Genomic DNA, 72089 nt, shown 5'->3' with positions numbered 1-72089 from the left:
GGTTTTGGTCTGATAAATGCATGCATCCCTGGCGGTCAGTGATCGTTTGCACGTATTAGCTCTAGAATTACCACAGTTGTCCGAGTCAACGGTTTGGAGCGATCAAAGGAACCATAACTGATTTAATGAGCTATTCGCAGTTTCTCTGTTCCGTCCGTGTGCACTTACACGTGCATGGCTTAATCTTTGAGACAAGCATATGCTACTTGCAGGATCAACCAGGTAGCCCCCCAACATGACTGGACCGCGTTGAGGTTCGGGAGAGGAGAGGCCTGCGGGAAGAGAGGGTGCGGCGGAAAAGCCCCGCGGCGGCAGGGCGCCCGGATGGAACGGGTATAGGCAGGGCATCCGGAGAGGATGCGGGATGGCATGGGGCTTCCCTGGGGGGGCGGGGAACGGAGCCCTCGCAGCACCGGGGACATGTGCGGGAGGAGCGGCTCGCTGTGTGGTGCGTGGTCCCGAAGCGGCAGGCATCTGGAAAACACCCCTTGCACGGGGAGGGCGAGGTGACTGGCCTCCGGAGGATGCCATGGCTGCCCCCGTCTCACCAACTGCACCCAAGACGACACACAAGGTCTCTCGGGGAGATGGCGTGCGGGGGTGGGCCTCTGTGGCCCCACCGTCTGGCTTAGACCTGCCTCCGCCGTGGGGGGTCCTCGACCCACCGGCGGACAGGCACGAGGATTGGGAGAGGGGGGCTGGCCATCGGGGTCCACCGCGGCTCCGGCACTAACCCGACGACGCGGAGGTCGCGTGGGTGGTCGTCGGCCTGGCCGTGTCGGCGTCGCCCTGCAGCGTAGTCCCTCTTCCCACTCGCGCCCGTAACCTCAAAGGGATGTCCGAGCGGCTTTTCTTCCCAGGGCTGCTTCTCGCCCAGGGGGCGGGAGCGCGAGGGGAACCCCAGGTCGGCCTTTCACCGTACTCCCTATCTCTTGGCCCTCGTTCCTTCTCCAGTTCTCCATCTAACCCCTTGGCTCTGGGGTTACCGCTCTCCCTCTCTCGCTCTCTCTCTCCTTCTCCCTGCCGAGCCACCTGGGAGGACGAGGGTCGAGGGGGAAAGGCGACTGTCGGGCTGGGGCACACCGCACGGTGAGAACCCCCTTTGCCTGCCTCCACACCTCTGTCATCCTCCCCACTGACATAGGGGCTCGGGAAATGACTGGAAATCGCCAAGCTCGGCAGTGGCGCAGAGACGCCACCCACTGCCGCTGCTGTCGCCACCGCCGCGGAGGCCGCCCTGTCGGACACAAGGGGCGGCGCGGGCCTCCGCTGGCCGGGTATGCATCTGGAAGAAAAGGGCCACCCTCGGAGAAGATCGTTGTGCTTCCCCGCACAGGGAGCGATTCGGACGACAGGCCCCACGCCTGGGTGGGTGGGCGCCCCGCCGTTTGCTTGTGCGTGTCGTCGGACGACTGCCTTCACTCGGGTCAGGTCAAACTCCCCACGGCTCGGCCACCTCTGCGGACGGGAGGCGAGGCCGGCATGCGCGCCCAAAGATAGGTGTCGAAAGCCCAGGGGTAGAGGAGGAAGGGGACCGCTCACCTTAAGCCGGCGCGAGCTCCAAAGCCCGGGCCGAGTGAACGGCGCCACCTCCCCACCCGGGAGCGCTGCGACAGATCGATCGGAGGAAGAGCAGGGGTGCGTGGAGGGACTTGCCCAAGTACGGAGGCTGCAAACCCCTGTCATCAGGAGATACGTGCCCAAGAGTCCTGGAAGCGAGACTCGGGTACAGGCGCCCTTGCAGAGGGGGTACTGGATGTGGAACAGCACTGGGGTCGAAGCCACAAAAGCATCCGCCCTCATGGAGCCTCTCCTCAGCCTAAAAATCCATATTTTAGCCTTGACAGCGCCCCCATGTGGAGAACCAGGGCCCACGGGGGGGTCTGGCCAGGCTCACTTCAACCAAGGAACACCTCTCTGACTTGGGATAGGCGACCAGCAAAAGTCCCCCCACGCAGCTGCGGAAGCTTGGGTTCAGCCAAGGTGCAGACCTCCAGCCGAACAGGGACTCATAGCCAAAAAGCGTACCCGGGCCTACGGAGGTGAAAACCAGCTTAAATGAGTCAAAATGTGTCGGGGCTGAGAGGTACCTCTCTCTCATATATTCTGACGGTGGTGTGCAAAACTGGGTCTTTGCATGGAGTGTTACCCTATACCCACTTTAGGGACGCATGCCAAAAAGTACCCGATCGACTGGAACTGTCAGGCGGATTCGGCTCCCTGGAATTTCCTCATTCTGGTTCTTTTTCATTTTTTGTCTCTTTTGCGACATCTAGTGGGCAGGCAGCATTACTGCAACCGGGGACACCTCAAAACGCTTGGAACTGGGGAGCGGGCTCAATTTATCAACGTTTTGCGGGTCCTGGAAGTCAAAATTGTGACTTCTGAAAATGACTAAGTATGAAGGCCTCATCTGGTGAATCGCTCTGGAACTGAAATCGGATGCGCTTATTCACATTTTCCCCTCTCTGGAAGTTTGACACAAGTTGAAAAATTTTCTAAGTCCACAAATTTTTTTTTTTTCAACTTTTTTTCAATTTCCCCCCGTGGGATATATATTTTACCCACACATTTGGAACCCTCCTGGGATGCCCTCTAACATATTATTCCCTCATTTAGGGGAAATTTTCACAAAAAAGGGAAATTTTCAAAAAAGTCTGAAATTTTGCAAAAACGACTAAGTATGAAGGACTCATCACGAGAATCGCTCTGGAACTGAAATCGGATGCGGTTACTGACATGCTCCCCTCTCTGGAAGTCTGACACATGTGTGAAAATTTTCTAAGTCCACAAAAAAAAATTTTTTCAACTTTTTTTCAATTTTCCCCCTGTGGGATATATATTTTACCCACACATTTGGAGCCCTCCTGGGATGCCCTCTAACATAGTATAACCTCATTTAGTGGAGATTTTCACAAAAAAGTGAAATTTTCAAAAAGTCAGAAATTTTCCAAAAAACAACTAAGTATGAAGGATTCATCAGCTGAAAGGCTCTGGAACTGACATCGGTAGCGCTCACTGACATGCTACCCTCTCTGGAAGTCTGACACATGTGTGAAAATTTTCTAAGTCCACAAAAAAAAAAATTTTTAACTTTTTTTCAATTTCCCCCCCGTGGGATAAATATTTTACCCACACATTTGGAACCCTCCTGGGATGCCCTCTAACATATTTTTCTCTCATTTAGGGGAAATTTTCACAAAAAAGTGAAGTTTTCAAAAAAGTCAGAAGTTTTCCAAAAAACGACTAAGTATGAAGGACTCATCGGATGAATCGCTCTGGAACTGAAATTGGATGCGCTTACTGACATGCTCCCCTCTCTGGAAGGCTGACACATGTGTGAAAATTTTCTAAGTCCACAAAAAATTTTTTTTTCAACTTCTTTTCAATTCCCCCCCCCGTGGGATATATATTTTACCCACACATTTGGAGCCCTCCTGGGATGCCCTCTAACATAGTATAACCTCATTTAGCGGAGATTTTCACAAAAAAGTGAAATTTTCAAAAAAGTCAGAAATTTTGCAAAAACGACTAAGTATGAAGGACTCATCGCGCGAATTGCTCTGGAGCAGAAATCGTATGCGCTCACTGACATGCTCCCCTCTCTGGAAGTCTGACACATGTGTGAAAAATTTTCTAAGTCCACAAAAAAACTTTTTTTTCAACTTTTTTCAATTTTCCCCCTGTGGGATATATACTTTACCCACACATTTGGAGCCCTCCTGGGATGCCCTCTAACATAGTATAACCTGATTTAGCAGAGATTTTCACAAAAAAAGTTACATTTTCAAAATGTCCGAAATTTTCCAAAAAATGACTAAGTATGAAGGACTCATCGGATCTATCGCTCTGGAGCTGAAATTGGATGCGCTTACTGACATGCTCCCCTCTCTGGAAGTCTGACACATGTGTGAAAATTTTCTAAGTCCACCAAAAAAAAATTTTTCAACTTTTTTTCAATTTTCCCCCTGTGGGATATATATTTTAACCACACATTTGGAGCCCTCCTGGGATGCCCTCAAACATAGTATAACCTCATTTAGCGGAGATTTTCACAAAAAAGTGAAATTTTCAAAAACTCAAAAATTTGACAAAAAAACGACTAAGTATGAAGGACTCATCGGATGAATCGCTCTGGAACTGAAATAGGATGCGCTTACTGACATGCTCCCCTCTCTGGAAGTCTGACACATGTGTGAAAATTTTCTAAGTCCACAAAAAAAAATTGTTTCAACTTTTTTTCAATTTTCCCCCCGTGGGATATATATTTTACCCACACATTTGGAGCCCTCCTGGGATGCCCTCTAACATAGTATAACCTCATTTAGCGGAGATTTTCACAAAAAAGTGAAATTTTCAAAAAAGTCAGAAATTTTGCAAAAACGACTAAGTATGAAGGACTCATCGCGCGAATTGCTCTGGAACAGAAATCGTATGCGCTCACTGACATGCTCCCCTCTCTGGAAGTCTGACACATGTGTGAAAAATTTTCTGAGTCCACAAAAAACTTTTTTTTGAACTTTTTTCAATTTTCCCCCTGTGGGATATATACTTTACCCACACATTTGGAGCCCTCCTGGGATGCCCTCTAACATAGTATAACCTGATTTAGCAGAGATTTTCACAAAAAAGTTAAATTTTCAAAATGTCCGAAATTTTCCAAAAAATGACTAAGTATGAAGGACTCATCGGATGTATCGCTCTGGAGCTGAAATTGGATGCGCTTACTGACATGCTCCCCTCTCTGGGAGTCTGACACATGTGTGAAAATTTTCTAAGTCCACTAAAAAAAAATTTTTCAACTTTTTTTCAATTTTCCCCCTGTGGGATATATATTTTACCCACACATTTCGAGCCCTCCTGGGATGCCCTCTAACATAGTATAACCTCATTTAGCGGAGATTTTCACAAAAAAGTGAAATTTTCAAAAAGTCAGAAATTTTGCAAAAACGACTAAGTATGACGGACTCATCGTATGAATCGCTCTGGAACTGAAATCGGATGCGCTTACTGACATGCTCCCCTCTCTGGAAGTCTGACACATGTGTGAAAAATTTTCTAAGTCCACAAAAAAACTTTTTTTTTTACTTTTTTCAATTTTCCACCTGTGGGATTTATACTTTACCCACACATTTGGAGCCCTCCTGGGATGCCCTCTAACATAGTATAACCTGATTTAGCAGAGATTTTCACAAAAAAAGTTAAATTTTCAAAATGTCCGAAATTTTCCAAAAAATGACTAAGTATGAAGGACTCATCGGATGAATCGCTCTGGAACTGAAATCGGATGCGCTTACTGACATGCTCCCCTCTCTGGAAGTCTGACACATGTGTGAAAAATTTTCTAAGTCCACAAAAAAACTTTTTTTTCAACTTTTTTCAATTTTCCCCCTGTGGGATATATATTTTACCCACACATTTAGAGCCCTCCTGGGATGCCCTCTAACATAGTATAACCTGATTTAGCAGAGATTTTCACAAAAAAGTTAAATTTTCAAAATGTCCGAAATATTCCAAAAATGACTAAGTATGAAGGACTCATCGGATGAATCGCTCTGGAACTGAAATCGGATGCGCTTACTGACAAGCTCCCCTCTCTGGAAGTCTGACACATGTGTGAAAATTTTCTAAGTCCACCAAAAAAAAATTTTTCAACTTTTTTTCAATTTCCCCCCTGTGGGATATATATTTTACCCACACATTTGGAGCCCTCCTGGGATGCCCTCAAACATAGTATAACCTCATTTAGCGGAGATTTTCACAAAAAAGTGAAATTTTCAAAAACTCAAAAATTTGACAAAAAAACGACTAAGTATGAAGGACTCATCGGATGAATCGCTCTGGAACTGAAATAGGATGCACTTACTGACATGCTCCCCTCTCTGGAAGTCTGACACATGTGTGAAAATTTTCTAAGTCCACAAAAAAATTTTTTTCAACTCTTTTTCAATTTTCCCCCCGTGGGATACATATTTTACCCACACATTTGGAGCCCTCCAGGGATGCACTCTAATATAGTATAACCTCATTTACTGGAGATTTTCACAAAAAAGTGAAATTTTCAAAAAAGTCAGAAATTTTGCAAAAACGACTAAGCATGAAGGACTCATCGCGCAAATCGCTCTAGAACTGAAATCGGATGCGCTCACTGACATGCTCCACTCTCTGGAAGTATGACACATGTGTGAAAAATTTTCTAAGTCCACATAAACAATTTTTTCAACTTTTTTTCAATTTTCCCCCTGTGGGATATATATTTTACCCACACATTTGGAGCCCTCCTGGGATGCCCTCTAACAAAGTATAAGCTAATTTAGAGGAGATTTTCACAAAAAAGTGAAATTTTCAAAAAAGTCAGAAATTTTGTAAAAACGACTAAGTATGAAGGACTCATCGTATTAATCGCTCTGGAACTGAAATCAGTTGCGCTTACTGACATGCTCCCCTCTCTGGAAGTCTGACACATGTGTGAAAATTTTCTAAGTCCACAAAAAATATTTTTTTCAACTTTTTTAAATTTTCCCCCTGTGGGATATATATTTTACCCACACATATGGAGCCCTCCTGGGATGCCCTCTAACATATTATTCCCTCATTTAGTGGATGTTTTCACAAAAAAGTGAAATTTTCAAAAAAGTCAGAAATTTTGCAAAAACGACTAAGTATGAAGGACTCATCGCGAGAATCGCTCTGGAACTGAAATCGGATGCGCTTACTGACATGCTCCCCTCTCTGGAAGTCTGACACAAGTTGAAAAATTTTCTAAGTCCAAAAAAAAAATTTTTTTCAACTTTTTTTCAATTTTCCCCCCATGGGATATATATTTTACCCACACATTTGGAGCTCTCCTGGGATGCCCTCTAACACAGTATAACCTCATTTAGCGCAGATTTTCACAAAAAAGTGACATTTTCAAAAAAGTCAGAAATTTTGCAAAAACGACTAAGTATGAAGTAGAGATGAGCGTTGTTCGACTAGAACTGTTCGCCAATCTCAAATTTGAGCTGTTTTGGGCGGTGTTCGAGCTGATCGACGAACCCGAACAATTTGCAAAAAATTCGGCTGTTCGAGGTTATGTTCGATAACTTTTCGTGCACCAAAAGCGTGTCCTGCATGTCTGGCGCTATTTAGAGCACCAATCATGCAGGGATTGTCTGCCACTCACTGTAATGCCACAGCCATGGTGGTTGTGGCATTACAGCTATTGCCCAAATCGATGGGAACAGTGCTCACAGTGAAACATGAAAAGCCGGCAATTCAGCAGCGGCATACACCAGAAACCGACAAATTAGAACAGAAAGAATAGAGAATCACACATAGATTAGATAGATAGAAACATGTCAGTCACATATATATGAAGTACAGTGACAGTGTTGCTTACTGTACTTGTCATTTAGTGTAAAGGATATATTAAAAAAAATAATAGTGTTTTCATGCACCGTCTCCTTAAAAAAGCCGGCTGGCAATTCAGCAGCGGTACCCGACAATTTAGAATAGAAGGAATAGAGAATCACACATAGATTAGATAGATAGAAACAAGTCAGTCACATATATATGATGTACAGTGACAGTGTTGCTTACTGTACTTGTCATTTAGTGTAAAGGATTAACTAAAAAAAATAATAGTGTTTTCATGCACCGTCTCTTTAAAAAAGCTGGCCGGCATTTCAGCAGCGGTACCCGACAATTTAGAATAGAAGGAATAGAGAATCACACATAGAATAGATAGATAGAAACATGTCAGTCACATATATATGAAGTACAGTGACAGTGTTGATTACTGTACTTGTCATTTAGTGTTAAAATAAAGGATTTATTAAAAAAAAATTGGCGCAGGGTTCCCCATAATTTTAGTCTCTAGCGGAGGTTAAGCAGATGGCTGGGGCAGATGTTTGAAGCCTGGGAAGGGGGTAATACCCATGGAGCTTCCCAGGCTACTAATATCAGCCCCCAGCTGAATACCTAGCCTTGACTAGCTATTAAAATGGTGGACCCCCTCAAAAAAATGACGTGGGGTCCCCCCTATTTTAATAGCTAGCAAAGGCTAGGCAGACAGCTGGGGGCTGATATTAATAGCCCAGGAAGGGTGCCATGAATATTGGCCCCCTCCCAGGCTAGAAACACAAGCCGTCAGGCGCCCCAGAAATGGCGCATCCATAGGATGCGCCAATTCTGGCACTTAGCCTCGCTCTTCCCACTGCCCTGTAGCGGTGGCAGTGGGGTAATAGAGTTGGAGTTGATGTCAGCTTATAATGCCAGCTGACATCAAGCCCAGGTTAGTAATGGAGAGGCGTCGATAAGACACCCCCATTACTAACCCCATAGTAAAAGTAAAAAAAAACCCCACAAACACCCAGAATAAAGTCCTTTAATTGAAATAAAGACACAATTCTTTATTGTTCTAAATTAAACCATACTTACCATCACGCCCATTCCTGCTAAAGCCAACGATCTCCTACAATTAAAGTAAAATAATAAAGCAACATCATCCTTACCTTTCCATCGCTCCCAGGACAGCTTCAGCTCTGCAACATCGAGATGACAGGCTGGACCGCAGCAGAACGCTGCCATCCAGCTTGCCATGCCGCAGACACTGAGAAGTGCAGGCATGCTTACGCTCCTCAGTGTCTCGCTGCGACGGCATCCAGATGAGCCGAGGTCATGTCCAATGAACTCGGCTCACCTCATGTACGTCACTGACAGCGTGGGAAAATTCTCCTGCACTCAGCGCTTCAGTGTGAGAATTCTCCCACGCTGTCAGTGACGTGCATGAGGTGAGCTCATGTTCAATGAACTCAGCTCACTTCATGCACGTCACTGACAGCGTGGGAAAATTCTCCTGCACTCAGCGCTTCAGCGTGAGATTTTTCCCACGCTGTCAGTGACGTGCATGAGGTGAGTTCATGTCCAATGATCTCAGCTCACCTCATGCACGTCACTGACAGCGTGAGAGAATTCTCACGCTGAAGCGCTGAGTGCAGGAGAATTTTCCCACGCTGTCAGTGACGTGCATGAGGTGAGCCGAGTTCATTGGACATGAACTCGACTCATCTGGATGCCGTCACAGCGAGACACTGAGGAGCGCAAGCATGCCTGCGCGTCTCAGTGTCTGCGGGATGACAGGCTGGATGGCAGCTTTCTGCTGTGGTCTAGCCTGTCATCTCGATGTAGCAGAGCTGAAGCAGTCGTGGGACCCATGGAAAGGTAAGGATGATGTTGCTTTATTATTTTTCTTTTATTGCAGGAGATCGTTGGCTTCAGCTGGAATAGGCGTGATGGTGAGTTTGGTTTAATTTAGAACAATAAAGAATTGTGTGTTTATTTCAATTAAAGGACTTTTTTCTGGGTGTTGTGTTTTTTTAAATAATTTACTAGAAATTCATGGTGGTCATGTCTAATATTGGCGTGACCCCATGAATTTCGGGCTTAGGGCCAGCTGATAATGCCAATCTGGCCCTAACCCCTTTATTACCCAGTGAGCCACCGCACCAGGGCCCTGGATGAGTTGGGTACAGCGCCAGAAGATGGCGCTTCTATGAACGCGCCATTTTCCGGGGTGGCTGCGGACTGCAATTTGCAGCGGGGGGTGGGCCCAGAAAGCTTGGGCCTCCCTGCGCTGCGGATTCCAGCCCCCAGCTGCTTAGTTGTACCTGGCTGGACACAAAAATAGGGCGAAGCCCCACGTATTTTTTTTTTTTAATTATTTCATGAAATTCATGAAATAATTAAGAAAAAAAGGGCTTCCCTATATTTTTGTGTCCGGCCAGGTACAAATAGGCAGCTGGTGGTTGGGGGCAGCCCGTTCCTGCCTGCTGTACCTGGATGGACACAAATATAGTGCGAAGCCCCACGTCAATTTTTTTTTAATTATTTCATGAAATAATTTAAAAAAAAAGGGCTTCCCTATATTGTTGTGTCCGGCCAGGTACATATAGGCAGCTGGTGGTTGGGGGCAGCCCGTTCCTGCCTGCTGTACCTGGCTGGACACAAATATAGTGCGAAGCCCCACGTCAATTTTTTTTTTTAATTATTTCATGAAATAATTTTAAAAAAAGGGCTTCCCTATATTGTTGTGTCCGGCCAGGTACAAATAGGCAGCTGGTGGTTGGGGGCAGCTCGTTCCTGCCTGCTGTACCTGGCTGGACACAAATATAGTGCGAAGCCCCATGTCAATTTTTTTTTAATTATTTCATGAATTTCCTGAAATAATTTAAAAAAATTGACTTGGTGCTGCGCACTATATTTGTGTCCAGCCAGGTACAGCAGGCAGGAATGGGCAGCCCCCAACCACCAGCTGCCTATTTGTACGTGGCCGGACACAACAATAGAGGGAAGGCCTTTTTTTCTTAATTATTTCATGAATTTCATGAAATAATTTAAAAAAAAAAATACGTGGGGCTTCGTCCTATTTTTGTGTCCAGCCAGGTACAACTAGGCAGCTGTGGGTTGGAATCTGCAGCGCAGGGAGGCCCAAGCTTTCTGGGCCCCCCCCCCAGCTGCAAATTGCAGTCCACAGCCACCCCGGAAAATGGCGCGTTCATAGAAGCGCCATGTTCTGGCGCTGTACCCAACTCATCCAGGGCCCTGGTGCGGTGGCTCACTGGGTAATAAAGGGGTTAGGGCCAGCTTGGTATTATCAGCTGGCCCTAAGCCCGAAATTCATGGGGTCACGCCAATATTAGACATGACCGCCATGAATTTCTATTAAAGTGTTTAAAAAAAAAACAACACCCAGAATAATGTCCTTTAATTGAAATAAACACACAATTTTTTATTGTTCTAAATTAAACCATACTTACCATCACACCCATTCCAGCTGAAGCCAACGATCTCCTGCAATAAAAGTAAAATAATAAAGCAACATCATCCTTACCTTTCCATGGTTCCCACGACAGCTTCAGCTCTGCTACATCGAGATGACAGGCTGGAGCGAAGCAGAAAGCTGCCATCCAGCCTGTCATCCCGCAGACACTGAGAAGCGCAGGCATGCTTGCGCTCCTCAGTGTCTCACTGTGACGGCATCCAGATGAGCCGAGGTCATGTCCAATGAACTCGGCTCACCTCATGCACGTCACTGACAGCGTGGGAAACTTCTCCTGCACTCAGCGCTTCAGCGTGAGAATTCTCCCACGCTGTCAGTGCCGTGCATGAGGTGAGCTGAGATCATTGGACATGAACTCACCTCATGCACGTCACTGACAGCGTGGGAAAATTCTCCTGCACTCAGCGCTTCAGTGTGAGAATTCTCCCAAGCTGTCAGTGACGTGCATGAGGTAAGCTCATGTCAAATGAACTCAGCTCACCTCATGCATGGCACTGACAGCGTGGGAGAATTCTCACGCTGAAGAGCTGAGTGCAGGAGAATTTTCCCATGCTGTCAGTGACGTGCATGAAGTGAGCTGAGTTCTTTGGACATGAGCTCACCTCATGCACGTCACTGACAGCATGGGAGAATTCTCACACTGAAGCACGGAGTGCAGGAGAATTTTCCCACGCTGTCAGTGACGTACATGAGGTGAGCTGAGTTCATTGGACATGACCTCGGCTCATCTAGATGCCGTCACAGCGAGACACTGAGGAGCGCAAGCATGCCTGCGCTTCTCAGTGTCTGCGGCATGGCAAGCTGGATGGCAGCGTTCTGCTGCAGTCCAGCCTGTCATCTCGATGTAGCAGAGCTGAAGCTGTCGTGGGAACCATGGAAAGGTAAGGATGATGTTGCTTTATTATTTTTCTTTTATTGCAGGAGATCGTTGGCTTCAGCTGGAATGGGTGTGACGGTAAGTATGGTTAAATTTAGAACAATAAAGAATTGTGTCTTTATTTCAATTAAAGGACTTTATCATGGGTGTTTGTGATTTTTTTTAACTTTGACTATGGGGTTAGTAATGTGGGTGTCTTATAGACGCCTCTCCATTACTAACCTGGGCTTGATGTCAGCTGGCATTATAAGCTGACATCAACCCCAGCCCTATTACCCCACTGCCACCGCTACAGGGCAGTGGGAAGAGCGAGGCTAAGTGCCAGAATTGGCGCATCCTATGGATGCGCCATTTCTGGGGCGGCTGACGGCTGGTGTTTCTAGCCTGCGAGGGGGCCAATATTCATGGCACCCTTCCTGGGCTATTAATATCAGCCCCCAGCTGTCTGCCTAGCCTTTGCTATCTATTAAAATAGGGGGGACCCCACGTCATTTTTTGGGGGTCCCCCATTTTAATAGCTAGTAAAGGCTAGGTATTCAGCTGGGGGCTGATATTAGTAGCCTGGGAAGCTCCATGGGTATTACCCCCTTCCCAGGCTTCAAACATCTGCCCCAGCCGTCTGCTTAACCTCCGCTAGAGACTAAAATTACGGGGAACCCCACGCCAATTTTTTTTAATAAATCCTTTATTTTAACACTAAATGACAAGTACAGTAACCAACACTGTCACTGTACTTCATATATATGTGACTGACATGTTTCTATCTATCTAATCTATGTGTGAAGCTCTATTCTTTCTGTTCTAAATTGTCGGGTACCGCTGCTGAATTGCCGGCCGGCTTTTTTAAAGAGACGGTGCATGAAAACACCAATATTTTTTTAAATAAATCCTTTACACTAAATGACAAGTACAGTAACCAACACTGTCACTGTACTTCATATATATGTGACTGACATGTTTCTATCTATCTAATCTATGTGTGAAGCTCTATTCTTTTTGTTGTAAATTGTCGGGTACCGCTGCTGAATTGCCGGCCGGCTTTTTTAAAGAGACGGTGCATGAAAACACCAATATTTTTTTAAATAAATCCTTTACACTAAATGACAAGTACAGTAACCAACACTGTCACTGTACTTCATATATATGTGACTGACATGTTTCTATCTATCTAATCTATGTGTGAAGCTCTATTCTTTCTGTTGTAAATTGTCGGGTACCGCTGCTGAATTGCCGGCCGGCTTTTTTAAAGAGACGGTGCATGAAAACACCAATATTTTTTTAAATAAATCCTTTACACTAAATGACAAGAACAGTACCCAACACTGTCACTGTACTTCTTATATATGTGACTGACATGTTTCTATCTATCTAATCTATGTGTGATGCTCTATTCCTTCTTGTCTAAATTGTCGGGTTCTGGTGTATACCACTGCTGAATTGCCGGCCGGCGTTTTTAAAGAGAGCGTCTTCTGAGCAGTTTGTCAGCTTTTGGACACCTTTTAAAGTGTTTTCTATGTGTTTCTATGTGTTTTTGTTTGGCTGCCATTGGTTTTAACGGTGTTCGAAGATGTTCTAAGGTGTTCGACGAACAGTTCCTCGAACATCCCGGTGTTCGACGAACCGAACCCCAACACTAGGGGGGGTGGCTCAATACTAGTATGAAGGACTCATCACGAGAATCGCTCTGGAACTGAAATCGGATGCGCTTACTTACATGCTACCCTCTCTGGAAGTCTGACACATGTGTGAAAATTTTCTAAGTCCACAAAAAAAAAATTTCTCAACTTTTTTTAAATTTTCCCCCAATGGGATATATATTTTACCCACACATTTGGAGCCCTCCTGGGATGCCCTCTAGCATAGTATAACCTCATTTAGCGGAGTTTTTCACAAAAAAGAGAAATTTTCAAAAAGTCTGATATTTTCCAAAAAACGACTAAGTATGAAGAACTCATCTAATGAATCGCTCTGGTAATGAAATCGGATGCGCTTACTGACATGCTCCCCTCTCTGAAAGTCTGACACATGTGTGAAAAATTTTCGAAGTCCACAAAAAGTTTTTTTTCAATTTCCCCCCTGTGGGATATATATTTTACCCACACATTTGGAGCCCTCCTGGGATGCCCTCTAACATAGTATAACCTCATTTAGCGGAGATTTTCACAAACAAGTGAAATTTTCAAAAAGTTAGAAATTTTCCAAAAAACGATTAAGTATGAAGGACTCATCGGATGAATTTCTGTGGAACTGAAATTGGATGCGCATACTGACATGCTCCGCTCTCTGGAAGTCTGACACAAGTTGAAAAATGTTCTAAGTCCACAAAAAAATTTTTTTCAACTTTTTTTCAATTTCCCCCCATGGGATATATATTTTACCCACATATTTGGAGCCCTCCTGGGATGCCCTCTAACATAGTATAACCTCATTTAGCGGAGATTTTCACAAACAAGTGAAATTTTCAAAAAGTTAGAAATTTTCCAAAAAACGATTAAGTATGAAGGACTCATCGGATGAATCGCTCTGGAACTGAAATCGGATGCGCTTACTGACATGCTCCCCTCTCTGGAAGTCTGACACATGTGTGAAAATTTTGTAAGTCCGCAAAAAAAAAAATTTCAACTTTTTTTCAATTAACCCCCTGTGGGATATATATTTTACCCACACATTTGGAGCCGTACTGGGATGCCCTCTAACATAGTATAACCTCATTTAGCGGAGATTTTCACAAAAAAAATGAAATTTTCAAAAACTCAAAAGTTTGCCAAAAAACGACTAAGTATGAAGGACTCATCGGATGAATCGCTCTGGAACTGAAATCAGATGCGCTCACTGACTTGCTACCCTCTCTGGAAGTCTGACACATGTGTGAAAATTTTCTAAGTCCAGAAAAAAAAATTTTTTTCAACTTTTTTTTCAATTTACCCCCCCGTGGGATATATATTTTACCCACACATTTGGAACCCTCCTGGGATGCCCTCTAACATATTATTCCCTCATTTAGGGGAAATTTTCACAAAAAAGTGAAATTTTCAAAAAAGTCAGAAATTTTGCAAAAACGACTAAGTATGAAGGACTCATCACGAGAAACGCTCTGGAACTGAAATCGGATGCGCTTACTTACATGCTCCCCTCTCTGGAAGTCTGACACAAGTTGAAAAATGTTCTAAGTCCACAAAAAAAATTTTTTTCAACTTTTTTTCAATTTTCCCCCCATGGGATATAAATTTTACCCACACATTTTGAGCCCTACTGGGATGCCCTCAAACATATTATTCCCTCATTTAGGGGAAATTTTCACAAAAAAGTGAAATTTTCAAAAAAGTCAGAAATTTTGCAAAAACGACTAAGTATGAAGGACTCATCAGGTGAATCGCTCTGGAACTGAAAACGGATGCGCTCACTGACATGCTCCCCTCTCTGGAAGTCTGACACATGTGTGAAAAGTTTTTAAGACCACAAAAAAAAAATCTTTCAACTTTTTTTCATTTTTCCCCCTGTGGGATATATATTTTACCCACACATTTTGAGCCCTCTTGGGATGCCCTCAAACATAGTATAACCTCATTTAACGGAGATTTTCACAAAAAATTGAAATTTTCAAAAAGTCAGAAATTTTGCAGTAACGACTAAGTATGAAAGACTCATCGGATGAATCGCTCTGGAACTGAAATCGGATGCGCTTACTGACATGCTCCCCTCTCTGGAAGTCTGACACAAGTTGAAAAATTTTCTAAGTCCACAAAAAAAATTTTTTTCAACTTTTTTTCAATTTTCCCCGCATGGGATATATATTTTACCCACACATTTGGAGCCCTCCTGGGATGCCCTCTAACATAGTATAACCTCATTTAGGGGAAATTTTCACAAAAAAAGTGAAATTTTCCAAAAAGTCAGAAATTTTGCAAAAACGACTAACTATGAAGGACTAATCGCGCAAATCGCTCTGGAAATGAAATTGAATGCGCTCACTGACATGCTCCCCTCTCTGGAAGTCTGACACATGTGTGGAAAATTTTCTAAGTACACAAAAAAAATTTTTTTAAACTTTTTTTCAATTTCCCCCCCATGGGATATATATTTTACCCACATATTTGGAGCCCTCCTGGGATGCCCTCTAACATAGTATAACCTCATTTAGCGGAGATTTTCACAAAAAAGTGAAATTTTCAAAAAGTCTGAAATTTTCCAAAAAACGATTAAGTATGAAGGACTCATTGGATGAATCGCTCTGGAACTGAAATCGGATGCGCTTACTGACATGCTCCCCTCTCTGGAAGTCTGACACATGTGTGAAAATTTTCTAAGTCCGCAAAAAAAATTTTTTTCAACTTTTTTTCAATTAACCCCCTGTGGGATATATATTTTACCCACACATTTGGAGCCGTACTGGGATGCCCTCTAACATAGTATAACCTCATTTAGCGGAGATTTTCACAAAAAAAATGAAATTTTCAAAAACTCAAAAGTTTGCCAAAAAACGACTAAGTATGAAGGACTCATCGGATGAATCGCTCTGGAACTGAAATCAGATGCGCTCACTGACTTGCTACCCTCTCTGGAAGTCTGACACATGTGTGAAAATTTCCTAAGTCCAGAAAAAAAAAATTTTTTCAACTTTTTTTTCAATTTACCCCCCCGTGGGATATATATTTTACCCACACATTTGGAACCCTCCTGGGATGCCCTCTAACATATTATTCCCTCATTTAGGGGAAATTTTCACAAAAAAGTGAAATTTTCAAAAAAGTCAGAAATTTTGCAAAAACGACTAAGTATGAAGGACTCATCAGGTGAATCGCTCTGGAACTGAAAACGGATGCGCTCACTGACATGCTCCCCTCTCTGGAAGTCTGACACATGTGTGAAAAGTTTTTAAGACCACAAAAAAAAAATCTTTCAACTTTTTTTCATTTTTCCCCCTGTGGGATATATATTTTACCCACATATTTGGAGCCCTCCTGGGATGCCCTCTAACATAGTATAACCTCATTTAGCGGAGATTTTCACAAAAAAGTGAAATTTTCAAAAAGTCTGAAATTTTCCAAAAAACGATTAAGTATGAAGGACTCATTGGATGAATCGCTTACTGACATGCTCCCCTCTCTGGAAGTCTGACACATGTGTGAAAATTTTCTAAGTCCGCAAAAAAATTTTTTTCAACTTTTTTTCAATTAACCCCCTGTGGGATATATATTTTACCCACACATTTGGAGCCGTACTGGGATGCCCTCTAACATAGTATAACCTCATTTAGCGGAGATTTTCACAAAAAAAATGAAATTTTCAAAAACTCAAAAATTTGCCAAAAAACGACTAAGTATGAAGGACTCATCGGATGAATCGCTCTGGAACTGAAATGAGATGCGCTCACTGACTTGCTACCCTCTCTGGAAGTCTGACACATGTGTGAAAATTTTCTAAGTCCAGAAAAAAAAATTTTTTTCAACTTTTTTTTCAATTTACCCCCCCTGTGGTATATATATTTTACCGACACATTTGGAACCCTCCTGGGATGCCCTCTAACATATTATTCCCTCATTTAGGGGAAATTTTCACAAAAAAGTGAAATTTTCAAAAAAGTCAGAAATTTTGCAAAACCGACTAAGTATGAAGGACTCATCACGAGAAACGCTCTGGAACTGAAATCGGATGGGCTTACTTACATGCTCCCCTCTCTGGAAGTCTGACACAAGTTGAAAAATGTTCTAAGTCCACAAAAAAAAATTTTTTCAACTTTTTTTCAATTTTCCCCCCATGGGATATATATTTTACCCACACATTTTGAGCCCTACTGGGATGCCCTCAAACATATTATTCCCTCATTTAGGGGAAATTTTCACAAAAAAGTGAAATTTTCAAAAAAGTTAGAAATTTTGCAAAAACGACTAAGTATGAAGGACTCATCAGGTGAATCGCTCTGGAACTGAAAACGGATGCGCTCACTGACATGCTCCCCTCTCTGGAAGTCTGACACATGTGTGAAAAGTTTTTAAGACCACAAAAAAAAAATCTTTCAACTTTTTTTCATTTTTCCCCCTATGGGATATATATTTTACCCACACATTTTGAGCCCCCCTGGGATGCCCTCTAACATAGTATAACCTCATTTAACGGAGATTTTCACAAAAAAGTGAAATTTTCAAAAAGTCAGAAATTTTGCAGTAACGACTAAGTATGAAAGACTCATCGGATTAATCGCTCTGGAACTGAAATCGGATGCGCTTACTGACATGCTCCCCTCTCTGGAAGTCTGACACAAGTTGAAAAATTTTCTAAGTCCACAAAAAAAATTTTTTTCAACTTTTTTTCAATTTTCCCCGCATGGGATATATATTTTACCCACACATTTGGAGCCCTCCTGGGATGCCCTCTAACATAGTATAACCTCATTTAGCAGAGATTTTCACAAAAAAGTGAAATTTTCAAAAAAGTCAGAAATTTTGCATAAACGACTAACTATGAAGGACTAATCGCGCAAATCGCTCTGGAAATGAAATTGAATGCGCTCACTGACATGCTCCCCTCTCTGGAAGTCTGACACATGTGTGGAAAATTTTCTAAGTACACAAAAAAAATTTTTTTCAACTGTTTTTCAATTTTCCCCCTGTGGGATATATATTTTACCCACACATTTGGAGCCCTCCTGGGATGCCCTCTAACATATTATTCCCTCATTTAGCGGATGTTTTCACAAAAAAGTGAAATTTTCAAAAAAGTCAGAAATTTTGCAAAAACGACTAAGTATGAAGGACTCATCACGAGAATCGCTCTGGAACTGAAATCGGATGCGACTACTTACATACTCCCCTCTCTGGAAGTCTGACACAAGTTGAAAAATTTTCTAAGTCCACAAAAAAATTTTTTTTCAACTTTTTTTCAATTTTCCCCCCATGGGATATATATTTTACCCACACATTTGGAGCCCTCCTGGGATGCCCTCTAACATAGTATAACCTCATTTAGCAGAGATTTTCACAAAAAAGTGAAATTTTCAAAAAAGTCAGAAATTTTGCAAAAACGACTGAGTATGATGGACTCATGGCGCGAATCGCTCTGGAGCTGAAATCGAATGCGTTCACTGACATGCTCCCCTCTCTGGAAGTCTGACACATGTGTGAAAAATTTTTAAGTCCACAAAAAAAAATTTTTTCAACTTTTTTCAATTTCCACACCATGGGATATATATTTTACCCACACATTTGGAGCCCTCCTGGGATGCCCTCTAAGATAGTATAACCTCATTTAGCGGAGATTTTCACAAAAAAGTGAAATTTTAAAAAAGTCAGAAATTTTGCAAAAACGACTAAGTATGATGGACTCATCAGATGAATCGCTCTGGAACTGAATTCGGATGCGCTTACTGACATGCTCCCCTCTATGGAAGTCTGACAAAGTTGAAAAATTTTCTAAGTCCACCCAAAAATTTTTTTTCAACTTTTTTTCAATTTTCCCCCTGTGGGATATATATTTTACCCACACATTTGAAGCTCACCTGGGATGCCCTCTAACATAGTATAACCTCATTTAGCGGAGATTTTCACGAAAAAGTGAAATTTTCAAAAACTCAAAAATTTGCCAAAAAACGACTAAGTATGAAGGACTCATCGGATGAATCACTCTGGAACTGAAATCGGATGCGCTTACTGACATGCTCCCCTCTCTGGAAGTCTGACACGTTTGAAAATTTTCGAAGTTCACAAAAAAAAATTTTTTCAACTTTTTTTCAATTTGCCCGTCGTGGGATATATATTTTACCCACACATTTGGAACCCTCCTGGGATGCCCTCTAACATATTATTCCCTCATTTAGGGGAAATTTTCACAAAAAAGTGAAATTTTCAAAAAAGTCAGAAATTTTGCAAAAACGACTAAGTATGAAGGACTCATCAGGTGAAACGCTCTGGTACTGAAATCGGTAGCGCTCACTGACATGCTCCCCTCTCTGGAAGTCTGACATATGTGTGAAAAATTTGTAAGTCCACAAAAAATTTTTTTTTTAACTTTTCTTCAATTTTCCCCCCGTGGGATATATATTTTACCCACACATTTGGAGCCCTCCTGGGATGCCCTCTAACATAGTATAACCTCATTTAGCGGAGATTTTCACAAAAAAGTGAAATTTTCAAAAAAGTCAGAAATTTTGCAAAATTGACTAAGTATGAAGGTCTAATTGGATGAATCGCTCTGGAACTGAAATCGGATGCACTTACTGACATGCTCCCCTCTGTGGAAGTCTGACACAAGTGTGAAAATTTTCTAAGTCCACAAAAAAATATGTTTTCAACTTTTTTTCAATTTTCCCCCTGTGGGATATATATTTTACCCACACATTTGGAACCCTCCTGAGAAGACCTCTAACATATTGTTCTCTCATTTAGGGGACATTTTCACAAAAAAGTGAAATTTTCAAAAAAGTCAGAAATTTTGCAAAAACGACTAAGTATGAAGGACTCATCGCGCGAATCGCTCTGGAGCTGAAATCGGATGGGCTCACTGACTTGCTCCCCTCTCTCGAAGTCAGACACATGTGTGAAAAATTTTCTAAGTCCACAAAAAAAATTTTTTTCAACTTTTTTCAATTTTCCCCCCCGTGGGATATATATTTTAACCACACATTTGGAACCCTCCTGGGATGCCCTCTAACATATTATTCCCTCATTTAGCGGAGATTTTCACAAAATAGTGAAATTTTAAAAAAGTCAGAAATTTTGCAAAAACGACTAAGTATGAAGGACTCATCAGGTGAATGGCTCTGGAACTGAAATCGGATGCGCTCACTGACATGCTCCCCTCTCTGGAAGTCTGACACATGTGTGAAAAATTTTTAAGTCCACAAAAAAAAAATCTTCCAACTTTTTTTCATTTTCCCCCCCATGGGATATATATTTTACCCACACATTTTGAGCCCTCCTGGGATGCCCTCTAACATAGTATAACCTCATTTAGCGGAGATTTTCACAAAAAAGTGAAATTTTCAAAAAGTCAGAAATTTTCCAAAAAACGACAAAGTATGAAGGACTCATCGGATGAATCGCTCTGGAACTGAAATCGAATGCGCTTACTGACATGCTCCCCTCTCTGGAAGTTTGACACATGTGTGAAAATTTTCTAAGTCCACAAAAAAAATTTTTTTTCAACTTTTTTTAAATTTCCCCTCCGTGGGATATATATTTTACCCACACATTTGGAACCCTCCTGGGATGCCCTCTAACATAGTATAACCTCATTTAGCGGAAATTTTAACAAAAAAGTGAAATTTTCAAAAAAGTCAGAAATTTTGCAAAAATGACTAAGTATGAAGGACTCGTCAGGTGAATCGCTCTGGAACTGAAATCGGAGGCGCTCACTGACATGCTCCCCTCTCTGGAAGTCTGACACATGTGTGAAAAATTTTTAAGTCCACAAAAAAAAAATCTTTCAACTTTTTTTCATTTTTCCCCCCATGGGATATATATTTTACCCACACATTTTGAGCCCTCCTGGGATGCCCTCTAACATAGCATAACCTCATTTAGCGGAGATTTTCACAAAAAAGTGAAATTTTCAAAAAGTCAGAAATTTTCCAAAAAACGACTAAGTATGAAGGACTCATCGGATGAATCGCTCTGGAACTGAAATCGGATGCGCTCACTGACATGCTACCCTCTCTGGAAGTCTGACACATGTGTGAAATTTTTCTAAGTCCACAAAAAAAAAATTTTTCAACTTTTTTTCAATTAACACCTTGTGGGATATATATTTTACCGACACATTTGGAGCTCTCCTGGGATGCCCTCTAACATATTATTCCCTCATTTAGCAGAGATTTTCACAAAAAAGTGAAATTTTCAAAAAAGTCAGAAATTTTGCTAAAACGATTAAGTATGAAGGACTTATCGCGCGAATCGATCTGGAACTGAAATCGGATACGCTCACTGACATGCTCCCTCTCTGGAAGTCTGACACATGTGTGAAAAATTTTTAAGTCCACAAAAAAAAAATCTTTCAACTTTTTTTCAATTTTCCCCCCATGGGATATATATTTTACCCACATATTTTGAGCCCTCCTGGGATGCCCTCTAACATAGCATAACCTCATTTAGCGGATGTTTTCACAAAAAAGTGAAATTTTCAAAAAAGTCAGAAATTTTGCAAAAACGACTAAGTATGAAGTACTCATTATGAGAATCGCTCTGGAACTGAAATCGGATCCGCTTACTTACATGCTCCCCTCTATGGAAGTCTGACAAATTTGAAAAATTTTCTAAGTCCACAAAAAAAATTTTTTTCAACTTTTTTTCAATTTTCCCCCTGTGGGATATATATTTTACCCACACATTTGGAGCTCTCCTGGGATGCCCTCTAAGATAGTATAACCTCAATTAGTGGAGATTTTCACAAAAAAGTGAAATTTTCAAAAACTCAAAAATTTGCCAAAAAACGACTAAGTATGAAGGACCCATCGGATGAATCGCTCTGGAACTGAAATCGGATGCGCTTACTAACATGCTCCCTTCTCTGGAAGTCTGACACGTTTGAAAATTTTCTAAGTCCACAAAAAAATTTTTTTTCAACTTTATTTCAATTTCCCCCCCGTTGGATATATATTTTAACCACACATTTGGAACCCTCCTGGGATGCCCTCTAACATATTATTCCCTCATTTAGCGGAGATTTTCACAAAATAGTGAAATTTTAAAAAAGTCAGAAATTTTGCAAAAACGACTAAGTATGAAGGACTCATCAGGTGAATGGCTCTGGAACTGAAATCGGATGCGCTCACTGACATGCTCCCCTCTCTGGAAGTCTGACACATGTGTGAAAAATTTTTAAGTCCACAAAAAAAAAATCTTCCAACTTTTTTTCATTTTCCCCCCCATGGGATATATATTTTACCCACACATTTTGAGCCCTCCTGGGATGCCCTCTAACATAGTATAACCTCATTTAGCGGAGATTTTCACAAAAAAGTGAAATTTTCAAAAAGTCAGAAATTTTCCAAAAAACGGCAAAGTATGAAGGACTCATCGGATGAATCGCTCTGGAACTGAAATCGAATGCGCTTACTGACATGCTCCCCTCTCTGGAAGTTTGACACATGTGTGAAAATTTTCTAAGTCCACAAAAAAAATTTTTTTTCAACTTTTTTTAAATTTCCCCTCCGTGGGATATATATTTTACCCACACATTTGGAACCCTCCTGGGATGCCCTCTAACATAGTATAACCTCATTTAGCGGAAATTTTAACAAAAAAGTGAAATTTTCAAAAAAGTCAGAAATTTTGCAAAAATGACTAAGTATGAAGGACTCGTCAGGTGAATCGCTCTGGAACTGAAATCGGAGGCGCTCACTGACATGCTCCCCTCTCTGGAAGTCTGACACATGTGTGAAAAATTTTTAAGTCCACAAAAAAAAAATCTTTCAACTTTTTTTCAATTTTCCCCCCATGGGATATATATTTTACCCACACATTTTGAGCCCTCCTGGGATGCCCTCTAACATAGCATAACCTCATTTAGTGGATGTTTTCACAAAAAAGTGAAATTTTCAAAAAAGTCAGAAATTTTGCAAAAACGACTAAGTATGAAGTACTCATTATGAGAATCGCTCTGGAACTGAAATCGGATCCGCTTACTTACATGCTCCCCTCTATGGAAGTCTGACAAATTTGAAAAATTTTCTAAGTCCACAAAAAAATTTTTTTCAACTTTTTTTCAATTTTCCCCCTGTGGGATATATATTTTACCCACACATTTGGAGCTCTCCTGGGATGCCCTCTAAGATAGTATAACCTCAATTAGTGGAGATTTTCACAAAAAAGTGAAATTTTCAAAAACTCAAAAATTTGCCAAAAAACGACTAAGTATGAAGGACTCATCGGATGAATCGCTCTGGAACTGAAATCGGATGTGCTTACTAACATGCTCCCTTCTCTGGAAGTCTGACACGTTTGAAAATTTTCTAAGTCCACAAAAAAATTTTTTTTCAACTTTTTTTCAATTTCCCCCCCCGTTGGATTTATATTTTACCCACACATTTGGAACCCTCCTGGGATGCCCTCTAACATATTATTCCCTCATTTAGGGGAAATTTTCACAAGAAAGTGAAATTTTCAAAAAAGTCAGAAATTTTGCAAAAACGACTAAGTATGAAGGACTCATCAGGTGAAACGCTCTGGTACTGAAATCGGTAGCGCTCACTGACATGCTCCCCTCTCTGGAAGTCTGACACATGTGTGAAAAATTTCTAAGTCCACAAAAAAAATTTTTTTAAACTTTTCTTCAATTTTCCCCCCGTGGAATATATATTTTACCCACACATTTGGAGCCCTCCTGGGATGCCCTCTAACATAGTATAACCTCATTTAGCGGAGATTTTCACAAAAAAGTGAAATTTTCAAAAAAGTCAGAAATTTTGCAAAAACGACTAAGTATGAAGGTCTAATTGGATGAATCGCTCTGGAACTGAAATCGGATGCGCTTACTGACATGCTCCCCTCTGTGGAAGTCTGATACAAGTGTGAAAATTTTCTAAGTCCACAAAAAAAAAATTTTTCAACTTTTTTTCAATTTTCCCCCTGTGGGATAAATATTTTACCCACACATTTGGAACCCTCCTGAGATGCCCTCTAACATATTATTCTCTCATTTAGGGGACATTTTCACAAAAAAGTGAAATTTTCAAAAAAGTCAGAAATTTTGCAAAAACGACTAAGTATGAAGGACTCATCGCGCGAATCGCTCTGGAGCTGAAATCGGATGGGCTCACTGACATGCTCCCCTCTCTCGAAGTCAGACAGATGTGTGAAAAATTTTCTAAGTCCACAAAAAAAATATTTTTTCAACTTTTTTTCAATTTGCCCGTCGTGGGATGTACATTTTACCCACACATTTGGAACCCTCCTGGGATGCCCTCTAACATATTATTCCCTCATTTAGGGGAAATTTTCACAAAAAAGTGAAATTTTCAAAAAAGTCAGAAATTTTGCAAAAACGACTAAGTATGAAGGACTCATCAGGTGAAACGCTCTGGTACTGAAATCGGTAGCGCTCAATGACATGCTCCCCTATCTGGAAGTCTGACACATGTGTGAAAAATTTCTAAGTCCACAAAAAAAATTTTTTTCAACTTTTCTTCAATTTTCCCCCCGTGGGATATATATTTTACCCACACATTTGGAGCCCTCCTGGTATGCCCTCTAACATAGTATAACCTCATTTAGCGGAGATTTTCACAAAAAAACTGAAATTTTCAAAAACTCAAAAATTTGCCAAAAAACGACTAAGTATGAACGACTCATCTGGTGAAACGCTCTGGTACTGAAATCGGTAGCGCTCATTGACATGCTCCCCTCTCTGGAAGTCTGACACATGTGTGATAATTTTCTAAGTCCACAAAAAAAAAATTTTTCAACTTTTTTTCAATTTTCCCCCTGTGGGATACATATTTTACCCACACATTTGGAGCCCTCCTGGGATGCCCTCTAACATAGTATAGCCTCATTTAGCGGAGATTTTCACAAAAAAGTGAAATTTTCAAAAATTCAAAATTTGCCAAAAAATGACTAAGTATGATGGACTCATCAGATGAATCGCTCTGGAACTGAAATCGGATGCGCTCACTGACTTGCTCCCCTCTCTGGAAGTCTGACACATGTGTGAAAATTTTCTAAGTCCACAAAAAAAAATTTTTTCAACTTTTTATCAATTTCCCCCCCATGGGATATATATTTTACCAACACATTTGGAGCCCTCCTGGAATGCCCTCTAACATAGTATAACCTCATTTAGCGGAGATTTTCACAAGAAAGTGACATTTTCAAAAAATCAAAAACTGGACAAAAAACGACTAAGTATGAAGGACTCATCACGAGAATCGCTCTGGAACTGAAATCGGATGCGATTACTTACATGCTCCCCTCTCTGGAAGTCTGACACAAGTTGAAAAATTTTCTAAGTCCACAAAAAAATTTGTTCAACTTTTTTTCAATTTTCCCTCCATGGGATATATATTTTACCCACACATTTGGAGCCCTCCTGGGATGACCTCTAACATAGTATAACCTCATTTAGCGGAGATTTTCACAAAAAAGTGAAATTTTCAAAAACTCAAAAATTTGCCAAAAAACGACTAAGTATGAATGACTCATCGGATGAATCGCTCTGGAACTGAAATCGGATGCGCTTACTGACATGCTCCCCTCTCTGGAAGTCTGACACGTGTGAAAATTTTCTAAGTCCACAAAAAAAATTTTTTAAAACTTTTTTTCAATTTCCCCCCCCGTGGGATATATATTTTACCCACACATTTGGAACCCTCCTGGGATGCCCTCTCACATATTATTCCCTCATTTAGCGGATGTTTTCACAAAAAAGTTAAATTTTCAAAAAAGTCAGAAATTTTGCAAAAACGACTAAGTATGAAGGACTCATCGGATGAATCGCTCTGGAACTGAAATCGGATGTGCTTACTGTCATGCTCCCCTCTCTGGAAGTCTGACACATGTGTGAAAAATTTCGAAGTCCACAAAAAATTTTTTTTTAAACTTTTTTTCAATTTCCCCCCTGTGGGATATATATTTTACCCACTCATTTGAAACCCTCCTGGGATGCCCTCTAACATATTATTCCCTCATTTAGCGGATGTTTTCACAAAAAAGTGAAATTTTCAAAAAAGTCAGAAATTTAGCAAAGACGACTAAGTATGAAGGACTCATCGCGCGAATCGCTCTGGAGCTGAAATCGGATGCGGTTACTGACATGCTCCCCTCTCTGGAAGTCTGACACATGTGTGAAAAATTTTCTAACTTTTTCAACTTTTTTTCAAATTTCCCCCCTGTGGGATATATATTTTACCCACACATTTGGAGCTCTCCTGGGATGCCCTCTAACATAGCATAACCTCATTTAGCGGAAATTTTCACAAAAAAAGTGAAATTTTCAAAAACTCAAAAATTTGCCAAAAAACGACTAAGTATGAAGGACTCATCACTAGTGTTGAGCGAACATGCTCGACACTGCTCGGTACTCGCGCGAGCATCACGCTATTCGGGAAGTTCGGCGAGCACCGAGCATTTCCGGGTTACTCAGGCGGGAGCTCGGGTCTCCGCCCTGCATGTTTGGCGCTCTTTACAGAGCCAATGAACATGCAGGGATTGCCAGCCAGTCACTGTAATGCCGCAGCCATGTTGTTTGTGGGCATTACAGTGATTGGCTGGCCGCACAGCGTCACCTCGAGTATTTAAAACTGGGCGCTGCCATCTTGGACACAGTCGCTCCGGATCAGACAGTGTAGGGACAGCGCTGCTGATTTAGGGAGAGATATATCCTGCAAAATAGTTAGTGTAGGGTCTGTAAAGGCTGCCAGATCAAACAAACAGTCCTTCTCAGGACTAATATCCATCCCAGGTATATCAGGCAGGCAGGCAGGCAGGCTGTATAGGAGACGCAGTGGTTATACCAGCAAACGCTGCATTACAGTCCTGTGTGCTGCTCCTGTTGCTGAAATTGCTTGACTTAGCTCCAGGTACCGGGGGCCAGAAAAAATCCTTTTTTTTATCTAAATCCTCTTTTTCTTTTCCTCCTTCACAATGTACAAATACCCATCTTATTAACCTTTTGGTGTCCACCCCCCCCAAAAAAAAAAAAGTGTGCCTCTGATTTTTCAGACAAAAATATATCTGTTGAAAATAGTCTGGTGTAGGCCAGAGAAATAGAAGTGTGGTTTTGCAATTCTATGGGCCATTTGTATCTAAAAAAAAACAGTTTGAGTGTGTCGCTCACTGTTCAGCCGCAAATATATATATTTAAAAAAGTCTGGTATACACCAGTAAATTATTACTGTGGTTTTGATGTTTTACTGTGGTTTTGATGTTTTGATGTCTATTATCCTGTTTTTGGCATTTTTTGCTGTATAAAAATAATAATAGTGTCTCCCTGATTTTTCAGACACAAATATATCTGTTGAAAATAGTCTGGTGTAGGCCAGAGAGACAGAAGTGTGCTTTTGCTGTTCCGCGGTAAAACATCTCTATTATCCTGCTATTGGCATTTTTTGCTGTAAAAGAAAAATAATAGTGTCTCCCTGATTTTTCAGACACAAATATATCTGTTGAAAATAGCCTGGAGAAATACAAGTGTGGTTTTGCAGTTCCACGGTACAAACCTCTGTATTATCCACTTTTGGGCCATTTGTATCTAAAAAAAACAGTTTGAGTGTGTCGCTCACTGTTCAGCCGCAAATATATATATATTTTAAAAAGCCTGGTATACACCAGTAAATTATAACTGTGGTTTTGCTGTTCCACAGTAAAAAATCTCTATTATCCTGCTTTTGGCATTTTTTGCCGTAAAAAATAAATAGTGTCTCCTGATTGTTCAGACACAAATATATCTGTTGAAAATAGTCTGGTGTAGGCCCGAGAAATACAAGTGTGGCTTTGCAGTTTCACGGTTCAAACCTCTGTATTATCCACTTTTGGGCCATTTGTATCTAAAAAAACCAGTTTGAGTGTGTCGCTCACTGTTCAGCTGCAAATATATATATATTCAAAAAAGTCTGGTATACACCAGTAAATTATAACTGTGGTTTTGCTGTTCCATGGTAAAACATCTCTATTATCCTGCTTTTGGCACTTTTTGCCGTAAAAAATAAATAGTGTCTCCTGATTGTTCAGACACAAATATATCTGTTGAAAATAGTCTGGTGTGGGCCCGAGAAATACAAGTGTGGCTTTGCAGTTTCACAGTTCAAACCTCTGTATTATCCACTTTTGGGCCATTTGTATCTAAAAAAAGCAGTTTGAGTGTGTCGCTCACTGTTCAGCCGCAAATATATATATATTTTAAAAAGCCTGGTATACACCAGTAAATTATAACTGTGGTTTTGATGTTCCACAGTAAAAAATCTATATTATCCTGCTTTTGGCATCTTTTGCAGTAAAAAATGAATAGTGTCTCCTGATTGTTCAGACACAAATATATCTGTTGAAAATATTCTGGTGTAGGCCCGAGAAATACAAGTGTGGCTTTGCAGTTTCACGGTTCAAACCTCTGTATTATCCACTTTTGGGCCATTTGTATCTAAAAAAAAACAGTTTGAGTGTGTCGCTCACTGTTCAGCCGCAAATATCTCTATTTAAAAAAGCGTGGTATACCCCAGTAAACAATAACTGTGGTTTTTCCATCCCACGGTAAAAAATCTATTATTCAGGTTTTGGTAGTTTTTTCCGTAAAGAAAAACAGTAGTGTCTCCTGACTGTTGTGACACAAAAATATATCTGTTGAAAATAGTCTTGTGTAGGCCCGACATCCCAGTGTGGTTTCGCAGTTCCACTGGTCAAATCGCTGTACTATCCAGTTTTGGGCCTTTGGTATCTAAAAAAAAAGCAGTTTGAGTGTGTCGCTCACTGTTCAGCCGCAAATATCTCTATTTAAAAAAGTGTGGTATACCCCAGTAAACAATAACTGTGGTTTTCCTCTTCCACAGTTCTAATCTACTCTTTATTATCCTTTTTCCATTGATAGTGCAAGTGTAAGCTATTTTACTTCATTTACAATGGGCAAGGCACGTGGCAAGGGACGTGGAAGTGGACGTTCTGGTGATTGTTCGTGCAGAAGATGGGGCCGTGGCCAAGGTGAAAATGTGCCACAACCAACAGCCACATCTTCTCGCTCCCACTTCTTGACCGAATTACTAGGGAAGCACAGAACAACACCAGTATTGAGAACTGATCAGTGTGAATAGGTTATTAATTGAATAACAGACAATACTTCCAGTTACCTGGGCACCACCACCTCCGGTCTGTCTTCCACACGGTCAACTCTTAGTAGCCGTGAGTCTCGACCGCATACTCCTCCTCACCCTGATGCTCCTTCCTCCCAGCATGCCGAGTGTCGTCAGACAGCAAGTGATCCCACACTTGGACACTCTGAAGAACTGTTCACTGGTCCATTTCCATATTTGGGCCCCTCGCCTGATACGCTTGAAGTGGTGGAAGAGGAGATCCCATGTTGCGATGCCCAAATATTTGAACAGCCATGGCCACAGGAAGTCGACGTTGGCAATCTGTCACAAGAGGTGGACGATGACGAGACACAATTGCCAGGAAGTGAGGAGGAGGATCGTGGTGCGCAAGTGGAAGAGGAGGAGGTGGTGGATGATCTAGTAACTGACCCAACGTGGAAGGAGGACATGCAGAGTGAGGCCAGCAGCACACAGGGGGAGGGAGGCAGAGTACCCCAACAGGCAGGAAGAAGCAGTGTGGTGGCCGCAGACAGAAGGCAGGCAACCGTTCTTCATAACACCAACACGAGGGACGTTGCCAGTACAAGCGGTAGGTCTTCCAGAGTCTGGGATTTTTTTAAAGACTCTGCTGATAACCCCAAAACGGCCATATGTTCCACCTGCCATGCCAGCATCAGCAGGGGTGACAAAACTACCAGCCTGACCACCACCAGCATGATCAGGCACATGGCATCAAAGCACCCGACTTTTTGGGGGGAAACCCAGGGTCCACGACCAGTGTCAGCGGGTGTCACCACTGCTTCTTCCACTGTTGTGCATGCAATAGAACCCCCTGTTGTGTGTGCAAGGCAATCCCCTGTCCATACTGCATGTAAAGATGCCCCCTCCTCTCAGTCTTCACTTGTTATGGCAGTTTCTCAAGAAACAGCATCAACGTCCACGTCCCACCGCAGCGTTCAATTGTCCATATCCCAGACCTTTGAACGAAAGCGGAAATTCGCAGCTAACGCCCCACAGGCCACAGTCCTAGATTCGCACATTTCACGACTGCTTGCATTGGAAATGCTGCCTTTTAGGCTGGTGGAGATGGAATCCTTCCGCAATCTTATGGCGGTGGCCGTTCCTCGGTACTCTGTCCCCAGCCGACACTATTTTGCCCGGTGTGCCATCCCCGCACTACACAAGCACGTGTCCCAAAGCATCTGCCGTGCCCTCAACAACGCAGTTACTGGGAGAGTCCACCTGACAACGGACACGTGGACAAGTGCTTGTGGCCAGGGACGGTACATCTCTCTGACGGCACACTGGGTAAACATAGTGGAAGCCGGGACCCAGTCGGACCTTGGAACGGAACACATCCTCCCCACACCGAGGATTGCGGGCCCTATGTCAGTCAGAGTTGCCCCCACAGTGTACAGCTCCTGCGCATCCTCCTTCTCCTCCTCCTCCTCATTTTCAGCCTCCATCTCAGATATCACCACGTCAGTTACAAGCTGGAAGCATTGCAGTACTGCCTTCGCCAAGCGGCAACAGGCTGTGCTGAAACTCATAAGCTTAGGTGATAAACCTCACACTGCTTGTGAGTTGTGGACAGCTGTGAAAGAGCAGGCAGATCTGTGGCTGAGACCGCTGAACCTGCATCCCGGCATGGTCGTGTGTGACAATGGCCGTAACCTGATGGCGGCTCTGAGGCGAGGTGAGATCACACACGTACCATGCCTGGCTCATGTGCTTAACCTCGTGGTTCAGCATTTTCTTAAATCGTACCACGAGTTGCCAGATCTGCTCGTGAAAGTACGCCGCCTGTCAGCTCATTTTCGCAAGTTGGCTACAGCTTCCGCCGCCCTTGCTGTGTTGCAGCAGCGTTTGCAGCTTCCGGCACACCGACTGGTGTGTGATGTCCCCACACGTTGGAACTCTACCCTCCACATGTTGCAAAGGATTTGTGAGCAGAAGAGAGCAGTTGTGGAGTACCAGCTGCAACAAGGCCGTCGATATTCAGGTCAGACTCCACACATAAGACATCAGGAGTGGACCTGGATGTCTGACATATGTACCATCCTGACAAACTTTGAGGAGGCCACCAAGATGGTGAGTGGCGATGACGCCATCATTAGTGTCAGCATCCCACTTGTCTGTCTTTTGCAACGCTCTGTGCAGAGAATTAAAGAGGAGGCATTGCAGCCAGAGTATGATGAGACGGATCAAGAAGCCATAGCGGGCGATTACACACAGTCCAGCCTCATCTCATCCCAACGTGCATTGGGGGACAATGAGGGAGAGGAGGAGGAGGAGGAGGAGGAGGAAGAACAGGAGCTGCTATCATGCGTTGTAGACGGTAGTACCTGTACAAGTGTCATACCGTCGGTTCAGCGTGGGTGGCCTGAGGACAGGGGGGAGGAGGAAGAGGAGGAGGAGGAGTAGGAGAGCATGGTCAGTCGTCATCTTGGTGAGGACACGGAAATCTTGCCCATTACCAGTCTGGCACGCATGGCTGACTTTATGTTACGCTGCCTTAACCGTGACCCTCACGTTGTCAAAATGTTGGGTGACAGTCATTCCTGGTTGTTGACACTTGTAGACCCCCGCTACAAGGAGAACTTTCACTCTCTTATTCCTGAGGTGGAGAGGTCTGCAAAAATGGGGCAATACCAGAAGGCCCTTGCTGAAGAACTCTTAAAAAAATTCCTATCTGAACACGCTAGCGGCAGAGGTCACAGTTCGTTGCCCAACCAAGGCGTACAGGCGAGAGAGATGCAACTCCAATCCAGCAGAGTCAGGGGAACACTGTCAACGTTCTGGGACAGTTTTCTGACACCCGCCCAGCTTACAGGCCCTGAGGCGCGGGGTACTCTCACAAGGAGTGGAAAGTTTCAAAAGATGGTGAGGAAGTACCTTGCCGATCGTACCAGCATCCTCCGTGATTCCTCTGTGCCTTTTAATTATTGGGTATCCAAGCTGGACCCTTGGAATGAACTCACTCTGTACGCCTTGGAGGTCCTGGCCTGCCCTGCCGCTAGCGTGTTATCGGAGCGTGTTTTTAGTGCCGCTGGGGGAATTATAACTGATAAGCGCACTCGCCTGTCAACTGACAATGCTGACAAGCTGACCCTTATCAAAATGAACAAGGGCTGGATTGGGCCAGACTTCTCATCACCACCAAATGACAGCAGAGTAACATAAAGTCAAATCCACTGTGTTATTTCGGGAGGTGTATTCACATGCACCGCTTCACTCCCACACATGGGTATACGCTTCCTCGTTTCGGCTGTTTAATCTTCTTCTCCTTATCCTCAGCCTCCACCACCACTATACCACCAGGGTGCCAGCATTGCAAGTTCCTCCGTCCTAATTTTTGGCAGCTTTTGCTGGGAAAGCATAAGCAAATACCATGGGACACCCACTCCCCAATAATGGGACTTATGTTTGTAATATGCTGTACTGCATGGCTCTTGTAAGGGGCATTGCAAGTTGCTCCATCCTAATTTTTGGCAGCTTTTGCTTGCAAGGCATAAGCAAATACTATGGGACACCCACTCCCCAATAATGGGACTTATGTTTGTAATATGCTGTACTGCATGGCTCTTGTAAGGGGCATTGCAAGTTGCTCCGTCCTAATTTTTGGCAGCTTTTGCTGGGAAAGCATAAGCAAATACTATGGGAGACCCACTCGCCAATAATGGGACTTATGTTTGTAATATGCTGTACTGCATGGCTCTTGTAAGGGGCATTGCAAGTTGCTCCGTCCTAATTTTTGGCAGCTTTTGCTTGCAAGGCATAAGCAAGTACTATGGGACACCCACTCCAAAATAATGGGACTTATGTTTGTAATATGCTGTACTGCATGTGACGCGCCTCCTGGGCCGTGTGTACACGTGTGTGGGATACCCGATGCCGGGTCTCTGGGGTCTGTAGTCTCCGTGGCGTTGACCCGGTCCCGTGGCTCAGGCTGGTCAAACCAGTGGCAGTCTTTCTTAGGTTTTGAGGTTAATTGTCCGACTGCGCCACCCGTGGATTGCGGTCAGGGAGTACCACCGCTGCGAGGCAGACCGCTGAGGCTGGTGTTGTGTGTGCAGCATAGAATGGGATAACTCCCCTCGGGAGGAGTATAGCCTCAGGGCAGTGAGTGTGGATGATGGGAGTGATGGTGCACGAGCGCAGCAGGAACGACTCAGAGTCTTTGCAGTGCAGTTCAGGGTCTTTACTGATGAATATAAGGTAGACCCTCCCGGGAGTACTGGCTAGCATAAGAGGCCTGGTCAGTCTGTGAGCAAGCAGGAGTTCCCCTGGCCAGGTGGAGTTGTAGGCCTCTCCGTCTGTCTGCACTCTTCCTGGCTACCTTGCTGTAAGCGGGTAGAAGTAGCCCACGTCCCTGAGTGTACCGTGTAGTGCTCACCCGTATGGCTGGTGACTTGGGGCCTTCTGTTAGCCTCCGCTCCATGACGGCGGTGCTGGTCCCTTGCTTGTGACTGAGCCTCCGGGCTTCTATGGCCAGAGGACCTGAAATCCCCTGCCGGCTGGTTTCTGCTGCTGGATACATAAGTCCTCACAGCTTCGGACTCCTGTGTCCAGTTAGTATTGTCTTCTGACAGGGCGAGCTCTGCTCATCTTCCAGCCTCTGGTCTTTAGCTCCTAGCTCCTGCAGAGCTCCTTGCTGTTACTTTCCCTTGCTCTCACTCTGACTCTGACTGTTCTCTGACTCACTCAACCCCGCCCCAGATCCAGTTCATAAGGGCAGAATTCTCCCCTCCCAGGACTGGGGCAGGAGGATGTTGCATGTTTAAGGGATCCTGACCAGGAAACCTCCCACTTGCTCTCCGACGTAATATCTCTATTACTGTGGTGACCAGACTCCTGGGGTGCCACACATGGCTCTTGTAAGGGGCATTGCAGTTCCTCATAATTTTTGGAAAGCCTTCCATTCACTGCTTAGGCCAACAGTGCACGGGAGACCCAGTTGCTATAAATTGAAAAAAAGGTTTAGTTAACGCCCTCTGACCTCCATGTCATTTCCAAGGGGCATTGGAGTGGCTCAAAATTTTTGGTAGGCATTGCACTCACTGTATGCTCTATAACTGTGTAGCCGAACAGCTCCTTTTGTTACAGAAATATATCCTACAAGACATATCTGGTTGACTGGCCTGATATTGATGTGAATGGTCCCTGTTCCTCCTGCTCTTTCTCCTTTGCCACCACCTCATCCATCATTTATCACCTGAAGCTTTGTTTTAACGGGAGTCATAGAACTGGGATAGTAGCAGGAAAACATCCAGCAATCCTCGGAGGAGGTAGGATATGCGCCAAAACGCGGACCACCTCAGGCCTAGCCGCTACTACATACATGCGCTTGCATTCCAAGAAAACAAAGCAGATGCTAACTTCTATCATCATCATCATGCTCCTCACCTAGGCACTCTCAACTCCCCTGATGGAGAAGCCAGGGCCCACCGGAGGAGTCTGGTTCTCTGGTGGGCTCGTCCAGTGCTGCCCTAAAGCAGGCCAGGCTAAGAAAAGTGTGGGGGAAGGTGACAGGAGAAATCAGGGCGGCTGGGGACCGAGTATGGACACCTGGCCACCACCTGGCGGCTGGGGACTGAGCGTGGACACCCGGCCGCCGGGCGGCTGGGGGCAGAGTATGGATACCTTGCTGCCGAAGCGGCCATGAGGTAGTGGCCAGCTTCGGCCTCCTCCAAACTAAAAGGCCCCATTTCAAGTGAAAGCTAGCAGTATGGTATTGCAGCCTGCGGGTGGGTGGGTGGTTGGCTGCATATTTTCGCTTGCATTGCAAGGAATGGGGGAGGTACAATTGAACACTGCCCTGGGACAAGGACTTGCACGGGGATAGTTGCAAGTCTGCATCTTCTGATGCGGCACGGATCACTTCTGATGGGCACACTTTTAGACAGTGACCTGGGGGTCAGAGATGCTTCCAGGGGTCTTCCCCATGCTGATCCCTTGTCTTTTCAGCACTGTATGCATGTGTCACACAGCACATGGCCAGATAAGGTTGTAAAATGTTAAAATGACATTTCCCGGTGAACGCATTTGTCACGGTTGAAAGCAATACAAAAGTGCAAAAACGCATGAAAAATGCTACTTGTGAACATAGCCCAAGGTGTGGAGGAGTATTTTTGTTTTTGGTTATTTATTTTACCTTATACACAAGTTTTTACCCTGGAAAGGAAATTCCTTAACATATTTCACAGGAAAACCGTTTCAGTTTCGTTTTTGAACGTTTTATTGTGAGCCCGCAAAAGTGGCTTAATACCTCTGACCACGTTGTTGACAGCAGTGACCTGGGGGTCAGAAATGCTTCCAGGGGCAATCCCCATGCTGCCCCCATGTCTTTTGAGCACTGTCACTATCGTTTTGGGCACTTTTTAGGCTTTCTACAGACTGCCGGGGGTGCTGCCGCAAAAATGCTCGGGTCTCTCATAGACTAACATTGGGCTCCTTGCTCAGGTCGAGCACCCGAGTATCACGGTAAGATCGGCCCGAGCTTCGAGCACCTGAGCATTTTAGTGATCGCTCAACACTATCAGTCGTCATCTTGGTGAGGACACGGAAGTCTTGCCCGTTACCAGTCTGACACCCATGGCTGACTTTATGTTACGCTGCCTTAACCGTGACCCTCGCATTGTCAAAATGTTGGGTGACAGTCATTACTGCTTGATGACACTTTTAGACCCCCTCTACAAGGAGAACTTTCACTCTCTTATTCCTGAGTTGGAGAGGTCTACAAAAATGGGGCAGTACCAGAAGGCCCTTGCTGCAGAACTATTAAAAAAATTCCCATCTGAACACGGTAGCGGCAGAGGTCACAGTTCGCTGCCCAACTAAGGCATACAGGCGAGAGAGACGCAACTCCAATCCAGCAGAGGCAGGGGAACACTGTCAATGTTCTAGGACAGTTTTCTGAGACCTGCCCAGCTTACAGGCCATGAGGCGCAGGGTACTCTCACAAGGAGTGGAAAGTTTCAAAAGATGGTGAGGGAGTACCAGCGTCCTCCGTGATTCCTCTGTGCCTTTTAATTATTGGGTATCCAAGCTGGACACTTTGAATGAACTCACTCTGTATGCCTTGGAGGTCCTGGCCTGCCCTGCCGCTAGCGTGTTATCGGAGCGTGTTTTTAGTGCCGCTGGGGGAATTATAACTGATAAGCACACTCGCCTGTCAACTGACAATGCTGACAAGCTGACCCTTATCAAAATGAACAAGGGCTGGATTGGGCCAGACTTCTCATCACCACCAAATGACAGCAGAGTAACATAAAGTCAAATTCACTGTCTTATTTCGGGAGGTGTATTCCCATGCATCGCTTCACACCCACACATGGGTATACGCTTCCTCATTTCGGCTGTTTTTTGCTCTTCTCCTTATCCTCAGCCTCCACGACCACTATACCACCAGGATGACCGTGGTCCATGTTGCCAGCATTGCAAGTTCCTCTGCCCTAATTTTTGGCAGCGTTTGCTTGGAAGGCATAGGCAAAGACTATGGGAGACCCACTCCCCAATAATGGGAATAATGTTTTTAATATGCTGTACTGCATGGCTCTTGTAAGGGACATTGCAAGTTCCCCCTTCCTAATTTTTGGCAGCTTTTGCTTGGAAGGCATAGGCAAAGACTATGAGAGACCCACTCCCCAATAATGGGAATAATGTTTTTAATATGCTGTACTGCATGGCTCTTGTAAGGGGCATTAAAATCGTCTTGTTAAGCTACTGTGACCTCCACGTCTCTTCCAAGGGTCGTTAATATTGTCTTTTTATTCTACTGCGACCACCACCACTCTTCCAAGGGGCATTAAAAGCGTCTTGTTAAGCTACTGTGACCTCCACGTCTCTTCCACAGGGCGTTGATATTGTCTTTTTAATCCACTGTAACCTCCACCACTCTTCCAAGGGGCATTGATATTGTCTTTTTATTCCACTGCGACCTCCACCACTCTTCCAAGGCGCATTAAAACCGTCTTGTTAAGCTACTGCGACCTCCACATCTCTTCCAAGGGGCATTAAAACTGTCTTGTTAAACCACTCTCAACTCCACGTCTCTTCTAAGGGGCATTAAAACCGTCTTGTTAAACCACTCTGAACTCCACAGCTCTTCCAAGGGGCATTGACATGTTGCTTTTAATTACCCCTAACCTCCACGACTCTTGCAACGGGCATTGCATTTCCTCCTAATTTTTGTCAGCTTTTGCTTTTCAATGCATAGGCGAACACTAAGGGAGACCCACTCCCCAATAATGGATAGAAGGTTTTTAATACACTGTAATCCACGTCTGTTTCAAGGGGCATTGCAGTGCCTAATAATTTTTGGAAAGCCTTCCATTCCCTGCTTAGGCCAACAGTGTACAGGAGACCCAGTTGCTATAAATGGAAAAAATGGTTTAGTTAAGGCCCTCTGACCTCCATGTCACTTCCAAGGGGCATTGGAGTGACTCGAAATTTTTGGTAGGCATTGCATTCACTGTATGCCTTATAACTGTGTAGCTGAACCGCTCCTTTTGGTACAGAAACATATCCTACAAGACATGTGTGGTTGGCTGGCCTGATATTGATGTGAATGGTCCCTGTTCCTCCTGCTCTTTCTCCTTTGCCACCACCTCATCCATCATTCATCACCTGAAGCTTTGTTTTAACGGGAGTCATAGAACTGGGATAGTAGCAGGAAAACATCCAGCAATCCTTGAAGGAGGTAGAATATGCGCCAAAACGCTGACCACCTCAGGCCTAGCTGCTACTACATACATGCGCTTGCATTCCAAGGATCAGAAAGCTAAGGAGGTGGATGGCCTCATGATCATGAATAATTTACTCGTTGTGTAGGAGGCCGACCACTGCTGCTGTCTTCCTTCTGAACTTTGTGTTGAAGCCTGATTGACCCAGGACCCGCAATCCTCTATGTCTGGAGGACGTGTTGCATCCCAGTGTCCAACTGTGTCCCGGCTTCCACAATATTAACCCAGTGTGAAGGCGTCAGTGAGATGGACCATTCCTGGCCACATTCACTTGTCCACGTGTTTGTGGTTAGGCTGTCCTTCCCACTAAATGCACTGGGGAGGGCACAGGTAATGTTTTGGTATGCACGCTTGTGTATAAGGCGCACCGGGACAAATAGGTGCAGCTGGGGACCGTTTATGGACACCCGGCCACCCCCACGCGGCTGGGGACTGTGTGTGGGCACCCGGCCGCGGGGCGGCTGGGGACTGAGTATGGACACCCGGCCGCCCCCTGGCGGCTGGGGACCAAGCGTGGACACCTGGCCGCCGGGCGGCTGTGGACTGAGTATGAATACCAGGCTACCGACACAGCCATGACGTGGTGGCCAGATTCCACCTCCACATGCCTAAAAGGCCCAATTTCAAGTGCAAGCAAGCTAGCAGTATGGTATTGCAGCCTGGGGGTGGGTGGGTGGCAGGCTGCATACTTGCGCTTGTATTGCAAGTTATGGGGGAGGTACAATTGAACACTGCCCTGGGACAAGGACTTGCACGCGGATAGTTGCAAGTCTGCATCTTCTGATGCGGCAAGGATCACTTCTGATGGGCACACATTTAGGCAGTGATCTGGGTGTCAGAGATGCTTCCAGGGGTCTTCCCCATGCTGTTCCCATGTCTTTTTAGCACTGTATGCATGTGTCACACAGCACATGGCCAGATAAGGTTGTAAAATCTCATTTCCCGGTGAATGCATTTGTCACGGTTGAAATCAATACAAACGTGCAAAAACGCATAAAACATGCTACTTGTGAACATAGCCCAAGGTGTGGAGGAGTATTTTTGTTTTTGGTTATTTATTTTACCTTATACACAAGTCTTTACCCTGGAAAGGATGTTCCTTAACCCCTTTCCGACCTGGTCAGTAATAGTACGCACCAGGTCGGGAAGGCCGGTTCAGCGGGGGCTCCGGCGGTGAGCCCGCACTGAAGCGAGCACATGTCAGCTGATTATTGGAATCGCAATCCACCCGCGGCTGTTAACATGTTAAATCTCTGACAATGGCATTTAACTCGCGCTTCCGGGAGTCCTAAGCCCCGCCCATCAGTGACCCCGTCACGTGATCGCGGGTCACCAATGGGTGGGCATGACAACTCAGGGTCTGCAGCAGACGCCTGTGGTTGTCATGTCTCAATTGCTATGAGCGCCACCTAGTGGTCAGCGCTCAAAGCAAGTGAGCATTTCTCCTGCATACAAGCAATCTGCTCATCGCTTGTATGCAGTAGAAGCAATCAGACAACTGCTGCTTCTAGTCTCCTCTGGAGACTATAGAAGCAAGCAGAAAGTGTAAAAAAAAAGTTTTTTTAAAAAAAAATAAATAAAAAATATATAAAAGTTTAAGTCACCCCCCTTTCGCCCCATTCAAAATAAAATATATATATATAAAAAAAAAAACACATCCACATATTTGGTATCGCCGCGTTCAGAATCGCCCGATCTATCAATGTAAAAGAAGAATTAATACAATCAGTAAACGGCGTAACGAGAAAAAAATTTTAAAGGCCAGAATTAAGTTTTTTTGGTCGCTACAACTTTGCAATAAAATGCAATAAGGGGTGATCAAAACATTGGATCTACCCCAAAATGGTATCAATAAAAACATCAGCCCGGCACGCAAAAAATAACCCCTCACCTGGCCCCAGATCCCGAAAAATGGAGAAGCTAAGGGTCTCGGAAAATGGCGTCATTTTTTTTGTTTTTTTTAGCAAGCTTTGGATTTTTTTTTCACCACTTAAATAAAAAAGAACCTATACATGTTTGGTGTCTATGAACTCATAACGACCTGGAAAATAATGATGGCAGGTCAGTTTTAGCAATCTGTGAACGTGGTAAAAAAAGGACCCAAAAACAACTGTGGAAATGCATTTTATTTGCAGTTTCACTGCACTTGGAATTTTTTTCCCATTTTCCAGCACACGATATGGTAAAACCAGTGATGGTGTTTAAAAGTACAACTCGTCCCGCAAAAAATAAGCCCTCACATGGCCATATTGAACGAAAATTAAAAAACTTCTGGCTCTGGGAAGAAGGGGAGCAAAAAAGGAAAACACAAAAACAGAAAGACCCATGGTCGTTAAGGGGTTAACATATTTCACAGGAAAGCACTTTCACTTTCGTTTTTGAACGTTTTATTTTGAGCCTGTAAAAGTGGCTTAATACCTCTGACCACGTTGTTGACAGCAGTGACTTGGGGGTCAGAAATGCTTCCAGGGGCGATCCCCATGCTGCCCCCATGTCTGTTGAGCACTGTCACTATCGTTTTGGGCACTTTTTAGGCTTTCTACAGACTGCCGGGGTCTAACATAGACTAACATTGGGCTCGTTGCTCGGGTCGCGCACCCGAGTTTCACAATGAGCTCGGCCCGAGCTTCGAGCACCCGAGCATTTTAGTGCTCGCTCAACACTAATAACCTCATTTAGCGGAGATTTTCACAAAAAAGTGAAATTTTCAAAAAGTCCGAAATTTTCCAAAAAACGACTAAGTATGAAGGACTCATCGGATGAATCGCTCTGGAACTGAAATCGGATACGCTTACTAACATGCTCCCCTCTCTGGAAGTCTGACACATGTGTGAAAATTTTCTAAGTCCACAAAAAAAATTTTTTCAACTTTTTTTCAATTTTCCCCCTGTGGGATATATATTTTACCCACACATTTGGAGCCCTTCTGGGATGCCCTCTAACATAGTATAACCTCATTGAGCGGAGATTTTCACAAAATAGTGAAATTTTCAAAAAAGTCAGAAATTTTGCAAAAACGAGTAAGTATGAAGGATTCATTGGATGAATCGCTCCATAACTGAAATTGGATGCGCTTACTGACATGCTCCCATTTCTGGAAGCCTGACACATGTGTGAAAATTTTCTAAGTCCACAAAAAAAAATTTTTCAACTTTTTTTCAATTTTCCGCTTGTGGGATATATATGTTACCCACACATTTGGAGCCCTCCTGGGATGCCCTCTAACATAGTATAACCTCATTTAGGGGAAATTTTCACAAAAAAGTGACATTTTCAAAAACTCAGAAATTTGCCAAAAAACGACTAAGCATTAGTGTTGAGCCACCCCCGTAGTGTTCGAGTTCGGTTCGGTTCGTCGAACACCCGTGTGTTCGCCGAACTGTCCGTCGAACTGTTCGTCGAACACCTTCGAACACCGTTAAAACCAATGGCAGGCAAACAAAAACACATAGAAACACATAGAAAATACCTTCAAAGGTGTCCAAAAGCTGACAAACTGCTCAGAAGACACAACTAACACATGGAAAAGTGACAAGTACATATAGTCATGCGAAAAGAAAAGAGGTGGAGGAGTAAAAGGAGGGGGAGATACAGATATAGACATGTCATGACCTTCTAAAATCCAAAAAGTGAGAAGCCGACACGGCCAGTCCGTTCCTGCCTGTGCCACCTCTGTGTCGCCGGGTTTGTGCCAGAGCCGCGGTGGACCCTGACGGCCAGCCCCCCTATCCCAATACTGGTGCCTGTCCGCCGGTGGGTCGAGGCCCCCCACGGTGGGGGGGGGGAGTAACATCTGCAGAAGAAAGACTATCTTCCAGCCAAACTAAGATGTCGACTTCTTTTCATGGACAATGTGATACGATCCCATTCTTACGGACACGCCCATCGCTACAAATTCTAGATGAGGCACAAAAACAGCAGGTGCTTCAATGGATATCAAGTGCTCCTTCAAGTGGGCTCTCCATCACCTCAATTTCAACATCACAAATACTCCAGTCCTCAGAGGTGCCACCCCAATCACACTTGCTTCCTCACAGCTCCCAAGTCTCCAGCTGCCCGTCTGAATATGGGGTAACACAGATGGCTGAGTCTGCCCAGCTGTTTACTCATACTATAGCCTGGGAAACGGAGGTCTGCTCCAGAGCTTCTGTTAATCCAGATGAGGAAATGATCTGATCCGATGCCCAGAATCTTTATAAGTTGGATCCAGGACCAGATGAAGAAGGTTCTGAGCATAATGTAGACCCTTGTTCCCAAACTGTAACTCCTGTTGGTGGAGACAATGATGAAGACAATGATGAGACTCAAATACCTGATTGGAGCGACAACTTGACTTTTCGGTCAGGGCAGGAAGAGGTTGGCTCTGAGGGCGACGGGTGTGATAACACACAGGGTGATGATGACGAGGTTGGAGATCCCACTTACTGTCAACCCACAGTCAGACAGTCGATGAGGTCAGCAGAGGAGGTGGAGGAGGATGTGACTAGCCCTGGGGATGGGGATGACTCGGTACCCGGGCATTTGCCTGGCCTTGGGGATGTCGCGGTGGTCGGCTCCCTGGCCCGTACCCTGGGGTCTCTCTTTAAAAGGGTGGATAATTGTTAATTTTATAAGAGTTCATGACGCCACCTGTGGTATCTGGTGACAAGCACCAGCGCTGCAGCAGTCCACTGAGGCCGGTGATAAGGCAGCTCGATGGTATAGCTCCCCACAGGTGGAGCTAGGTCTCAGGGCAGCGTATGCAGGGGGAATGCAGGACAGGCGAGACCCAGCTGGGCCAGAGCAAGAACGGGAACGGACACGGTAGTCACTTCAGTACCTTTTACTGGTGGAAATTCAGGCACATCCCGGAGCACTGTAGGGTGAAGGGTGCATATCAGGATCCTCCCCAATGAGTGGGTGTAATGCCTCCTGTTTCTTGCCTCTGCGTAGTAAGTTTCTGACCTGCCTGGAGCTAGGCCAAACTTTGTCTCTGTCCTGCGCTGGCTGACCTTGTGGTAGGGCCTTCTCTTGGAGTTCACGCTCCCAGTATGCGGGGCCTAAGCGTCTCCTGGCTCTGTTACATATCAGCACCTTAGCGATCCTGGGACTTGTAGTTCTCCAGGGATTCCGGTTATGCCTTACTGGGTCATAGAGATACCGGTAAGCTCGGATCCTGTGTCCGGTAAATGCTTCGGGGTGAGCTGGTTAAGCTCCTCTGCCCCTTATGTACTAACTCGCCACTCGCCTTCGGCCTACTCGGGCCCTCACTAGGCTATACACACTAACGGCAGCTTGCCGCGCTTCACTGATCTTACGGCACCGGCACACCTTAAGCTCTATCTGGGCTCCCTGAATCTAGCAAGCAGGAGCCTCGTGCTCCACTGCTGAACTATTAACTGCGTTCTCTAGACTAGACTGAGCTCCACTGCAGACTGACCTCTCTTAGGCTTCTCTACTGCAGGAACTCTTCAGAGGAACTGAACTGCCTAGCTCCACCTTCCCTATTTATATCCCTAACGGGCTCCCTCTGCTGGTCTGAGGTGGAAGGTGGAGATGTGTGAATGTTTATTGGGGCCTCTTGTGGAGGATTCCATCAATGCACTCTTGTAGGATCTGTGATACCAAGCGCAGCGGGGCATCACAGATGCTATTGATGACGAGGTTAGGTTGCGCCTTCCTGAACAGAGGCGGAGTACTGGAAGCACGTCAACAACTGCATCCTCAACCACAACTCTGCCTCTGACCACAAGTCGTAGTGGCTCTTCAGGTCACATGGGCTCTAAGCCTTGCTTAGCCTGGGCATTTATTCAGATCGCTAAGGATGACCCAACTCGTGTTATCTGTAATATTTGTCAGCAAAACCTAAGTAGAGGCCAAAAAATACATAGTTTGAGTACTTCATGCATGTACCGTCACATGGATATGAAGCATAAGTTGCAGTGGGAAGCTCACTGTGCTACAATGCGGCCTAGCCGGCTGGGCCAACCACCGTCTGCCCCATCTTGTGCATCCGCAGCCTCTTCATCCTCTGTGACTGGGGGGACAGCAGTCACACATGTTTTTGGACGCAGACCTGCCACCTCTTTACCCGCAACAGCCAGTGTGATTGGCAGGTCGTCAGTTCATTGGGAAGTGGAAACACCTGCTAGTGTTGAGCGCTCTCCGACATCGAGAGCACCACCTTTGGATCAAGGCAACCTAACATGTCCGCCTGCATCTTCCTCACAGACCGGCAGTTGCCGGGGACACCCTACTCAACACCGTCTAAGCACAACAGCCAGCCCTCGGTCCCTCAGATGTGGAAAAGTAAAAGACCATTTCCTCCTAGCCATGAGAAAGCTAAGAGGTTGAATTTCACCATCTGCAAGCTGTTGGCTACAGAAATGCTGCCTTTCCACCTGGAGGACACAGAGGATTTTCAAGACCTTATGTCCGTCACAGTGCCCCAGTACCAGATGCCCAGTCGGCACTACTTCTCAAAGAAAGGTGTGCCTGCGCTCCACTAGCATGTCGCACACAACATCACCGCTTCTTTGAGAAACTCTGTGTGTGACAGGGTGCACTTCACCACAGACACTTGGACGAGAAGGCATGGACAGGGGCGTTACATGTCGCTGACTGGGCACTGGGTAACTATGGTGACAGCAGGACAAGGGGCTGCTGTCCAAGTCTTACCGTCCCCACGAGTTGTGTGTTAATCCTCTTTATCTCGAACTTCCTCCACTGCTTCTGCCTCCTCAACCTCCTCTCGGTCCTCCACCTGCACCGAAAGCCTGTCTGGTAATGCCACCTGCTTTCTAACTGCGCAGAAGGAATCCTGCACACTTCCTTACTATGCTGGCAGCAGGGCTCAACGCATCAGTGTTTACTTTGAAATGTCTGGGAAATGTGAGTCACACAGCTGAGGAGTTTTGGTCAGCTCTGGAGACCCAGTTTCATGAAAGGTTGTCTCCACTGGACCTGCAACCAGGGAAGGCCATGTGCGACAATGCTGCAAACCTGGGTGCGGCACTTCGCCGGGGCAATGTCACACACGTGCCTTGTATGGCTCACGTGTTGAACCTGGTTGTCCAGCAATTTTTAGCCCACTATCCCGGACTAGATGGCCTTCTGCAGAGTGCACAGTCGCTGTGTGCTCACTTCCGCCGTTCGCATCCCGCAGTTCAACGACTTACATCTCTACAGAAGTCGTTGGGCCTGCCAGTTCACCGGCTGAAATGCGATGTCCCGACACGGTGGAATTCAACTCTGCACATGTTGCAGCGACTGTGGCAGCACCGACAAGCCCTGGTGCAATAAGTTCTGACGTATAGCCTGGGCCAACGAGATCCAGAGGTGGGGCAAATCACGCTGGAGGAGTGGTCTCAGATCAGGGACCTATGCACCCTTCTGCACAGTCTTGAAATGGCGACGAAGATGTTTAGTGCTGACGATGCCATTATCAGCATGACTATTACGGTGATTTACATGCTAGAGCACATGTTAAACAGAATTCGGAGTCAGGTGGTGGGACAAGAGGAGGTGGAGGAAGTAGAGGAGGAGTCGTATGCGGAAGGGATAACATCTCCAAGGTCCAGATGGTTGGCAGCACCAAGGCGGCAGGCATGGGAGGGTGGGGGAGAGGGATTAACCAGGGCTCATGGTAGCAGCCAAACTGTTGAGGAAGGTGCAGGATCCGAGGAAGAAGTGGAGGACGAACTGGCAATGGGCATGGAAGACTCATCAGATGAGGGAGACCTTGATCACATTTCTGTTGTGCGAGGTTGGAGGGAGAGGGCAGAGGAAGGAAGCATGATTCTTACCTCGCTACCAACACAACAAGGACTTGGTCCTTCTGGATGCGCAAGACACATGAGTGCCTTCTTGCTGCACTACCTGCAACATGACCCCGGGATTGTCAGAATTCGAAGTAATCCCGACTACTGGGTTGCCACACTCTTAGATCCCCGGTACAAAAGTATATTTGCCGAAATAATTCCTGCCATAAAAAGGTATTGACGAATGCAGGAGTATCTGTTGCAGAATCTTACATGTGCTTTTCCACAAAACACCAGTGGTGCACGTAGTGAATCTCACAGTTCTAACTTGCCAACGGTGGGACTGTCGAGTCTTCATCACTCAAACAGTAACAGTAACACAGTATCTGCTGGTAACAGCAATTTTGTGGAATCGTTTCACCACTTTTTTAGACCATCCTTTGCAAGGCCACAGGAGACAAGAAGTCTGACACATAGTCAATGCCTAGAGAGGATGGTACAGGAGAATCTCCAAGTGAACATCGAAGCCATGACTGTGTCACTGGACACTTGCTCATTTTGGTATTCCAATCTTGAAAAATCGCTGGAGCTCGCCACTCACGCCTTGGAGATCTTGTCATGCCATGCAGCCAGCGTTCTCTCTGAACGTGTGTTCAGCGCTGCTGGTGGTGTGCTGACAGATAAGCGCATGCGGCTGTCCACTGAGAATGTAGACAGACTCACGTTCATAAAGATGATCAAATCATGGATTCGCAAGGACATTTCTACCCCTGTGTCATCCTTGGGAGACTAAAAGCTTGGGGATTTGGTAAAATCACCTCACCAACCGTTTTAAGCAACAGTGGGGCAATTGGTGCCACTTAACCCTAGAACGCATGACCATAAAAATCTACACTTTCACATACCTGGGGCCCTTTAGGCCCGTGTGCAAATAACATGGAATAACTCAAACTCAAATGACAAACAACTATATACATGAAGAATACCTAGAGTTTCAAAATTCTAACTAAAGCAATCTTGCAGAAAATAGAAAACAATTAACTGGGCGGGCCTGCAAGGCCACAGGTATGCGTTCTAGGGTTAAGTGGTGTCTGTGCCACAATTTTGGGAGTCCCCTTGCTGTGTCTTACGTGACGTTGGCATCGTCAATTCCAGGTGGGTTGGGTCGCACCCCCCCCTTTTAACTGTAAGAAACTACATACACTATGGCTTGGGGTAACACAGATGGTTGAGTCTGAAGAGCTGTTTACTCAGAGGTCTGCTCCAAATCTTCAGTGTCTGCTAGTCAGCGTAGAATTTTTAACTGCATCTAGCCTAGGCAATACTTTGGGCGTAGTAGCCCAGCTGCGAAGCAAGCTGCACCGCCTGTGTATCTAATAAGAATTTTTAAATTAATCTAGCCTAGGCAGATTGTGGGGACCCCCAACCAAACCCAGATGCTCAGCCCCCCTACCGCCCCCCTTTCATGGACAACCCAATAATGGAACTCTTACAACTGGATGGGTGAGGATCGGTCACAGCTTTATTAACTCTTTATACTCATTCCATTAGAAAGGCATTTTATTTCTCAAATAATTCAGCTTGTTGCAGCATGCCCTGGGTCCCCACTCCGGCAAGTAGGCCAACAAGTGTAACTCTCCAACATGTCCTTTCTATTTCCAGGCCATGGAGGATCCAGCGTACTCGTATGCAGGACTCTGACCCCCACCCATCACTCTTAACGCTTGTTCCAATCCGTCCTGGAGTCCTGACAGGAATATGTCCAGTCCAATATCTAATAAGTGAACACCGTCGGGCCGTATGAGGCCTGCTTTATCTCCTTCCAGTTGTCGGTGTCGTATCACTACACCGCCTCTGTCTCTTCTAAATTTTGCCATCTGAATATTTATTACCCGCCTTGTCCCTTGGAGCAGTAAATATCCACATTCAGAGGATTAGAACAAGCCATAAATAAGAGAAAAAGAAAGATAAGGTCACCCCAATTATGGTAAATATACACCCAGATGCCTTTCAGGACACTATTAAGGACACAGTGAAGTCAGTTACCCGAATTACTTTAGGCGGAAGAGTAGACGGAAAAAAAAATAATAATAAATGGACCCAGAGGATTGTAAACAAAGGGTTTCTGTTTTGGGTACGGTAAGAAGGGTCACATCTAAAGGAAACTGAACCTGTAAATGTTAAAGATAGCACATGCTATTGACTTATGTACCCATCTTCTTGTCTCAGATAAATATCCTAGAAATTTAATAGGTGCAGACATTCTTAATGTAATGAATGCAATCATTAAATTTGGAAAGAAAGGTGTTACCATTGCAGGTCCATTATCTGAAACAACAATATCAACAATGATGTCAATAATTCAACTTGAAAAGGAGGTGGATACAGGTCTCAATGACGACATACAGGAGATGCCTGGTAACGTACCAACCGTACTATGGGTACAAGATAAAATGGATGTTGGACTGTTAAAAATAACCCCAGTGACAATTAGGTTGAAGCCTCGTGTTGCATCGGTACGTATGAGACAATATCCCCTGAGCAAGGAGCAAACAGAAGCAATTGCAGTACACGTGAATAAATACCTAGAAAAAGGTATAATCAAGGAATGTATGGTCCATGATTTGAGAGAGATTAATAAATTAATGGTTGTAGACACGCCCATAGTACCAACTCCACATACCCTATTAAATCAAATTCCATCTAATGCAAAATTTTTCACAGTGATTGACCTTAGTAATGCTTTCTTCTCAGTGCCAATAGATGATGAGAGCCAGCTGCTGTTTGCCTTCATCCATGGAGGAAAGCAGTATTGCTGGACCCGGTTACATCAGGGGTGGAGCAACTTCTCCCTCCATGTTCTCAGAGGCAATGGCCGGAGTACTTCTCTCTTGGCATCCTGAGAATCAAGACATTCAGCTACTTCAGTATGTGGATGATCTACTGTTGTGTACCCCAAGTAAGGATGTATGTTTAAAAGAGACATTATCTTTACTAATCTTCTTGTATCACGAAGGTTGCAAGGTATCCAAGGAAAAACTGCAAATTGCAAAGGAAAGAGTAGTGTTCTTAGGACATTGTATCTCCTTCCCACTCAAACATATCACTCCAGAAAGGAAAAAAAAAAAAAAAAAAAAACAGTCAGTCAGGCTGTGGAACCAACAACTTCCAGCGCATTAAGAACGTTCCTGGGGCTGGTCAGCTACTGTAGAGAGTGGATTCCTTCTGCATCTGCCATGATGCAGCCCCTATTTGACGTGCTCTCTGCATGCAATAAGGGTCAGCTTTAGTTGCTGACCTTAGAAGAAAAACAGGGGTTTCAAATGCTTAAGGACGCCATTCTCTCAGCACCAGCACTAGAAATCCCCAACTACGGCCTACCATTTTTCCTTTTCTGTCATAAATCAGGGGGGCATGCTAAAAGTGTGCTCACCCAAAAACATGGAGGTAGACATCGTCCTCTAGGATACTACTCTGCTCAGCTCAATGTTGTTGCAAAGGGAGCACCCTCATGCATCAGAGCGGTAGCCGCCTGTGCAATGTTGAAAGAAAAGGTGGCTAATATAGTGCTAGACAATGCACTAGAAATTCAAGATCCCCATTCAGTACAGGAACTTCTGCTCCAGGCCAGGACAAAACACCTGTCCATGAGCAGATTGACCAAGTACGAGGTGGCAATATTGACTCCCCCAAATGTCACTATCAGAAGGTGTACAACTTTTAACCCTGCCACACTAATACCTGAACCAATTGATGATGAAACATTACACCTTGAGCATAACTGCTTTGAGTTAATGGACGCAGAAACTAAACCACTAGCCAATGTACAAGAAACACCAATTTCCGAGGTGGATCTAGAGCTATATGTAGATGGCTCCCGATACTACCTAGATGGGAAGCCCCATACAGGCTATGCCATAGTCAGTCAAAATGAAGTATTAAAGGATGAGGCACTGTCCCCTAGAATGTCTGCCCAGGAAGCTGAGTTAAAAGCACTCGCTGAAGCATGTATAATTGCAGAAAACAGAATTGAGAATGTTTTTACAGACAGTCGCTACGCATTTGGCATTTGCCATGATTATGGTCCCATATGGAAAAGCAGAAAGTTTATTGGTTCTTCTGGTAAACCCATAAAGAATGCAGAAGCAGTAGCACAACTCCACAGAGAATTGGAGTTCACACCAAAGAGTGCACAAAAGAGGCTGAGGGAAACAGGAGGGTGGATGCAGCTGCAAAAGCTGCAGCCCTGTTGCCCCTCCCAGTAGAAACATACACTGTGCAAGTGTCTGGGAGTGTGGACCTGGATCTCTTGCAGAGCCTACAGGATCAGGCCTCTGCACCAGAAAAGGAAGATTGGACTAAACGCTCAGCTAAACAGGGAAAGGATGGACTGTGGAGAGCAGATGGCAAATACTGTCTGCCAAGATCCCTGTACTCTATGATATGAACTCTTTCTCATGGACCAACCCATCAGTCCAAGGATGCAATGGTAAGTCAGGTAAAGATCTATTGGGTAGCACCAGGATTCCACTATGCTGCTGTTAAATTCATACAGGGATGCATAATCTGTGCATGTCACAATGTGGGAAAAACGGTGAAAGTGCCACCAAAGTGCACTGTGAGACCATTATACCCGTTTCAGCGACTTCAGATAGATTTCATTCAGCTCCCGAAGGTAGGCATTTATGAATATGTGCTTGTCTGTATCGACTTATTCTCATCATGGCCAGAGGCCTGTGGGGGCTCGTCAACAAGCACAGCGGATCAAGGAAGGTGTGCGGAAGGCAAATGCCTTAGAAAATTTACCACTACCCGAGTGGCTCGCTTAGATGAATCCTTTAAACTTATTTAGGGAAGTTTGAGGGTGGATAAGTGGTGTCATACATTTCTTGATCCAGGCTGTGTTTATAATAGTGGTGGTTGCAATAATCATAAAACTTTTTGTGATGATGATAAAGAAAATTCTTGCTTCTAATTGTAAATGTTTTCCAGGTAAATCCCAACATAAAATTGATACAGACACTGAAGTGAAACAAACCCAAGTCCTTACTACAATAATAACCACAGCACAGCGAGAATGCATCTTCTGCAACAAGATTACTGCAGCAGACTTATCGGATTGTATGTTCTGCGCAAAACCATTGGTCTGAAAAGCAAATCCTACCTGCAGAGGATGGAACCTGATAGATGCTGAACTCTCAGCTACTATTTACTCAAAGATACCGAACATATAACTTGTAGTTGTATATACACTGCAGTCTATTATATTAAAGTAGACATATACCTGACAATCCCTCTATACATATAGCAACTATACTCAGAAAATGGTAGGGAAAGTAAGGGACAGTAGGTCTGATAACAAATTAATTTGAACGGATGCGCAGCAGGACTGGCATCCCACTACATACGGAGGGTTAGCACCGTGATGTCGTGAAGTAGGGTTAATTTGCAGGCCTAGAATTTAGGTAGGGACATGAGGGACAGACAGTATGACAAGATGATAAAAAGAGGGGAATTGTTAAAATAATGGGTCAGCTTCGAATCATTGCCTTTAAGAAGACTTGTTTTTCAGTTAGATAATCCTTATTTAGCAATACTTTTGTTTGTTCTGTTTTCTTGAAGTGTTCTCATGACCTTTATAAGAATTGGCTCATTGGTTTATAATTATCATACTTGTCCTATGTCTGTACACAAAATAAAGTCCCAATATATCACCACCAGGAAACTCCCTAAGTTCACCATGACCTGAACTGTATTCAGTACTATCAGTGAGAAAGGATGTTGGGAGTATCATACATCATGAATATCCTGCAGATGTATTGACAAGCACCTGTTATTTAATTATTCTGCGCCAAAGATAACATATTACTTACATCATCTCATACGCATGTATCAAAGCACAACCCACATTGATTGGGGTATATAATTATATTACATCTTAAAATAAACAGAATCATTCTCTTGAGACAGTCTGCAGTGAGTGTCTTATTTGAAGCGTCATTCCTATAGGAAATCTATATAGGTAATCTCTTTTGTCTACCTGAGAAGAAGTGAGATCCCCTCCCGTCTTTAACAATTCGATGGCCGTGATGTCTCGCGCACCTTGCCATACCGCTATCGGCACAATCTCTGACCATACTATAGCTAATTTTGTGAAAAATTCTCTGAAGCGCTCAGTGTCTAGTTTCATTATTGCCATTAGTTATGCGCTCTTGTGATGACCTAGGTTGTTTCCCCCGGCCTGTATAACTAAGATGACCGGACCTCTTGCCTCTCTCCCTACCTTGATTACCTCCATTAGTACCTGTGGCCATAGCAGGCCTCTAATACCTCTCCAGTTGAAATATGTGTTATGAAACTCTAATTTCCTCCCGCCTGGGTGGACTTTTGCCCTTTTTTGTGCCCAATATATATACGAGTGGCCTATCACTCACACTGTTGGCTTAGCGTCACCTGTAAAAGAAACAAACCACGTTAGGATAACAAGTCCGGTCTTATGTATCTCGCCAAACACGTGGACCGCCATCTCCCTATCCTCTGAACTTCCGTTTCTGACAGTCCTGCTCTTGCTGCTTCCGTGGCCGCACCTATGCGGAATGAGTGTGTCCCGTAATCTTTGGGGTGGTTCCCTGCCGATGTTATGCATTTATTAAATATAGCTTGGAACAGGTATCTTGATAATGGCGTTCCATCAATGTGTGATACGAAGAAATTACTTTGTGATCTGATGGTTAGATATGTTTTTACTATTGTTACCCGACTCAGTGTACAGTTTGTGTGTTGTAGAAGTACCCAAGTACCCCTGCCCGCTGGAACCGTTTTCGATTGGTGTATGCGTACACGTATTGCATTATTGGCTATGACTACTTCCTGGTGTAATAAGCGTCCACTAGTGGTAATTTTGGATTGAGGGACTAATTCGCTTATACATAGCGCCCCGAAGAAGGCGATCACAAATGCAGTAGACATTAGTGTTGCTTCAAATTGTGAGTGTCATGTTAATGGTGTTAGGGATAAGATGTGAGAAATCAGTTTTAGTGACACGGGACGGGACGTCTACATTCCTGACTTGGCTGACCCCTTTTCCACCCTTTTATGGATTGTCTGATGATGAATCTTTGTCACATCTCCCCAATTCAGTAGTTGGAAGTGAAATGCTACTCCGGTCAGACACCGCTGCGCTGACGCCCCTGATATGCCCCTCATCATTAGCTGGTGGAGAAATTCTATGGTGACTTGTGATCTGGCTTGTTCACATTGGTCAACCCGTCTGCCTGCTACTAGTCGTGTCCACTCTTCCCATGCCTTACCGTATGCTTGCCACGTTGACGGGGCAACTGACGCTCTGATTAATGGCATCAACTATTCGCCACTAGATCCCATAGGGAGGGTGGGCAACTGTTGCCCGATGGGTGGGAGTTGTGGAAGAGCTCTGTGAAAATCTGCCAATTGAATTGTTATAAAGCGTTAGCAGCAGCTTTATACCCCTCAGCATAGTGGCTAGCGCGGACCCATACATTGTGTTTTAGGCACAGGAATACTAGCCTGCGTAGTAGGCCTAGCACTGGGAGAGACGATGATGCCATCTTATTAATGCAGTGCGCTAGGCTGGTGTTTTGTGTTATGAAGCGTATATTTTTGTTAGCCAGGCGCGCGCCCCATATTTCTATTGCTACCACTATTGGGAAAAATTATTTTCAGGGCTAGATGCAGCTAAAAATTATTATTAATTTCAAAGCTGGTGGAGCTTGGTATAGATGGCCTAATACAATGAGTCCCACACACTGCTAGAAGCCCAAATATGTTTTCAGAGGTAGATGCAGATAAAAATTATTTTTAATTTGCAACCTGATGGAGGTCAGTAGAGATGGACTAATAGAGAAAGTCGCACACACTGCTAGAAGGCCAAATAGTTTTTCAGAGCTAGATGCAGATAAAAATTATATTCAATTTGCAACCTGATGGAGGTCAGTATAGATGGACTAATAGAGAAAGTCCCACACACTGCTAGAAGGTCAAATATTTTTTCAGAGCTAGATGCAGATAAAAATTATATTCAATTTTCAACCTGATGGAGGTCAGTATAGATGGACTAATAGAACAAGTCCCACACACAGCTAGAAGCCCAAATATTTTTTCAGAGGTACTGTAGATGCAGATAAAAATTATTTTTAATTTGCAACCTGATGGAGGTCAGTATAGATGGACTAATACAACAAATCCCACACACAGCTAGAAGCCCAATATTTTTTCAGAGCTAGATGCAGACAAAAAATTATTTTGAATTTGAAACCTGATGGAGGTCAGTATAGATGGACTAATAGAGAAAGTACCACACACTGCTAGAAGGCCACATATTTTTTCAGAGGTAGATGCAGAAAAAAATATATTCAGTTTGCAACCTGATGGAGGTCAGTATAGATGAACTAATACAACAAGTCCCACACACAGCTAGAAGCCCAATATTTTTTCAGAGGTAGATGCAGAAAAAAATATATTCAGTTTGCAACCTGATGGAGGTCTGTATAGATGGATTAATAGAACAAGTCCCACACACAGCTAGAAGCCCAATATTTTTTCAGAGGTAGATGCAGAAAAAAATATATTCAGTTTGCAACCTGATGGAGGTCTGTATAGATGGACTAATACAACAAGTCCCACACACAGCTTGAAGCCCAATATTTTTTCAGAGCTAGATGCAGACAAAAAATTATTTTGAATTTGCAACCTGATGGAGGTCAGTATAGATGGACTAATAGAGAAAGTCCCACACACTGCTAGAAGGCCACATATTTTTTCAGAGGTAGATGCAGAAAAAAATATATTCAGTTTGCAACCTGATGGATGTCTGTATAGATGGATTAATAGAACAAGTCCCACACACAGCTAGAAGCCCAAATATTTTTTCAGAGGTAGATGCAGATAAAAATTATTTTTAATTTGCAACCTGATGGAGGTCAGTATAGATGGACTAATAGAGAAAGTCCCACACACTGCTAGAAGGCCCAATAATTTTTCAGAGCTAGATGCAGACAAAAAATTATTTTGAATTTGAAACCTGATGGAGGTCAGTATAGATGGACTAATAGAGAAAGTCCCACACACTGCTAGAAGGCCCAATATTTTTTCAGAGGTAGATGCAGAAAAAAATATATTCAGTTTGCAACCTGATGGAGGTCAGTATAGATGAACTAATACAACAAGTCCCACACACAGCTAGAAGCCCAATATTTTTTCAGAGGTAGATGCAGAAAAAAATATATTCAGTTTGCAACCTGATGGAGGTCTGTATAGATGGATTAATAGAACAAGTCCCACACACAGCTAGAAGCCAATATTTTTTCAGAGGTAGATGCAGAAAAAAATATATTCAGTTTGCAACCTGATGGAGGTCTGTATAGATGGATTAATAGAACAAGTCCCACACACAGCTAGAAGCCCAATATTTTTTCAGAGGTAGATGCAGAAAAAAATATATTCAGTTTGCAACCTGATGGAGGTCTGTATAGATGGATTAATAGAACAAGTCCCACACACAGCTAGAAGCCCAATATTTTTTCAGAGGTAGATGCAGAAAAAAATATATTCAGTTTGCAACCTGATGGAGGTCTGTATAGATAGACTAATACAACAAGTCCCACACACAGCTAGAAGCCCAATATTTTTTCAGAGCTAGATGCAGACAAAAAATTATTTTGAATTTGCAACCTGATGGAGGTCAGTATAGATGGAGTAATAGAGAAAGTCCCACACACTGCTAGAAGGCCACATATTTTTTCAGAGGTAGATGCAGAAATAAATATATTCAGTTTGCAACCTGATGGAGGTCTGTATAGATGGATTAATAGAACAAGTCCCATACACAGCTAGAAGCCCAATATTTTTTCAGAGGTAGATGCAGAAAAAAATATATTCAGTTTGCAACCTGATGGAGGTCAGTATAGATGGACTAATACAACAAGTCCCACACACAGCTAGAAGCCCAATATTTTTTCAGAGGTAGATGCAGAAAAAAATATATTCAGTTTGCAACCTGATGGAGGTCTGTATAGATGGATTAATAGAACAAGTCCCACACACAGTTAGAAGCCCAAATATTTTTCAGAGGTAGATGCAGATAAAAATTATTTTTAATTTGCAACCTGATGGAGGTCAGTATAGATGGACTAATAGAGAAAGTCCCACACACTGCTAGAAGGCCAAATATTTTTTCAGAGCTAGATGCAGATAAAAATTATTTTCAATTTGCAACCTGATGGAGGTCAGTATAGATGGACTGATAGAACAAGTCCCACACACAGCTAGAAGCCCAAATATTTTTTCAGAGGTACTGTAGATGCAGATAAAAATTATTTTTAATTTGCAACCTGATGGAGGTCAGTATAGATGGACTAATACAACAAGTCCCACACACAGCTAGAAGCCCAATATTTTTTCAGAGCTAGATGTAGACAAAAAATTATTTTGAATTTGCAACCTGATGGAGGTCAGTATAGATGGACTAATAGAAAAAGTCCCACACACTGCTAGAAGGCCAAATATTTTTTCAGAGCTAGATGCAGAAAAAAATTGTATTCAGTTTGCAACCTGATGGAGGTCAGTATAGATGGACTAATAGAGAAAGTCCCACACACTGCTAGAAGGTCACATATTTTTTCAGAGGTAGATGCAGAAAAAAATATATTCAGTTTGCAACCTGATGGAGGTCTGTATAGATGGATTAATAGAACAAGTCCCACACACAGCTAGAAGCCCAATATTTTTTCAGAGGTAGATGCAGAAAAAAATATATTCAGTTTGCAACCTGATGGAGGTCAGTATAGATGGACTAATACAACAAGTCCCACACAGCTAGAAGCCCAATATTTTTTCAGAGCTAGATGCAGACAAAAAATTATTTTGAATTTGCAACCTGATGGAGGTCAGTATAGATGGACTAATAGAGAAAGTCCCACACACTGCTAGAAGGCCACATATTTTTTCAGAGGTAGATGCAGAAAAAAATATATTCAGTTTGCAACCTGATGGAGGTCTGTATAGATGGATTAATAGAACAAGTCCCATAGAGAGCTAGAAGCCCAATATTTTTTCAGAGGTAGATGCAGAAAAAAATATATTCAGTTTGCAACCTGATGGAGGTCTGTATAGATGGATTAATAGAACAAGTCCCACACACAGCTAGAAGCCCAAATATTTTTTCAGAGGTAGATGCAGATAAAAATTATTTTTAATTTGCAACCTGATGGAGGTCAGTATAGATGGACTAATAGAGAAAGTCCCACACACTGCTAGAAGGCCCAATATTTTTTCAGAGCTAGATGCAGACAAAAAATTATTTTGAATTTGAAACCTGATGGAGGTCAGTATAGATGGACTAATAGAGAAAGTCCCACACACTGCTAGAAGGCCCAATATTTTTTCAGAGGTAGATGCAGAAAAAAATATATTCAGTTTGCAACCTGATGGAGGTTAGTATAGATGAACTAATACAACAAGTCCCACACACAGCTAGAAGCCCAATATTTTTTCAGAGGTAGATGCAGAAAAAAATATATTCAGTTTGCAACCTGATGGAGGTCTGTATAGATGGATTAATAGAACAAGTCCCACACACAGCTAGAAGCAAATATTTTTTTAGAGGTAGATGCAGAAAAAAATATATTCAGTTTGCAACCTGATGGAGGTCTGTATAGATGGATTAATAGAACAAGTCCCACACACAGCTAGAAGCCCAATATTTTTTCAGAGGTAGATGCAGAAAAAAATATATTCAGTTTGCAACCTGATGGAGGTCAGTATAGATGGACTAATACAACAAGTCCCACACAGCTAGAAGCCCAATATTTTTTCAGAGCTAGATGCAGACAAAAAATTATTTTGAATTTGCAACCTGATGGAGGTCAGTATAGATGGACTAATAGAGAAAGTCCCACACACTGCTAGAAGGCCACATATTTTTTCAGAGGTAGATGCAGAAAAAAATATATTCAGTTTGCAACCTGATGGAGGTCTGTATAGATGGATTAATAGAACAAGTCCCATACACAGCTAGAAGCCCAATATTTTTTCAGAGGTAGATGCAGAAAAAAATATATTCAGTTTGCAACCTGATGGAGGTCTGTATAGATAGATTAATAGAACAAGTCCCACACACAGCTAGAAGCCCAAATATTTTTTCAGAGGTAGATGCAGATAAAAATTATTTTTAATTTGCAACCTGATGGAGGTCAGTATAGATGGACTAATAGAGAAAGTCCCACACACTGCTAGAAGGCCCAATATTTTTTCAGAGCTAGATGCAGACAAAAAATTATTTTGAATTTGAAACCTGATGGAGGTCAGTATAGATGGACTAATAGAGAAAGTCCCACACACTGCTAGAAGGCCCAATATTTTTTCAGAGGTAGATGCAGAAAAAAATATATTCAGTTTGCAACCTGATGGAGGTCAGTATAGATGAACTAATACAACAAGTCCCACACACAGCTAGAAGCCCAATATTTTTTCAGAGGTAGATGCAGAAAAAAATATATTCAGTTTGCAACCTGATGGAGGTCTGTATAGATGGATTAATAGAACAAGTCCCACACACAGCTAGAAGCCAATATTTTTTCAGAGGTAGATGCAGAAAAAAATATATTCAGTTTGCAACCTGATGGAGGTCTGTATAGATGGATTAATAGAACAAGTCCCACACACAGCTAGAAGCCCAATATTTTTTCAGAGGTAGATGCAGAAAAAAATATATTCAGTTTGCAACCTGATGGAGGTCTGTATAGATGGATTAATAGAACAAGTCCCACACACAGCTAGAAGCCCAATATTTTTTCAGAGGTAGATGCAGAAAAAAATATATTCAGTTTGCAACCTGATGGAGGTCTGTATTGATGGACTAATACAACAAGTCCCACACACAGCTAGAAGCCCAATATTTTTTCAGAGCTAGATGCAGACAAAAAATTATTTTGAATTTGCAACCTGATGGAGGTAAGTATAGATGGACTAATAGAGAAAGTCCCACACACTGCTAGAAGGCCACATATTTTTTCAGAAGTAGATGCAGAAAAAAATATATTCAGTTTATAACCTGATGGAGGTCAGTATAGATGGACTAATACAACAAGTCCCACACACAGCTAGAAGCCCAATATTTTTTCAGAGGTAGATGCAGAAAAAAATATATTCAGTTTGCAAGCTGATGGAGGTCTGTATAGATGGATTAATAGAACAAGTCCCACACACAGCTAGAAGCCCAAATATTTTTTCAGAGGTAGATGCAGATAAAAATTATTTTTAATTTGCAACCTGATGGAGGTCAGTATAGATGGACTAATAGAGAAAGTCCCACACACTGCTAGAAGGCCAAATATTTTTTCAGAGCTAGATGCAGATAAAAATTATTTTCAATTTGCAACCTGATGGAGGTCAGTATAGATGGACTAATAGAACAAGTCCCACACACAGCTAGAAGCCCAAATATTTTTTCAGAGGTACTGTAGATGCAGATAAAAATTATTTTTAATTTGCAACCTGATGGAGGTCAGTATAGATGGACTAATACAACAAGTCCCACACACAGCTAGAAGCCCAATATTTTTTCAGAGCTAGATGTAGACAAAAAATTATTTTGAATTTGGAACCTGATGGAGGTCAGTATAGATGGACTAATAGAAAAAGTCCGACACACTGCTAGAAGGCCAAATATTTTTTCAGAGCTAGATGCAGAAAAAAATTATATTCAGTTTGCAACCTGATGGAGGTCAATATAGATGGACTAATAGAGAAAGTCCCACACACTGCTAGAAGGTCACATATTTTTTCAGAGGTAGATGCAGAAAAAAATATATTCAGTTTGCAACCTGATGGAGGTCTGTATAGATGGATTAATAGAACAAGTCCCACACACAGCTAGAAGCCCAATATTTTTTCAGAGGTAGATGCAGAAAAAAATATATTCAGTTTGCAACCTGATGGAGTTCAGTATAGATGGACTAATACAACAAGTCCCACACACAGCTAGAAGCCCAATATTTTTTCAGAGGTAGATGCAGAAAAAAATATATTCAGTTTGCAACCTGATGGAGGTCTGTATAGATGGATTAATAGAACAAGTCCCACACACTGCTAGAAGCCCAAATATTTTTTCAGAGGTAGATGCAGATAAAAATTATTTTTAATTTGCAACCTGATGGAGGTCAGTATAGATGGACTAATAGAGAAAGTCCCACACACTGCTAGAAGGCCAAATATTTTTTCAGAGCTAGATGCAGATAAAAATTATATTCAATTTGCAACCTGATGGAGGTCAGTATGGATGGACTAATACAACAAGTCCCACACACAGCTAGAAGCCCAAAATTTTTTCAGAGGTAGATGCAGAAAAAAATATATTCAGTTTGCAACCTGATGGAGGTCTGTATAGATGGATTAATAGAACAAGTTCCACACACAGCTAGAAGCCCAATATTTTTTCAGAGGTAGATGCAGAAAAAAATATATTCAGTTTGCAACCTGATGGAGGTCAGTATAGATGGACTAATACAACAAGTCCCACACACAGCTAGAAGCCCAATATTTTTTCAGAGCTAGATGCAGAAAAAAATTCTATTCAATTTGCAACCTGATGGAGGTCAGTATAGATGGACTAATAGAATGATGCTATGCCCAAAAGATTTTACTTCACTAGGTGCAGTAAAAAAATTGGTATTCTATATACAGGTGGTATATCTTGCAACACAGATAGGCTACTCCACTGACTAACACACTCTGCAATAGACCAAAAAGGATTAGCTTTGCTAGATTCAGCCAAATGCTGTGAAAAAAACTTGCACAGCACTGGCACAGAACTGCCTGGCAAAAACTGATAGGAACTGATGTAACCTAGTCCTGAAAAGGACTCCAATTACAATTAGTCTTTACTCCCACAACCTATCTATTTAAGAGCACAGACCTGCCTGATAAAAGTCATAGGAAATGCTGTAACCTAGTCCTTAAAAGGACCGCAATCACAACTATTCCCTACTCCCAAGCTATCTGTAGATTTATGCGAAAATTGGCTTGAAATTAACAAGGTATAGCGCACACGGCAACAGCGGTGCCGTCTAACACACAGCTGCAGCAGTGAGAAAATGGTGGCGACGGGGAAAATGGCTTGGTCTTATAGGGCAAGGACATGTGACATACACTGCCAATGACACATGCCCTTGCTTGTGTGAAAAAAAGCACTTCGCTCCGTGTGTGCGCTGCTGATAGGCTGACAGATTGCACCTCCCCACTGTAAATGCGGGAAAGAGAAAAAAAAAATGGAGATCTTCATTGTTCCTGCAGAGATCCATCCCCTGCCCCTCCCCCCACCCCGCTGTACACTCAAACTGCGTATTAACATTAATTTTCATCATTACTGAGAAAAAATCCAGTTATGATTTTGGTGCACGAACAGTTATCGAACATAACCTCGAACAGCCGAATTTTTCTCAAATTGTTCGTGTTCGCCGAACGGCTCGAACACCGCCCAAAACAGATCGAATTTGAGATTGGCGAACAGTTCGAGTAGAACAACGCTCATCTCTACTAAGCATGAAGGAGTCATCGGATGAATCGCTCTGGAACTGAAATCGGATGCGCTTACTGACATGCTCCCCTCTCTGGAAGTCTGACACGTGTGAAAATTCCACAAAAAAAAAATTTTTCAACTTTTTTTCAATTTTCCCCCTGTGGGATATATATTTTACCGAAACATTTGGAGCTCTCCTGGGATGCACTCTAACACTCTAACACTCTAGCACTCTAACCTAATTTAGGGGAAATTTTCACAAAAAAAAAAGAAATTTGCCAAAAAACGACTAAGTATGAAGGACTCATCGGATGAATCGCTCTGGAACTGACATCGGATGCGTTTACTGACATGCTCCCCTCTCTGGAAGTCTGACACATGTGTGAAAATTTTCTAAGTCCACAAAACAAATTTTTTTCAACTTTTTTTCAATTTTCCCTCTGTGGGATATATATTTTACCCACACATTTGGAGCCCTCCTGGGATGCCCTCTAACATAGTATAACCTCATTTAGCGGAGATTTTCACAAAAAAGTGAAATTTTCAAAAAATCAGAAATTTTCCAAAAAACGACTAAGTTTGAAGGACTCATCGGATGAATCGCTCTGGAATAGAGATGAGTTTTGTTCGACTCGAACTGTTCGCCAATTTCAAATTCGAGCTGTTTTGGGCGGTGTTCGAGCCGTTCGGCGGACACGAACGATTTGAAAAAAATTCGGCTGTTCGAGGTTATGTTCGATAACTGTTCGTGCACCAAAATCATAACTGGATTTTTTCTCAGTAATGATGAAAATTTATGTTAATACGCAGTTTGAGTGTACAGCGGGGCTGGTGGAGGGGCAGGGGATGGATCTCTGCAGGAATAATGAAGATCTCCATTTTTTTTTTCTCTTTCCCGCATTTGCAGTGGGGAGGTGCAATCTGTCAGCCTATCAGCAGCGCACACACGGAGCGAAGTGCTTTTTTTCACACAAGCAAGGGCATCTGTCATTGGCAGTGTATGTCACATGTCCTTGCCCTATAAGATCCAGCCATTATCCCCGTCGCCACCATTTTCTCACTGCTGCAGCTGCGTGTTAGACGGCACCGCTGTTGCTGTGTGCGCTATACCTTGTTAATTTCAAGCCAATTTTCGCACAAATCTACAGATAGCTTGGGAGTAGGGAATAGTTGTGATTGCAGTCCTTTTAAGGACTAGGTTACAGCATTTCCTACGACTTTTATCAGGCAGGTCTGTGCTCTTAAATAGATGGGTTGGGAGTAAAGACTAATTGTAATTGCAGTCCTTTTCAGGACTAAGTTACATCAGTTCCTATCAGTTTTTGACAGGCAGGTCTGTGCCAGTGCTGTGCAAGTTTTTTTCACAGCATTGGGCTAAATCTAGCAAAGCTAATCCTTTTTGGCCTATTGCAGAGTGTGTTAGTCAGTGGAGTAGCCTATCTGTGTTGCAAGATACACCACCTGTGTATAGAATACCAATTTTTTTACAGCACCTAGTGAAGTAAAACCTTTTGGGCATAGCATCATTCTATTAGTCCATCTATACTGACCTTAATCATTTTGCAAATTGAATATAATTTTTTTCTGCATCTAGCTCTGAAAAAATATTTGGGCTTCTAGCAGTGTGTGGGACTTGGTCTATTAGTCCATCTATACTGACCTCCATCAGGTTGCAAATTGAATATAATTTTTTTCTGCATCTAGCTCTGAAAAAATATTTGTGCTTCTAGCAATGTGTGGGACTTGGTCTATTAGTCCACCTATACTGACCTCCATCAGGTTGCAAATTGAATATAATTTTTTTCTGCATCTAGCTCTGAAAAAATATTTGGGCTTCTAGCAGTGTGTGGGACTTGGTCTATTAGTTCATCTATACTGACCTCCATCAGGTTGAAAATTAAAAATAATTTTTTTCTGCATCTAGCTCTGAAAAAATATTTGGGCTTCTAGCAGTGTGTGGGACTTGGTCTATTAGTCCATCTATACTGACCTCCATCAGGTTGAAAATTAAAAATAATTTTTATCTGCATCTAGCTCTGAAAAAATATTTTGCCTTCTAGCAGTGTGTGGGAGTTGTTCTATTAGTCCATCTATACTGACCTGCATCAGGTTGCAAATTCAAAATAATTTTTTGCCTGCATCTAGCTCTGAAAAAATATTTGGGCTACTAGCAGTGTGTGGGACTTGGTCTATTAGTCCATCTATGCTGACCTCCATCAGGTTGCAAATTGAATATAATTTTTTTCTGCATCTAGCTCTGAAAAAATATTTGCCCTTCTAGCAGTGTGTGGGACTTGGTCTATTAGTCCATCTATACTGACCTCCATCAGGTTGCAAATTCAAAATAATTTTTTGTCTGCATCTAGCTCTGAAAAAATATTTGGGCTTCTAGCAGTGTGTGGGACTTGGTCTATTAGTCCATCTATACTGACCTCAATCAGATTGAAAATTAAAAATAATTTTTTTCTGCATCAAGCTCTGAAAAAATATTTGGGCTTCTAGCAGTGTGTGGGACTTGGTCTATTAGTCCATCTATACTGACCTCCATCAGTTTGAAAATTAAAAATAATTTTTATCTGCATCTAGCTCTGAATAAATATTTGGGCTTCTAGCAGTGTGTGGGACTTGTTCTATTAGTCCATCTATACTGACCTCCATCAGGTTGCAAATTGAATATAATTTTTTTCTGCATCTAACCCAGACGGTAGTTTTGGCCTAATACCACAGTTTGGCCACTCAGCTCTGCTCGGTTCCCATCCATTGTTTTTTTGTGCAAACAACTCCAGAGTTGTGAATTAGTTAACCACCAAAATGAGTGGAAAAAGGCCTGCTGCTGGTGGAAATGGGAATAGGCGTGTTGGGAAGGGGAAAAAACGTTGTGTCTGTGGGGTAGGTGTTAAAGCAACAGTAACTTCTGCAGAATAAAGACCATATTCCAGCCAAACTAAAATGTCTACTTCTTTTAGCAGACAATGTGCTAAGATCCCTTTCTTACGGCCACGCCAATCGCTACAAATTCCAGATGAGGCACAAAAACAGCAGGTGCTTCAACGGATATCAAGTGCTCCTTTAAGTGGGCTCTGCTCCACATCAACTTCAACATCACAAACACTCCAGTCCTCAGAGGTGTCACCCCAATCGCACTTGCTTCCTCACAGCTCCCAAATCTCCAGCTGCCCATCTGAGTATGAGGTAGAAAAGATGGATGAGTCTGCAGAGCTGTTTACTCATACTATAGCCTGGGAATCAGAGGTCGGCTCCAGCGCTTCTGTGAATCCAGATGAGTAAATGATCTGCACTGATGCCCAGAATCTTTATGAGTCGGATCCAGGACCAGACGCAGAAGGTTCTGAACATAATGTAGACCCTCATTCCCAAACTGTAACTCCTGTTGGTGGAGACAATGAGGAAGACGATGATGAGACTCAAATATCTGATTGGAGCGACAACTTTAGTTTTTTGTCAGGGCAGGAACAGGTTGGCTCTGAGGATGACGGGTGTGATAACACACAGGGTGATGATGATGATGTTGGAGATCCCACTTACTGTCAACCCACAGTCAGCCAAGAGATGAGGTCAGCAGAGGAGGTGGAGGAGGATGCTAGTGACGATGAGGTCAGGTTGTGCCTTCCTGGACAGAGACGTAGTACTGGAAGCACGTCAACAACAACATCCTCAAACACAACTCTGCCACTGACCACAAGTCGTGGTGGCTCTTCAGGTCGCATGGGTGCTAAGCCTTGCATAGCATGGGCATTTTTTCAGATCGATAAAGATGACCCAACTTGTGTTATCTGTAACATTTTTCAACAAAAGCTAAGTAGAGGCCAAAAAATACATAGTTTGAGTACTTCATGCATGAACCCGCACATGGACATGAAGCATAAGTTGCAGTGGGAAGCTCACTGTGCTACAATGCGGCCTAGCCGTCCGGGCCAAGCATCATCTGCCCCATCTTGTGCATCTGCGGCCTCTTCATCCTCTGTGACTGGGGGGACAGCAGTCACACCTGTTTTGGGACGCAGACCTGTCACCTTTTTACCCGCAACAGCCAGCATGATTGGCCGGTCATCATTTTCTTTGGAGGTGGTAACACCAGCTGGTGTTGAGCGCTGTCCGACATTGATAGCACCACCTTTGGATCAAGGCCACCTAACATGTCCACCTACATCTTCCTCACAGACCGGCAGTTTGCCGGGGACACCCTTATCAACCCCGTCTAAGCACAACAGCCAGCCCTCTGTCCCTCAGATGTGGACAAGTAAAAGACCATTTCCTCCTAGCCATGAGAAAGCTAAGAGGTTGAATTTCACCATCTGCAATCTCTTGGCTACAGAAATGCTGCCTTTCCGCCTGGTGGACACAGAGGATTTTCGAGACCTTATGTCCGTCGCAGTGCCCCAGTACCAGATGCCCAGTCGGCACTCCTTCTCAATGAAAGGTGTGCCTGCGCTCCACCAGCATGTCGCACACAACATCATCGCTTCTTTGAGAAACTCTGTGTGTGACAGGGTGCAGTTCACCATAGACACTTGGACGAGTAGGCATGGACAGGGGCGTTACATGTCGCTGACTGGGCACTGGGTAACTATGGTGACAGCAGGACAAGGGGCTGCTGTCCAAGTCTTGCCGTCCCCACAAGTTGTGCGTCAATCCTCTTTATCTCAAAGTTCCTCCACTGCTTCCTCCTCCTCAACCTCCTCTCGGTCCTCCACCTGCACCCAAAGCCTGTCTTGTCATGCCACAAGCTTTCTAACTGCGCAGAAGGGATCCTGCACACCTCCTTACTATGCTGGCAGTAGGGCTCAACGTCATCAGGCAGTTTTTACTTTGAAATGTCTGGGAAATGTGAGTCACACAGCTGAGGAGTTGTGGTCAGCGCTGGAGAACCAATTTCATGAATGGTTGTCTCCACTGGACCTGAAACCAGGGAAGGCCGTGTGCGAACAATGCTGCAAACCTGGGTGCGGCCCTTCGCCGGTTCAATGTCACACACGTGCCTTGTATGGCTCACGTGTTGAACCTGGTTATCCAGCAATTTTTAGCCCACTTTCCCGGACTAGAAGGCCTTTTGCAGAGGGCACGGTCGCTGTGTGCTCACTTCGGCAGTTCGCATCCCGCAGCTCAGTGACTTACATCTATACAGAAGTCGTTGGGCCTGCCACTACACCGGCTAAAATGCGATGTGCCTACCCGGTGGAATTCAACTCTGCACATGTTGCAGCGACTGTGGCAGCACCGACAAGCCCTGGTGCATAACGTTCTGACGTATAGCCTGGGCCAACGAGATCCAGAGGTGGGGCAAATCACGCTGGAGGAGTGGTCTCAGATCAGGGACCTATGCACCCTTCTGCACAGTTTTGAAATGGCGACGAAGATGTTTAGTGCTGACGATGCCATTATCAGCTTAACTATTCCTGTGATTTACTTGCTGGAGCACATGTTAAACAGAATTCGGAGTCAGGTGGTGGCACAAGAGGAGGTGGAGGAAGTAGAGGAGGAGGAGTTGCATGCGGAAGGGCTAACATCTGCAAGGTCCAGACGGTCGGCAGCACCAAGGCGGCAGGCATGTGAGGCTGGGGGAGATGGTTTTACCAGGGCGCATGGTAGCAGCCAAACTAGTGAGGAAGGTGCAGGAGCCCAGGAAGAAGTGAAGGACGAACTGATGGAAGACTCATCAGATGAGGGAGACCTTGATCACATTTCTGTTGTGCGAGGTTGGGGGGAGAGGACAGAGGAAGGAAGCATGATTGTTACCTCGCCACCAACACAACAGGGACTTGGTGCTCCTGGATGCGCAAGACACATGAGTGCCTTCTTGCTGCTCTACCTGCAACATGACCCTCGAATTGTGAGAATTAGAAATAATCCTGACTACTGGGTTGCCACACTGTTAGATCCCCGGTACAAAAGTAAATTTGCAGAAATTATTCCTGCCATAGAAAGGGATGCACGCATGCAGTAGTATCAGCAGAGACTGTTGCAGAATCTTACATGTGCTTTTCCACAAAACACCAGTGGTGCACGTAGTGAATCTCACAGTTCCAACTTGCCAACCGTGGGACCGTCAAGTGTTCAGCACTCAAACCGTAACAGAAACACAGTATCTGCTGGTAACATCAATTTTGCGGAATCATTTCACCACTTTTTTAGCCCATCCTTTGCAAGGCCACAGGAGACAAGAAGTCTGACACATAGTCAACGCCTAGAGACGATGGTACAGGAGTATCTCCAAGTAAACATTGAAGCCATGACTGTGTCACTGGACCCTTGCTCTTTTTGGGCTTCCAATCTGCATAAATGGCCAGAGCTCGCCACTTACGCCTTGGAGATCTTGTCATGCCCCGCAGCCAGCATTCTGTCTGAACGTGTGTTCAGCGCTGCTGGTGGTGTGCTGACAGATAAGCGCACGCGGCTCTCCACTGATAATGTAGACAGACTCACGTTCATAAAGATGAACAAATCATGGATCCGAAACGACTTTTCTACCCCTGTGTCATCCTGGGGAGAGTAAAAGCTTGATGATTGGTTAAAATCACCTCACCAACCGTTTTAAGCTTTCAAATTACTAATCATGTTTATCTGTATCTTGGCTGGAAAATAATTTTGGCTTTGTAGCAGTGTGCAGCAATGATTCTATTAGGCCATCTATGCTAAGCTCCACCAGATTTAAAATTACTAATCATGTTTATTTGTATCTTGGCTGGAAAATAATTTGGGCTTTGTAGCAGTGTGCAGCACTGATTCTAATAGGCCATCTATACTAAGCTCCACCAGATTTAAAATTACTAATCATGTTTATCTGTATCTTGGCTGGAAAATAATTTGGGCTTTGTAGCAGTGTGCAGCACTGATTCTATTAGGCCATCTATACTAAGCTCCACCTGATTTAAAATTAATAATAATTTTTAGCTGCATCTAGCCCGGAAAATAATTTTGGGGCTCCGAGATGCGCAAGACACATAAGAGCCTTCTTGCTGCACTACCTGCAACATGACCCTCAGATTGTCAGAATTCGAAGTAATCCTGACTACTGGGTTGCCACACTCTTAGATCCCCCACACTCTTAGATCCCCCACACTCTTCAATCAACCTTTTCATTTTAATAAAGACCAAAAAAATGGTCATTTTTGAAATTATAAGCATTAGCAGGTTATTAGAAACTGAAATCAAACAGTTTTCAACTCAAAACTTTATTCTAGGTTATGTTACATTTGCACATAGGACCCCTTGTTCGAAAGGAGCTTCTAAACTCTCTCGTCCATTGAATTTGTCAGGTTTTGGATGGTTTCTGCTTCAATTGTTTTGCATGAGGACAGAATACCCTCCCAGAGCTGTTGCTTAGATGTGAACTGCCTCCCACCATCATAGACACTCCTTTTGATGATGCTCCAGAGGTTCTGAATGGGATAGAGGTCAGGGGAGCATGGGGTCACACCATAAGTTTGTCCCCTTTTATGCCCATATCAGCCAGAGATGCAGATGTGTTATGTGCAGCATGAGACGGTGCATTATCTTGCTGTGGAATACATGGTTCTTCTTCTTGAACTATGGCAGGAAGTGCTGTTTGAGAAACTCCACATACATTATGGAGTTCATCTTTACCCCTTCAGGGATCCTAAAGGGGCTGACAATCTCTCTCCCCATGATTCCAGCCCAAAACATTACTCCACCTCCTCTTTGTTGGCGCTGTAGCCGTGTTTGTGTGGGGTGTCCATCAACCAGCCATCCTCCACTCCATCCATTTGGACCATCGAGCGTTGCACGGCACTCATCCGTGAACAAAACAGTTTCATGTAATGTTTGGCCCACTGGAGCCGTTTCTGCTTGTGTGCAGTGGATAGAGGAGGTCGACAGGATGGAGTATGCACATCTGCAAACCTCTGAAGGACCCTGCATCTTGTTGTTTTGGGGACGTTGGAGGCACCAGCAGCTTCAAAAACTTGTCTGCTGCTATGACAAGGCTTTTTTGCCGCTGCTCTTTTAACCTGACGTAATTGCCTGTAGGAAAGAGTCCTCAATTTGCCCTTATCAGCACACACACGTGTGTACTGTGAATCAGCTACATACTTCTTGATTGCCAAGACACTTCATCCTGATCATCGCACAATGTTGATTGTAGTCATGCCTTGACCTAAACACTCCACAATTTGTTGCTTCTCAGCAGCCGACACATCCTTTTTCTTTCCCATTTTGGCAGAAAATATAGGCTGATTAATAATGTGGGACAGCCTTCTTAAGTAGTCTTGCCGTTCATTGGACACACCTGCCAAACTAATTAGCACAGGAGTCTGCAATTTCTTACAGTGATATAAAGAGCCCTGACACACATCACCATCAATGAGTTTAACTGACAAACAAACAAATTCTTCCCTTATCACTCCTAAACACTTTTTGCATAATAATTTGGAACACAGTGTACATGTGCTTTTCCACAAAACACCAGTGGTTCACGTAGTGAATCTTACATTTCTAACTTGCCAACCGTAGTCTGTATGGAGTTGCTCAATAAAGTGCCCAAAATTAAGATAACATAGACAGGAGAGGTCTCTATGAATAGGAATTCCTAAGAATTTGATACCCTGTGAGGGCCAGGCAAAGGGAAAGTTGGACTGGATGGAATCCTGTTTGGATTTGGGGAGGGAGGCATCGAAGGCCTCAGACTTCGCTGTATTGATTTTAAAATTTGACCATGTAACAAAGTGATCTATTTCAGCCATAACAGCAGGGATGGATATATGTGATTGAGTGATATATACTAGGACATCATCAGCAAATAGAGAGCACTTGTACTCGGTGCCTCCCACCTCAATCCACCTAATATTGGGGTTATGGCGAATTGATGAGAGCAGGTGCTCCGTCACTAGGATGTATAAGAGAGGGGACAGAGGACATCCCTGCCTTGTCCCATTGGTGATTATGAAAGGTGATGAAAATGTTCTGACGTGCCCCCTGGGCCTTGGGACATCCGGAGCCGGACCCTTTTTGGTGGATGCTGGTGGTTGTAGTCTCCGTGAACCGCCGCTGCAGGGCAGACCGCTGAGGCTGGTGTTGTGGGTGCAGCAGAGCGTAGCATAACTCCCCACGGGAGGAGTATAGCCTCAGGGCAGTGTATGCGGAGGATGGGGGTGATGGTGCAGGGCAGCAGCAGTAATGACACGGAGTCAGTGATGCAGTCCAGGGCCTTTACTCACAGTTCTTATTATCCAGACCACTTCTGCAGGTAACGGCTGCCCACATCGTACTGTGCTCACCAGGTGAGGGGCTCAGGCAACTCCCAGATAACTTTGGAGCGCTTCACAGGACCCCCTTTGTGTGTCCTTTGTCTGGCCTTTCTTCCCAACCCTTCTGTCCGGCTGCCTCGGGCCTCCTCTTGGTAAACTTGGCGCCAGTTTCCCTGACCCTATGTGCTGCCCTCCTAGCGGGTGTAGCGAGGGGCTGAGCCACATAAAATGTCACAGCCTCCGGTTTCTAGCTGAGGGTCGTTTCCCGCCTCCACTAGTTTCGGGGACCGGTCTCCCCCTTTGGCCTGACCCCTCCACGCAGGTGGATTCGGGTGTGCGGTGGCGACTCGCCCGTCCACACCTCTGGGATCCCTTCGTTCCTCGTTTCTGGAGCCTTCTCCACTCCTCTTCCTTCCTTCTCCCTCTTCCAGTCCTGGGCCTCTGTTACTAGGCCCGCCTCTAGAGCAGAGCTCATGCAGAGCCCCTGCTCCCTGTCACTTCTGCTCAGACTTCTCTGCACTGAACTAAGATGGTGCCCACCTTTAATTCTCCCTTCTCAATGCACCCAGGAACTGCTTCCTCCCTGCTCCTGCACTACAGGGTTCCCCTTCCTCAGTGTTCCCTCCCCCCACTCCAGCCAGGGACAGGGACTGTCGTGCCCATCTCAGGGGCATATTGGTCGCCCTGCCCAACGGCAATGTGGTGTAATGCATGCAGGTGTCGGGGTCCTGATCCACACTCCATCCTTACCTGAGAGTGAGATATCACACCTCTGGGTGAGGTGCAATACCTCTGCAGCAACCGAGCCCTCGGAGTGATACAGTTCCATTTATCTTCAGCCTAGGTGACGCATTGCGATACAGGGCCGTGATTTTGGCTATAAAAGGGTCCCCTAGACCCCTACCCCAAGCTTTTTAAGAGAATAATATATGGCGTGCCAGGAGACTCTATGGAATGCTTTCTCAGCATCCAGCGAGAGTATCTAATTACAAATTTTTAACTGCATCTAGCCCAGGAAATACTTTGTGCCTAGTAGCAGTGTCTGCTAGTCAGCGGATTATCCCAGCTGTTAAGCAAGCTACACCACCTGTAGTTTGGACACTTATTTTTTTCAAAGGAAATGCTTCGGGACCCCGGGATACTCAGTGAAGAGTATCAGGAGGCACCGCAAGTCATAGGGGCTGGGACTTGCGGTAGGACGCCTTGCGGTGGACCGCCGAACTCAATCCTTATAAAAGTTTTTTAACTGCAGCAGCTTTAGTGGACGCTACTGGAGCTGGAATTACGCGGCTGCTGGCATGAGACTTGCCCTCCAGTAGATCCTTGTAAAAGGATTTAAAGTGTATTCATTCAAATTAGAGAGACAATTTAAATTAAAAAGCTTAGACCTGCCTCCACCACA

At 43.8% G+C, this 72089-nt stretch overlaps 1 protein-coding gene across 1 annotated transcript; it reads left to right on the top strand.

The window, feature by feature from the left end:
* The first annotated feature begins 47817 nt into the window (after positions 1 to 47817).
* LOC141174242 (uncharacterized) lies at positions 47818 to 51507 on the top strand. The gene is made up of 2 exons (XM_073659079.1): positions 47818 to 50399; positions 50903 to 51507. The coding sequence occupies exon 1, from the start codon at positions 49234 to 49236 to the stop codon at positions 50173 to 50175; it is 942 nt and encodes a 313-aa protein (XP_073515180.1). The 5' UTR covers positions 47818 to 49233; the 3' UTR covers positions 50176 to 50399; positions 50903 to 51507.
* Positions 51508 to 72089: the final 20582 nt, after the last annotated feature.

The sequence above is a fragment of the Phyllobates terribilis genome, unplaced genomic scaffold, assembly GCF_046119375.1.
Source record: "Phyllobates terribilis strain yellow unplaced genomic scaffold, ASM4611937v1 Scaffold_13__5_contigs__length_258822181, whole genome shotgun sequence".
Taxonomy (NCBI): Eukaryota; Metazoa; Chordata; class Amphibia; order Anura; family Dendrobatidae; genus Phyllobates; species Phyllobates terribilis.
This window is presented reverse-complemented; position numbering and strand designations above follow the sequence as displayed.

Coding starts and splice junctions, on each gene's coding strand:
- LOC141174242 (XM_073659079.1), top strand. CDS start 49,234: ATGCTTAAGGACGCCATTCTCTCAGCACCAGCACTAGAAATCCCCAAC.